At 39.7% G+C, this 72,089-nt stretch overlaps 1 protein-coding gene across 4 annotated transcripts; it reads right to left on the bottom strand.

Annotated features, from left to right (window-relative positions):
* Nucleotides 1–27,525: 27,525 nt before the first annotated feature.
* On the bottom strand, nucleotides 27,526–50,006 carry LOC147419227 (uncharacterized). Of its 4 annotated transcripts, none has more exons than XM_086506392.1 (2): nucleotides 48,251–50,006; nucleotides 27,526–27,938 (listed from the first exon to the last, which is right to left on the bottom strand). In XM_086506392.1, exon 1 carries the CDS (start codon nucleotides 49,383–49,385, stop codon nucleotides 48,333–48,335), a length of 1,053 nt encoding a protein of 350 aa, XP_086362518.1. In that variant the 5' UTR covers nucleotides 49,386–50,006; the 3' UTR covers nucleotides 27,526–27,938; nucleotides 48,251–48,332. The 4 variants fall into 4 exon arrangements, with proteins under 4 accessions (XP_086362518.1, XP_086362520.1, XP_086362517.1 ...); XM_086506394.1 differs by lacking the exon at nucleotides 27,526–27,938 and adding an exon at nucleotides 28,320–28,674; XM_086506391.1 differs by lacking the exon at nucleotides 27,526–27,938 and adding an exon at nucleotides 28,754–28,943.
* Nucleotides 50,007–72,089: the final 22,083 nt, after the last annotated feature.

The raw sequence follows: 72,089 nt of genomic DNA, 5'->3' as shown, positions 1-72,089 counted from the left end.
CTGTAGACCTGTGGCAGGAAAACTTTTTTTTGCAGGATGAGAAATTCATGGTAACTCTGTGTGTGTGTGTGTGTGTGTGTGTGTGTGTGTGTGTGTCTCACTTAATCAGACATTATATGTGCAGTCTTGGATTGCTGACAAGGATGACTTCCTTCGACAACGGACTCGAGAGTATCGTGGAAGGGATGCGGCCCTAGCGCAGTACCTTTCAAAGCTTTGCGAGTCGCTGATAGTAGTTTTTCACAATTCCATGTCACAAGAGGGTTCAATATCAACTTACACATTAAAGACACTATCACGCTTCTTGGGTGGAACCATGCTGCCCAAAAGTGCAGATAAAGTCATTCTTGTGGACAAAGTGTTTTCTAGAGATTGTTTTGGTTACTGCCCGGGCTATACAAGTCGTCGGGCAGCATATTACTACACTTACACAGCAATGGCACTAGCTCTTGGTAGACAAAACCCAGATGAACTTTTAGAGTATGGCAAACATCTCATGATTCGTTACAAGGGTGATGTGCCAAAAAACAAAATTGAACCTTCAAAATCTTAATACACTTCAAGTAGCAATTGTATAAGATCATGTATTACAAAAATTTTGTACAATATCATCCACTCAGAGTATCTTTCTCCACTTGTGGTTCACATACACCATTGTCTCTCTCCAGCTTCGTTGACTTTCACGAGCACCGGAGTTGTTGTATGCCATTGATCTTTTAACTTTTTGTTGTTGTAAATGTCTGATGGCTTGTGTTGTTGCTGAAGAGGCCAAGAATTCTTTTGCCTGCATTCAATGAATGATTCTACGATAGAACCATTCAAATAGTTCTCTCAAACTGCTAGCCTTGATTCGAGAGACACCATGTCGTGTGTGCCTGAAATAAGCATTTCTCGCCATGTAATGAGACTTTTCCATCCCTTGGATATTCCATATTGCCGAGTTCCCATACTTTTGTATAAAATATGGTAAAGGATTGAAAATGATGTGCTGGATATGAAAACAGATTAGTTAGAATGTTTTACACTCACATAGTTACACATAAAAGAGAATCAAATACACCATAATACCATGTAGTGAGTAATCTGGGTGTCTGTCCATGCTGTCTTGAATGATTTTTTGAGAAGGTTGAGATTCTCCTTGAACTTGTTCATATCACCTTGTGACCAATCATCTTTGTCGCACATCAAAAATAGGATGTCTATTGATCGCCAAACCTCAGCCTTCGCGTTACGAGTAGTTGGTTCTTGGTCTTTGACTGCAATATGTAGCTTTTTCCAGCTCTGATACTCTACCTTGCTAACATAAGATGTGTTATATTTTTTTCCATGTTTTGTTAGCTTCGGATCTCGTATTCCTTGGGGTTTAGATAAAAACCTCCGTGCCTTCACCCCATCGATGGATGGTTTGCATGGGACATCCTTCTCAGCAGTTGATCTCTTTTCATCCCGCTGGATTTTCACATTATATTGCCGCCATGAAGGCCCATATCCGATAGTACCAATTCTAAGCATTGCAAGGCTATTTGTCGCTTTGCTGAGTTCTTAATTTTCCAAGCAAACCCGATATATAAGTAGACCAATTTCTCCACAATTCTACAAAGGGCATGCATTGTACAGATGTGGACATTCACAAGTGGTATTTTCAAAACCGTTCGAAAAGCAGGGTCCTCAATGTGATGTGTTGGAGCTTTTCACCACCACTTTGGGTCCATGACCTTTGCAGGCTCCATGCAGAACAAACACGGCGACTTTGCCATTGCACCCATTCCACAATTATACATGCACTTTAATGTTTTGAGGTCACCTGCAAGATGCCATTGAACTTGAAAGTATCCCCTTCCATCTAGACGTAGTACCTCTCCTTGGTTAGTCTGTCGATCAATCACCTCCGGAATATTAGTTCGATGGAACACCCAATATAGAGTCTCCTGATCTTCTTTCTTTACCTGCAACACAAAATAAATGAGACTTAAGTAGATGTGAACATTTGAGCTTAGCTGAGAATCTCGCTTACCTCAAACGCACCAAGCCACCATATGTTAAATTCTGATTGAACACTAAAATACAAAGGATCATCACTGGGACACTTTGAGAGGGCTCTATTCATTAAAGTAATAGTAACACGCTCTAGCTTTTTCTCTTTAACAAGCTCACACTCATCCAGTTTTAACACAAAATGTAATACCCCTTGTGACTCTTCAAATGTGATGTTGTAAAACTCCACCATTCTCTTCTGTAACATCTGCAGGTCCATAAAAATATTATTGAACTCATCATATGCCATGTTTGCTCCATGGCCACTCTAAGTTGCTTTAATATGAAAGGGCTGTCCAAGATAGTCTCCCTGTGCCTCGTTAAGCTGAAGCCTCTCTTTCCAAACACTTGAGGTTGATGGTAAAAGTTTGGATTTTATACCCTTCTTAACAAAGATGGATGAGACAGATTTTTGTATAGCCGAATATCCTCTTTTGCTTACACCAAGTGAATCAAGTGTGTCTTGTATCTCTTTTGTAGGCACTGAGTTCTCTGAAATAAAGCGGTCCACTACATTTCGTTGTAGGACCTTAAACTTCTTGTCATGTACTATATCTGCTGCCAGGCTTTTACTTATAAGTGGCTTCAATCTCTTTCCTATATTGGCTTTGGGGTCAATGTTTTCCTTGTCAGGATAGATTGAATCTCTACATGAAGACAATGCATAAGTAAATAACAGAAAAGTTACTTCACTAACACTATTTAGGCACATGAAAACAATGCATAACAAGAAAAAACAAAAAGATTACTTAACTAAGACAATGTAGCCAACCAAGAAGCATCACCTTAATGCTCGGATTCTTTTCTTGAGACCTCCGGATGCAACCTGCAATGTTTCAAGATTGCGCAATTTCTTCTTTCGGATACGACCACCCAAGATGGTGTCCTTCATTTGACAACTGCGTACCTTTCCTTTCAGTTCCTGTACCTCTGTTTTGTGTTTCAAAATGGTAACCTCATCTATAGAATGTAAATGTGAAAGACGAACAATCTCACCTTGTTGAGCTTGGAGAATTCCCTTATAAGTTTCAGCTTCCCTTGTAAGAGATTTATAATAACCCAGAAGGCCCTTTTCTCCATCACCAGCAAAGGTCAATAAGCTTGTAGGATTGACAAAGGGTGGAGACACATTAGTCATTGAATTCTTAGGATAGAGAGAGCCTCTCATCCAGATATCTATGTGTTTAGCTCCCTGAGCTCTGAGCGTGTCTGTGGATACAGGAGGTATATGTGTTTTTGCTTTACTACGCTTAATCAATGGTTGGTACTCATTGTCCAAATCAATGTGAAGGTGATATTTGGCTCGTTTCTGCATAACATTTGTGCCATTTGAGGAGTGCGCCATTAGCCAAATGTGCAGGTTTAATGGAAAGTGAATAGGCGGCTGCGCCTTCGTCCCTCCATGTTAGCCTCATTCCCTCCATATTGACGAGGTTCATTCAATGCAACTGAAAAGAAGATTATCCCTCAATCATTACGAACGAATGTTCAGAAGAGTAAGGAATCTACTTAAAGTACACTTTTTGAACTTTTACCATGAAAGACCCACCTCTATTATTCGCCATATTTTCTAGAGAGAGAGTGTAAAAAATACATTTTCTTAGAAGGCCCTCCAAATGACCTCCGAAATTTCCTAATGCATCCACTATCCTTATTTGATGATAGTCACTCGTAAGGTTAATCCTATTGAAGTAGGTAGAGCCTGGTAGCTTATCAAGCAGATCTTCTATCCGAGGCACGGGAGATCTGTTTTTTTATTGTGATATGGTTTAATGCTCGATAGTCCACATACATATGGTATGTACATCTTTCTTTTTGCACTAAAAGGACTGGAGAACAAAAGAGAGAGGAACTAGGCCTCACCACCCCTTTGTCTACCAGTTCTTGTACTTGCCTTATGATCTCCTCTTGTTGAGCTTAAGAGACTCGATAAGGAGGCTTGTTAGGTGGTGAGCTTCTTGGAAGGAGCTCAATAACGATGGTCATCATCCCTTCATTTTGGAGGTAAGTCCATAGGGTATATCATCGATTCTTGGAATCCTTTTAGAAAATTAGACAAGTCTAACTCTTCTTGATTCTTACCATCTACATTTGATGAAACATTAGGATCTTTTAGAGACTCTTTGACAAAAGTCGTGTACGCAGAAACTAAGCTCTTCATTGAATTATCAAAAGCTTGCAGATGATAAGGTATTACTTGACTCATTAACACCTATATACATGTATTTTCTATCATATGGAAAGAAAAATTCTTAGCTATGAGTATCCTCTTGTGGGGCTTCAAATTTAGAAGCTCAAGGTGACTCATTGATGTGTGCATTTCTTTTGGGGACAAGTGTGATATGTGTGTCCTTGTTCTCCACACTGAAAGCACTTGTTTTCTTTGCGATAGCTCGCTAGCTCTTCAAGAGAGAACTTGTTTTTGCCTTTGAAAACTCCTTTCTCCTTAGCTTTATTGTTTGTATTATTGGAGTTTCCTTCGGAAGAATTTTGAGAGAAATTCTTCTCGTTGTACTCCTACTTGTTCTTTGTTTCCATGGGCTTAGGATTTCTCTTAGCCCCTTGTTGGAAATTGATCCTTGTGGCTACCATAGTATGATGGATACCGCTGAAATTGACTTAGGCCTTTGGGAGTTAACATATTCATTCATATCATCAGGAAGACCCACAAAAAATTATTGCTTTTGTTCCTAAAGTCTATCTTTTTGTAGACTGTGGCTTTGAGATGTAAATCCCAAAAATTGTCTACATACTTGTGGATAGACTCATAAGGAGTGAGCTTTAGGCTTCTCAATTCGGTGAGAACTTTATCCTTAGCATCGCTTGCCAAGAATTGCTTCATGATGGAGGTTCTTAAAGCCGTCCATGTCTTTGGTGCCTCTCCATTAGCCCTTAGGCTCTAGCCCACCATTGCCTGGTGAACTTTTGAAAATACATAGCTACGTGACGTAGCTTTGAGGACTTTGTGAAGTCTTCATCTCCAAAAGCGGCATCGAATTGTTGGATGAAGGCTAGCACCTTATCCGTGGCACCAAAAGTACCATCATAGGTGAGGAAAGAGACATCCTTTCCTCCCTCCTTGAATTTCTTTAGCTTGCTAGACATCTTCCAAGCAGCATATCTCCTTCGGTGTCCTCTCCTTTGCTTTTCTTGAGAAGAATACCTGTTGCTTTCGTCAGAAGGATAAGAGAGTGATGAAGATGGAGAAAAGGGTGACTCATTTCTCTCCTTCTTATTCCTTGAGTTCTTCTCTTCTCTTTTTGATTCGCGGAGGTGAGAACTATGTGGTGACCTCTTCCGCTGTGGTGGAGTTGGAGGTCTTTGAGCTCTTCTTCTCTTGGATCTATATCCTCCATGGATTCATATTGAGACTCACTCCCTTCTCTCTCCTTTGAAGGAGACACTTTATGTGAAGCATGGTCTTTCTTCTTGGATGATGGCTTGCCTTCAAGGAGTCTTTTAAGCTCTTGATTAGGGGTTCTCCACTCCTTCCTTCGTAGAGAGTGCTCTTTTGGAGGTCTCACCATGAGACTTCTTAGGACATCTCTCTTGTTGGAAAGGTGGAATAATACCATAAGCATGGAGTTGTTGTTGTACTTCGTCTTGAAGAGCGGTATTAGCCATGGCTTGTTGGAGCCTAGTAACCAAGTAATTTACCAACATAGGAGTGTCATCATTAGCATCTTAATGAGAAAAATCAAAATCATCTATACTCATCTTATTCTCTTTATTATGACAACCATGTTAACAAAGTTTATGTATGTACTTAGTGTATGCTTTGGAAATTCAAAACCTTAGTTGCCACTCCTCTTAGCCTTTGAAAATCGGCTCTTAAGTATCTACACCCACGGCTCAAAGTGGTTAATTATAGAGAGTAGAGGAGTAGGTCTAACATAGCAGAGTTGCCAAGAGCTAGCTCCTTTCGGACTTCTCATGGCTCAATAATGGTAAAGCCATAGGCAAGTCTAAAAAGACTCCATTATTAAGTCCAAATCTCCCGAGGTGTGCACCATACCCCACATAGTGGGCACAACAAAACCGGTAATAGATCCCAGTTCCACTTACCCTAATATATTTAACAACATCAACCATTTATAGGCTACTTAAGGACCTCTCGTTTTAAGCAAGAAAAGAGAAACCAAATGCTCTGATACCAATGTAATGGAATTAGCCTTTTAACTTGAGTTGGAGCGGAAAGTGAATAACATCTTGAGCATTTCCTTGAGCATTCTTTTGAGTATAGATTTATAGTGAGAAAGAAAGTGCTTGTATGGAGAGAGCAGCACTAACACATTACTTCATTAACATGGCATGACCAATACTTGGAAAAGAGAGTGAGAGTTAGAGAAATTGACACCAATAGAGGACTGGATTAGTTGGAGATGGTCCCTCCTCCAATAGGCATTTGTATTATAATAGATTCTTCCATGACGGAAGACTTGTTTACAATACAACTGATTGTGTTCCTTGAGACCTTCTTGATGAGGTGAAGATCGCAAGCTTCATTCATCAAGCATTAGCATAACAACAACAATAAACATGATTAGCATAAACTTGAAAAGTGCCCAGCCTCAATCCCAAGACCTCAAACACCATGAAAGGTGAGGAGAGCTGGCAGGGAGTGAGGAACAAGAGAGAAGTAGAAGTAGCTCTATGAGAAAGCAATACCCCCTTGCACATAATCACTCATAGATCTTGTAGCATAGCTTAGCATAATGATTATGGAGATTAGAGAGATTGATAAGCAAGAATAAGCATTCTCTTGTGTGGATTTGCATCCATAGCCAAGAGCTTGTTGTAGTAGGCACTCAACTTCTCAAGCTTGGAGAAGGAGATGGAGTTCTTGCTTCACAAGAGTGTGTGAAGAGAAGAATGAGAGAGCTCATGGGATGCTCAAATGAGAGAGAGAGAAAGGTAGCTTGGTCAACCCCCTTCCCTAGGCTATCCTTGAAGATCATTGGGCCATGTAGTCCTCTAGCCAATGAGAGCTTGGCTCCCTTTGGGGCAAGATGTGTAGTCTCTTGACAAGTGTCCTTCTTTCTCTCTTGTGAGGTTAAGCTAGCACCCCCCTTGCTTAAGCACAACCCTTGCTTAAGCAATCTTCCCCCTTGCCTGCTTGAGTAGTGTGCCTCTATACTTGACATGTGGTCCTTTTCCTTTCATAAGAGTATGGGGCCTTGGTGAGGTGCATACTTACTACACACATCCCTCCTTTGTAGGGCTCGCCCCCCTCTTTGTAGCAAGTTATTAGAACTTGGTAAGCAGGCAGGCCCCCTACTTAAGCACAGCCCTAGCTTAAGCAAGCTGTCCCCTGCTTAAGCACAACCCTAGCTTAAGCAAGTTGTCCCCTGCTTAAGCACAACCCTAGCTTAAGCAAGCTGCCCCCTTGCCTGCTTGGACCTTAGTGACTAAAAAGTAAAAATTAAAGACTATGTCTTAAGGATTTTACACTTACCTTTGGAGGCTTTAATGAAGACAACCCGAAGGTCTTTTGCTCCATTGGTTAACCTTGCTCTTTGATAGACCTTTTCTTATTTGGGCCCCTTTACCATTGGTCCTTTGCTGAAATAGATCTTTAAGCACATCTATATCTTAACCCTTGTTCCCGTTTATTCTCCCACATTAAGTGATCAGTTTAATATGAGAAAATCATTTGGACTGGTTAGATATTAGTTTTTATGACAGTAGCCGTTGCTATAGGCGTCGCTATATAGCGACGCCTATAGCGACGGTTATAGCGACGTTCCCGTAGCGACACTTGTAGCGACGATTTTAGCGATGCCGGGGAGTTTAAAAACCCAATGTATTTCCGTCACTAAAAGCTTCACAAGTAAACATAACCTCTTGTAGTGGTTTCCCTTCTTCAAAGTCTTCTCCTACAACTTGGTGTCCACCTTGTCACAAATCATAGCCTCCTTTACCTCCCCTAATCTTCCCCGTTGGTTACTCTTTAACTGATCCATTATCTTAGTAAACTTATGTAGAGATCTAGAAGGATGCTTGAGCAACAATGTAGGTGGTAGTCACAAGGGGCATAGTTATCGGTAACTTTGCTAGATATTTGTGTTCGTGTCATGGTCACACAAAGCTATTGAGCTCACATACTAAGGCTATGCAAACCCTTTTGTAGCTATGTTGATTTTAGCACAACTATGAAAGGGGCACCATTAAATGAATATGCATATTTGTTATCTTTTGTTGCATAGAACGGTTAGCCATGGGATGTGGAAGCAACCTTGCTTACGTTTCACGGGCCCAAATTGATAGGGCATGGTCATCTCTCTCCTCTATCTTCATGACAACATCTGCTACAATGAGCCGCAGCCTCTCCTTTCACCTTCACGTAGCAGTAGCACACACTGTTGTGGCTCCACATGACCATGAAGCGGGACATAGTCTCCTATGCGGAACTTGCAAGACACATTTTTTAACCTTAACTATCCATTACGGATTATTGAGTCACATTTTTAACCTTAACTGTCCATTGTGGATTATTCAGGAGCCTTATGACCATGGCCCCATTGAGATTCACTTATTAATAGAGGTGGAATCTTTCCAACTAAGAATCATACTTGAAGTTTCCCCCCAAAAATTTGCTCGTTTAAGACCATATTTGCAAAAAGAAAAAAGACAATATTTTATATTTTTCCGGAAAAGCAAGCCCAATTAGAGCGTCTTCAAAAAGAGGGTATGGACGCAAATTAGCTAGCAAGCTGACAACCAGCAATGTCGCTGGCGGTATGCGAGAATCTTGCACTACCAGGATGAAGAGAGTGCGTGTGTGTGTGTGTGTGTGTGTGTGAGAGAGAGAGAGAGAGAGAGAGAGAGAGAGAGAGAGCCCCGACCAGATGATTGAATGGAGTTGGCCAGCCTTTTTCAGATAGAGGTCAAACCGTCCGGGCGGACACGTACGCGATAGAGTGCCTTTGACAAACCGCGCACTTTTTGCAGTGGAAGCAAAAGGTACTCTCGTTGTAAAAACGTCAACGCTAGATGAATTGAATGCGCCATGTGCCATTGGGCACCACAATGCACATCAGTGTTGAAAGCCTGAGAAAGCTTCTACCTTTTCATTGTTCATTGCTCAAGTTTCATGAAACTCTAGTAATTAGATAGAGTCAACCTCTCTTTCTCTGTCCTTATGTCACACTTACTTTAATCTTGTTCCATCCATACAAGACTCAAGTGCTCTAAGACCACTATATTCGAGAAGATATTGTAACTATTGGATCCGTCTAAGAGTCTAACTATAACTATTGTCGCTAGATTAAGCATAGGTTGTCAACACTACTTATGTTAACTTGGCATTGTCAAAATAACATATGTATAATACATATTTTCTTCCGGATGCCTTTGTGATCCTAAAGAGCGTGTGCTAAATCAAAGCTTCTGCGAGTCATATGCTCACAGACATAGATACACATACGCATAACCACACACACACACACGCATGCACGTATATACATATAAAAAGTTCTCAAGCACATGATATATACATACATTGATGTGTATAGATGCATATATACACATACATACATGCATAGAAACATTACACACACATTCATAATATATTATATCGCTATAATGAGTACACGCCACTTTGAAGAATGAAAATTCTCTCAAGGGTCTCTGCAATATGGCCTCAATGTCCTCCATAGTCTCTAGGGGGTGTGCTCGATGTTGCTCAATGATGCTCCACAGAGTACAATGTAGATCTCGTATGCAATGTAAAGATCCCCACATCCTTGGGCATAGTTAGATGCCTCAATCAAGAAGGATGCCCCAAAGAGGGTGTGACTCGGTAACCTATGGTGGTCCATCGTACACTATGAAAATCTCTAATTGTTTACCGCGGTCTTTTATTGCATTTAGTAGAGAGAACGTCCAAAATCAACTGGAGAGGGAAGAGAGAGGGAAGAGAGAGGAGGACGGGGGGTTGTATTTAAATTATTACCGTGAATATCTTTGCGATAATATCGTGGTATTTACCTCACTTATTGCCGCTACTATTATCGCGTTTATTCTCGTGGCAAGATTTAGCGCCTAAACTTTTAAATTATGGGTTAAACATTCCCCCCCCCCCCCCCCCCTCCCTTCCCCCCCTTCCCTTCAAATTTTGGTGTTTTTTGCCTCTCAATAAAAATTAAAGAATATTATATAAAAAAATTATTTTTTTTAAAAAAAGATATGAAAACATAAAACAATAGTTAGCTATTTAGAACTACACTTGGTTACAGCTAAACTAATCACTGTCACTTGATGAACATAATTGAGCATGTTCACAAAATTAGAGAGAGGAAGAGGGGGAGAGAGACATGAATGGATTACACGACCAAAAAATTTCATAACTTAAAGTATGCAAAATTTTTATGAATCGTCTTCCAAAATTTCCCTACAAGAAGCATCATCCAATTCTAAGGGCATGGCTCCTAAATCAATAAAGAGAGAAACAGAATTGTCGTTCATGGATGCGTTGGCTTTATCATCTCGAATTCGTCATCCTCCACCTCATCATCTTCATCATCATGACAATCATTCTCGCTAAGACTTACCGCCGCCGGCTTGATTCATCGACCTCCCTCTCCTCTGTCTGCACCTCATCCAAAGTAGGAGGTGGAAGAGGGTCAAAGATGGTCTCCACTTTATTAGTGGAAAAAATGGTTCTCCCCCGAGGTGTTACGAGGATTACGAACTAAAGTTTTGGTTGGTGGATTACTAGGATATAATGACCTATAGTAGAGAAGCTCAAAGTGAGTAACATTGGTATAATTAATGTTACAAGCAAATAAGAATTAAAATGATAGTCACTCATCTGCTCACAATTGCACAATAAAACAAAATTGTCATACCTCCTTGTGTGATGTACACTAGAGTCCACCATGTAGAGGCCATTCTCATGTCGTCTAGACACATTTGCAAGCCACTTGCACTCGATCGAAGATGAAGGTATGAAAGGTTCTAAAATTAACCTTTACTATCCTTTTAATAGTTATACAGTACCTACCTTCATCACCATCTGTGTCAAAGTTGCTCATGATGCCACAATCCATGGTGGTTCTACGCTCGTCAATGTGGCACGTACAAAAGTGACAACCCTTTGACCACATAGAGTTAAAGGAAAGACACTACAAAATAGGAAAATATCTTTTATCAAATACAAAGATCAAGAAAAAACTTTACAATATGGTTTAGGTATGTGAGTACTCTACCTTTGGTATGCAGCCTAGTGCATACTCCCATTCTTTGTTGGACATGTCTTCTCCGTGCGCTTTTGTTTCAGTCATTCTCTCATGAATCCCCTCCGCACTAATGAGAATATATGGAAAACATGAAAGGTGTCTAAGCACTAGGGGTGCCCTCCTTCCTCCATGTGCTTGTTTCCATGCTTCTTTCTCTTACAAACGCCTTGTCTTTGCTATTGTCCACAAGTCCTTTCCACTTGGCAAGTGTGGATTCATCATTGCATCTTTCTCGTTTGACCACATGCGAGGCATTGAAGGATCAATTTGTGTCAAATACTCTGAGATGTAAACAAATGTCTCTTGCACGATCTACTCTTCTGCCATCCGTGCCTCTGGTTGAGACCGTAGCCGCACAAAATCTTTCAGAGTCTTTAAAAACTTCTCTAATAAGAACATCCATCATTAGTTCACTACTCCATATATAGTGCTCTCCTCCACCATGCCAAGAGGTGGGTTTGACTAAGAAGGACCGATCGAGGAAATGCATCCTCAATGGCACACACATTTTCTGTTGCAAGTGTTTGAGTAGCAGGGATAGCCTCTATTTCAATTTCCTTGGAGCTCCAAATATACAAGAAAACACACAAGGATACAGTAAGTGCTAGTTGAGATTATTGTGTACATTAAAAAAGTGTAGTTAAGTGGAGTCTCGTGGTGTATCCTACTAGCTCTCCAAGTTTGAAAATAGCATCCCTGAATTTCTTGTCCCGACATATACACATAATCACCGGTAGAATGAACTACAATGTAAATTAGGGAAAGCGAAAGTGAGAGAATGTCATACACATAAACTATAGATAGAATAGGGAGAGGGACATTACTTGAAGCATCTTGTGCCAATCGCGGGACTTCAGACCATACAATTGAGCTCTTCCACCCTTCTTCGCTTTTGTGAAAGCTCTCTTTAGGGACCTCATGCATCCTGTTGATATTGGGGGAGGTGAGGTGAGTAGCAAAGGTGAGGAGACGTTTCAAGACCCTCAAATCCTCCCTCGCACCCAATGAGTCTTTCTTGACAATAAAGTGGTCCCATAGTGTTTGGCTACATTCTTGAATATGTGCATGGGATCCAAGAGGTGTTGTATTTTTAAGTCCTTCCAATATGGAAGCCTTAAAAATATACCTTGACATACCTTTTAGTGGAGGACACGGAGCCGGATTGTTGTTGTAGTGCTCTTTCCAAATGGTTGCCCAATTTGCCATTGTGAGCTTTAGAGGTGTCTTCCAATTTGTTGGAGCCTTCATATCGTTAGAGAGAGATAAAACTAAAGGGAGAGAGAGATAGAGAGAGAGAGAGAGGAAAAGAGAGATACCAGAAATCTCTCCAAGCCTAGGATATTTGTGCATAGTCCACATAAGGATTCCCCTCACAATGGCTTCTCTCCCCCCCCCCTTTGCAAATGAGACATCTACAGGAGGAATGCCTCTCCATAGCTCCTCCAACTCCTCGATGAGGGGCTGAAGGTAGACATCAATATTTGAGACTTTGTACTTCTCTGCTGACACAAGCAAGGAAAGAAGCATATCGCCCTTCTTGGTTGTCTCCCATGGTGGAATATTGTAGTTGACGATCACCATAGGCCAAGTGCTCCATGAAGTAGACTTAGTGCCGAAGGGGTTGACACCATCACTTGCTAACCCAAGCCTCAAGTGTCGAGGCTCCAACCCAAACTTTGGCCATTGAGTTTCTATGTGCCTCCATGCAGGTGAATCAGAGGACACGCATCATTCCATCATTTGAGTGGTGGTTGGCGTGCCACGCAGGAAGCTCCACGATAGACCTGCTTTTAAACATGTGTTGAATGCAAGTAATTAATGAAAAATGTCTCAATACCTTGCGGGGTAGGTACTCCCCGCTCACTTCGGTCTTGTATCGTGCTTCCCTGCACACGGGACATGAGGTAGCACGTACGTGCTTATTGCGGTATAGCAGGCAATCGTTGACGCCCACATGGATGCGCTCATACTCCATTCCAAGTGCAATTACATACGATCTAGCTCGGCAATGATCTGGAGGCATGTGGTGATCTTTTGGCAACATTTGTCCGTCAAACTACAACAAACAGGTAAATTAATACAATTGCAAGGAGGCGACACCATAAAATGAGAAAGATGTAGAAAAAATCATATTTCAAACTTACCCAAGGAGTGTATCGACACTTCCATTGCTCCAACCAAATTTTTCTTGCAAGTTGAGGACTTCCAACAATGCCCGGAGCACCAACTACTCTGCACCGTCCGGAAAGAGGTGTTCGAGCACTCACCATCAATTTGTCCTCAGTTGCCGCTGCCTGTTGAGTGCATGGCTGGTAATCCTCCTCGTACACGTTGCATTCATGAGCCAGTAACTCATCACACATGTAGAACATGTGCATGATCCTCTGCCTCAAAGTGCGATTGAGATGCCGCAAGAGCTGTCGAAGTAGAGCTAATGGTAGGATCACCATGCGGTGCACCCATTTCATCGAATAGATCTTGCCTCTGTCGTTCAGTCTTGTACGCCGATGCACCACCACTTAACACAGACCAATGGGGCACCTCCTCAAACGAGGGGTGAGTGGTGCTCTCATCTCTTGGAGCGCTTTTTCAAGGATGCCAAAGCCCTTCTTCTCCATGTGCTCCAATGGAATACGCCACAAGCGATAGATTGCTCTTTTGCACTTGGCCCAAGGACAAGGGAGTTTTTCCTTGAGCCACTGATCGTGTTCAGGGCCTCAAAGGGGGCCACGATCATCCCAGTTGTTGTCGACGTCCTGCACACGTGACAAATTTTTTATTTAGTCATATGTGCCCTAAAAAATAAACAGTTAATTAGAAAAAAATGTATATTATAATAGAAAAAAGAAATGACTATAAATTCAAAGAGAATAAAGTGGAGTGAGTGCTACAAATTTTTGAAATAAAGTACAATCAGTGTGCGTACTAAATGGGTTAATTTTTTAATCGCAAATATCTAAAACCATTTTAAAAATGCACTTAAAAAACATCTAAAAGTACTCATAAAAAAGTTAAAAGTCATAAAAAACCTCAAAATGCTAAAAATGACATTATTGATATCTAACCTTGGGTAGAGGGGGTGGTTTGTACCCCCCCACCCCGGCTACTTCGGATATGTTTGTATCTATTTGAAATGATGTTGCGCAACAATCACTACAAGAGGCTATTCATATTAGCGACGCTCACACAGCGACGCTCAAAACAAAAAAATCCCGGCGACGCTATGAGCGTCGCTATAAGCGTCGCAAATTTACAAAGAAATTTGCGACGCTCATAGCGACGCCGACTGGGCTAAAAAAATAACAGAGCGCGCCCAAAAACTCAGATCTCAGATCTGAGTTTTTCGGCGCCCTCAAGCAAGGAGTAGGTAACGCTCTCCCTCTCTCTCTCTCTCTTTTTCTTCTCCACACACACACACACACACACACACACGAGGAGAGGAAGGAGAGCCAGGTATGCTTCTTCCCTCTCCTCACTCTCATGTTCCCTTCCCCTCTTTCTCTCTCCCTCTCTCTCTCTCACACACACACACACATACACACACACACATAGTGTTTTTGAGAGAGAGAGAGAGACAGAGAGAGAGAGAGAGAGAGAGAGTACAAACATAAACAAAAACGCACACACACATACATAAACAAAGAATGCACACACACATTGAGAGAGGAAAAGAGAGAGAGAGAGAGCATGCATAAACAAAAAACGCACGCATTGAGAGAGGAAAAGAGAGAGAGAACATGCATAAACAAAAAACGCACACATTGAGAGAGGAAAAGAGAGAGAAAACATGCATACGATCCAAAAAAACGCACACACATTGAGAGAGGAAGAGAGAGAAACTAATTTAACGTCGTAGGAAACTAATTAAAATTAAAAGACCTAAAGATCTAGCCGACGAGGAGTTGAACTCAAGACCTATTATTCAAGAGGGAAATGGCATAACCAATCTATCATACTTGGCATGGGTGATAGAAAGGTTATATCATTTATCTCTTTTTATTGGCACACACATCCACACACAAGAAGAAGAGAGTTATAACGTCGTAGGAAACTATCCTAAAAGACGTTAAAGATTAGGTTAGATGTAAACTTACGTTAAATTAGATTTAGGTTTATTTAAGTTAAATTAGATTAGATTTAGGTTTATTTTTAATTAGATTTATGTTTATTTACGCTAGATTTAGATTTACCTTATATTAGATTAGATTTAGGTCTCCATAGACTGCGATGCCTGCATGAAGCGGGTGAAGAAAGCCCTCAATGGAATATAGGGTATTGCTGCCTTCACTCATGGTGGGCTCCGTCGATCCAAAAGTACTGGTGAAATGTCTTCAGAAGATAGGGAAGAAGGTGGATCTTCAGGGCGGCAAGAGTCACTACATCCCCGACACGATGACCATCTAGACAACCTCTAGTCATTCAACAGCAACTTCAAAGTTAGTAACAAGAGCAAGAACGGTCTAAAGGGCCAATTGCTGTCGTCAGATGTGGATGGAGATGAGGCAGCGTCACCGCCGAAAGTTAACTCTCACATCTTTAGTGATGAGAATGCCAACTCTTGCCGAGTTATGTGAAAAATTATGTGTTAAATCAGTTTTAAGGTTCTTATAATCCCTGTTAGTTTAGTTCTTTGTTTTTAATATAACATAATTTACGTTAGATTTAGATTTATGTTATATTAGATTAGACTTAGGTTTATTTAGGTTTACCCACCCACACACACACACACACACACACACACACAAGAAGAAGAGAGTTTTAACGTCGTAGGAAACTATCCCAAACGACGTTAAAGATTAGGTTAGATGTAGACTTACGTTAAATTAGATTTAGGTTTATTTTTAGTTAGATTTACGTTTATTTAGATTTACGCTTATTTACGTTAGATCGAGTCCACGCAAGAATTACTTACGGTTTAGGGTTTAGAGTTAGACGAACAGTGAAAAGATCTATTGTGAAAAGATGTTAAGATGCTGTGAAGTGCTACAGCTAGAGAAGAGGCAAAGGGGTTTTGTCCACTACATGCAGTATCATGTAGACGTGGGTCTGTAGATTTCTTGTACCCACAAATATAGGTATTGACCAATAAAGACGAGATTATAACCCGGTGGTTCTGATCTCCGTGCATCTCTAGACCGAGGTGTGCGGGGATTGGACATGACTAGAGAATGTGAGGTAAAGAGAGAGAGAGAGATAAGACAAAGAATGCCAATAGAATATTAAATTTGTTGTCCAGGTTATAAGATTTTTATCCTCATTATGAGTAGTGACGAGGATGTGGGACCGTCCAACCGAAACACCTTATATCTCTCAACGAGGGTCTTATGTCCTTGTAATCAATGCAAGCATGCTGTGCGACGGACAAGACGTGTTTCTTTGCAGCACGTTCGCGAAGTTGGCGAGTTCGATCCATCTATTATAGATCGAGTTGTTGCCAATTATAACTCGTCGGACTCTGACGCTGGTCAACAAGCAGCAATCTTGCAACCCAATAGACGTGTTCGCAGGCGCTTTGGTCAAGCAGCATATGTGAGGCCACAAGATGTAGCCTTTGACAGCTCGAGGGATGATCATGCAGAGCACATTCCCAACGAGGCAATGTTTGAGCCCGAGATTGATGAAATGATCGAGACGATCATGGATTCAGAAAGGCTTATCTATGATGATATGAAAAGTGAAGCCGATACGCCATTGTATAATGGAGCACGTATGTCTAGATTGAAAGCACTCCTGGTTCTTCTCAACATGCAGGCAAAGTTTGGATGGAGTGACACTAGCGTCACAGCGCTTTTCAGGTGATCTATTACAATTAGTTTACTTTAATAAAACTCTAAATGTATAATGATCTGATAGATTTTTACACGACTGTATCGTATTTTTATGTTGTGTAGATTGCTTAAAGAGCACATACTACCAGCTGACAATGTGATGCCAGATTCCCGAGATGAAGCAAAAAAGATTTTGCGAAACTTTGGGATGGATTACAATTCTATCCACGCTTGTCCTAATGACTGCATTCTTTTCAGAGGGGAATACATAGACATGGAGAAGTGTCCGAAATGTGATTCCGAAAGATATCGAGTAGATCTCCACGGGACAAAAATTCCACAAAAGGTTTTGCGACATTTTCCTCTGCTTCCTCGCATCAAGCATTTCTTCGAATGTAAGTCCATGGCCGCCCTAGCATCATGGCATGAGGAGAATAAATCTTCGGATGGTGTGGTACGAATTCCTGCAGATTGCGCAGTCTGGAAACATATAGATGGAACATGGTCGGATTTTGCCAAGGAAGCTCAAAATTTGCGCTTAGGCCTGGCTATGGATGGCGTAAATCCATTTGGTCAAAGATCAACATCTTACAGTGTATGGCCCGTTGTCATCGTCAACTACAACATTCCCCCGTGGTTGACTACGAAGAAGGGGCACCTATGGCTAAGCTTGATTGTGCCAGGGCGATATAAAGTGGGGAATATGGATGTGTATCTTCGTCCACTATTGGAAGAGCTACAACAATTGTGGATTGGCATAGAGGTGGTGGATATGAGCCGACACACAGGACGACGGAATGCTTTGATCAGAGGCATTCTAATGTGGACCATGCATGACTATCCCGGGCTAACAGAATGCTCAGGTGATCTATTGACACTCCTCACTCAGACACTGTAAATCTTGTTTTTTCCCATAGTTGATCTATTATCATGTGTATACATGCAGGGCTTCAAACAAGCGGATACAGAGCATGTGTCACATGTGGACCTAGACTGAATGCACGTAGGGCGCCCTCACTGAAGAAGCAAATCTACGAAGGTCATCAAGCGTATCTTCCAGAGAATCATGTGTTACGCGACGGCTTTTTGGGAAGAGAGCCACCAAGGATGTCTGCACAAGCATGGTTAGAGCAGAAGGAGATGTGCGATGACGGATTGCCTCCAGGGATGAAGAGACTATCTCTATGGTACGAGTTACCATACTGGCCCCGACTCATGATCAATCACTTGCTCGATCCAATGCACATATTCAAGAATGTGGGTTATCTACTATGGGACCATCTGACCGGTAAGAAAGATACTTTGGGAGCCAGAGTTGACCTTAGAAATGTGGATCGTATGGAGCAATATTGGCCGCAAACAGCGTCTGATAGATCGATAAAACTCCCTAAAGCACCATGGATTTTCACAAGAGCCCAAGAACTCTTAAAGCCACAAATATTGTATTTGAACAATTTTGCTCCGTGTTGTAAAAGCTCTGGCTCTCTAAGTACCTTCCATGGTGTATAACGCTCTTTTCTACTCGCGCTCACATCTTTTGATTGAAAATTCTGAGTTTTCGACTTGCCTCTTCTATCACTCAATTCATTGTGTCATTGTATTTATATGCGTCATTACGTCATTGTATTTAATGGTCTTTGCGTCATTGTCTACTATATTCATTCAATATTAAGTTTAAATATTCGTGTGTGTAATGCAGGTATGGATGATGAGGAGTTTCTTTCTTCTTTGTCACCGCAGCAGAGACAGTGGTACGTGGAGCGTTATCGCTCTGGCGCATCATCGCGCGTTCCTACTCCATCCGCATCTCCCTCTATTTCGGATCATTCGGCGCGCTCCTCAGCTTCGGCGTCGACGAGACGAGCTTCACACTCGTCTAGACACCGGCGCTCTAGTGGTGGCAGTGGCGGTTGTTGTGGGGATTCCGCCACCGATGCCTCCACACTGCCTCGTGTTCGACGAGGCTCTTTACCCTCCCCTTCTTTGCCCGCCCCCACACCAGCCACAGCATCGCCATCTACGCCAGGTTTTGTACGGCGGACTGTTCCTAGCAGCTACACACCTCTACCTACTCCGCCAGGGGCCACCCCACTCGACACTCCTCGCTTCGGGGCCCAGACGCCGGTGGAGACACTTGACGTCCGTACCCCCATCGACACGCCGCTAGAGACCCCTGCCGGGACACCCAGGTTCACTCGTCACCGGCCAGAGGGCTTGCCTTAGTTCGTCGACTTCAGCGGCGGCATCATCATGGATGATGACGGAAAGAAGGTGATCTCGCGCATGTGTGGTCTTTGCTCTCAGCTGTTTAGACACTACATACTAAACAAATGGAGTGAAGTACCAAGTGATTTAAAAAACAGAGTCATCAACATACTTCATGATGAGTTTCCCGTTCCAACACGGGATCAGCGCTTCAATGAAGACCTGATGAAGATTCGAATGCGCGAACACTGCAAACACAAGCGTTCCGAAGTGCAAAAAGCAATCAAGCATGGGTGGAACAGGCCAGATTGGCTGGCCAAAGAAGATTGGAAGAATGCGAAGAAAGCAGCGCGCGAGAATCTCGACAAGTGGAAGCAACAAAAGGATGCAGCCAGAGCGCGAGTAGAGGCAGGGAGCTCGCACCACTTGGGGAGCGGTGGACGGGCATCATTTGAGGCCGATTTTGTAAGTGTTTTTGCATTGCTCTTTATGTTCTATAGTTTAGGGTTTATGAGTTTTTTAATTCTAACATAATGAATTCTTTGTATGTTTTGATAGTGGTCGATGACAGGACGTGATCCCACACCGTACGAGCGCGAGTACGCAGGTAGGAAGGGCTTAAACGCCCTGATGGACATTCTCAGTTCTCGCGGCGGCATGGTTAGTATTAGGGTTTACTCTTTTCTATTTTTTGTATTGTTTTATAAATGTCGTTATATGTTTATACTTACTGAAAGCTATCTTATTGTCTTTTTTTGCAGAATGCGACAGATACGCCGCTTGGACGCGATGAGACGTCTGACTAGACGACGTCAGTTTAGCCGTAGCTAGATAGCATTAGTTTAGGGTTTCTCATAGCTTATGTATCATGAGACGGATTTTATACGTCTTTTTGAACCATGTATATTATTACATTTGTCACCGCAGTTCATTTTGCCAATCAATTCTTTATGCCTATGATGTTGTACAATTGTCATTATTACATTTGCCAATCAATTCATTTTGCCTATGATGTGTACAATTGTCAATTTTACGCTTGTCAATTTTGCAAACAATGCGTCTTGTGGGTGACTATTTTGGGTCTATTATCTACCCTTGCACTTTTTTTAAAAAGTGAATCAAGTACAATATGGTTGATGGGTGGCAGGGCATTCATTGCCCTGTCACCAAACTTTTTTTTCTCTCGGGCGTCGCTATAACCGTCACTATTTATGGCTCTGTAGCGTCGCTATAGACTTTGTGTAAACGTCGCTATGAGCGTCGCTATGAGCGTCTCTATATAGCGACGCCTATAGCGACGCCTATAGCGACGGTTATAGCGATGCTCTCGTAGCGACGCTATTAGCGACGGTTTTAGCAACGCCGGGGGTTATAAAAATCCAGTGTATTTCCGTCGCTAACTGCGTCACAAGAGCACACAACCTCTTGTAGTGAATAATCACGGTAATGGACGTTGTAATAGTCATGGTAATTCCTGGCGCCTAAAAAAGAAGAAGGGAAGAGTATACCGCATTTTTGTGACATACTCTGCCTTCTTCCTCTCCGCCATCTTGCCTACTTCAAGCTCCCTAGTCCATCCCCCACACCCTCACTATCTCTCTCCCTTGTCCAGCTCTCTCCACATTCTCCCTCACACAAACACAACAAACACACACACACACACACACACACATTTCGGGTTAGGGTTCGAGGAGGAGCTTTGGTTCATTTGCGTTGGAGTCATCAAAGGGGTTTACGACGTTTGCCTTTGAACGCCCATCCTAACGGCTTCTTTTCCTATGGTATTCTACTCCACACACACGCAGGCACGCACTCACACACACACAACACATTTACATGCATAAATGAAGAAACAAAGTGAGAAAGAGAAACAAAGAGAGAGAGAGAGAGAGTGAGAGAGAGAGAGAGAGAGAGAGAGAGAGAGAGAGAGAGAGAGAGAGAGAGAGAGAGAGAGAGAGAGAGAGATACTTTATTCATTTGATGTAGGTTGCTTAGTGACGTAGATGCAATCTTCTTGCGCGTTGTTGTAATATGTAAGCTTTGTTTGCAAATGAGTGTGCATGGTAGATTTGTTAGGAAATGGATTATGAGAGAGAGAGAGAGAGAGAGAGAGAGGGGGGGGGGGGAGAGAGACAAAAAGAGGGACATATATATATATATATATATATATATATAGAGAGAGAGAGAGAGAGAGAGAGAGAGAGAGAGAGAGATAGAGAAAGAGAGATAGATAGAGTGAGGAAAGAGAGATAGATAGAGAGAGGGAAAGAGAGAGAGAGAGAGGAAAGAGGGAGAGAGAAATAGAGAGGTATATATATATATATATATATATATATATATATAGAGAGAGAGAGAGAGAGAGAGAGAGAGAGAGAGAGAGGAAGATGAAGAAATAGGGAGATAAAGAGCAATGGTTGTAGGCGAAGCAACCATTCCGATCCATTTTGTGGTGTGCGCAGTGCGGGTATGCTTCTGATTCTGTAGAGTGCTTTGAAAAAGATCTTCTTTATGTGAAGCCTATGGAATTCAAAAATTACTTTCTACTCTCTTCTCCTTACCTTCTCTATCTTTTTCTCTCTCTTCCTACCTCTTTCTCCCCACCATGGACGCGGCATTAGGTTGGACTGCTTTCAATGGCACCGTACCTCAGAGTGGAGGCAGGCATGCAATGTGCATAGTAATCCCTTCAACAAGGATCTGCTGTGAAGAGATGTTGCGCAAGAAGCACAATAAAGAATCTCTTCTTCGAAGCAGTCTACAAAAGCAAGAGGACTTTCACATTGCGCAAAACACAAAACAATGGCTACATTCATGACCATAGCTCTTTATCTCTACTCAAAATGATGGCTACATTTACGTTATTGTATATATATTTGTGGGTACATATATATTTTTTAATGCATGTATGTAGGCACTAAGTACGGGAGAATAGCACCCGAAGGTTAGACGCTTCCTCTTGGGTATACTCCTTTTTAATCGTGGCATTGCGGTCATTGATTTACTCATGCATGCATGGATTACCACAACATATCTTTGGTTTTACCACAATTGAGACTGTGATGATATTTAAAGAGGTGCCACTTGACCTTTTGCACTACTGGCCTCTACTTAGGTCTACTAGTATGTAAATCTACGTGCTTGTGTGCATATATACTTGTGTACGTATGTATAGATGAGTGAGTAGGGAGAAAGCTAAATCTCATATTGCTCTTTGTAATGTAGATGTCAGACGAGAGATCACCTAGTGGGGAGCAGTCATCTGGCTCTTCTTTTGGTTGGCTCACTTCCCAAATGGGCTCCCACCTGACGTGGATATAGCCTCCAGTAGACCCAAGTCTTGAGGCGGTGAGAACAACCAAAAGAAATAAAGATTATTTCTGGCTAGTTAACCCTAAACCATGATATTATAGATTTATTTTTGTTAATTGTAGGCATGGCCATCCTACACCTACTCTACTAGGTTCCCCCATCGGTCGTAGATCCAGACCTACAGCGGGCTATCTCTTTACGAGACAGTACCTGCATTCAACGAAGGGGTTGTTTGGCCGCTACACTCCGCAACAGCTTGCAACTTACGGTCTTTCTCCTCCGCAGTCCACACAATGGGAGACTAAGGGAGGGACTCCTTACATCCAAAGCCTCGCACCGATGGCACCTCTATCTATGACCCCTTCTTATCATTCTACTCCCCTTCCATCGTAAGGTCCCACTCCCATGGCATTTCAGGGTTCCATGCCACTCCATCCCACTCCCGCTTTACTTGAACATTGTCGACGCACTTCTTCTAGTGGTGCGCGTCAACGCTCGTCTCAAGGCAGCAAGTGTAGAGAGAGATGAAGCGGTAGGGGATCTTGTGGCTTCGCTTGTTTTGTAGTGGTGGGGGAAGGGAGTCCCTATTTTAGCGCGTGCCGTCCTTGACGTAGAGAAAGAGGATATTGACGCACTCATGCCAAACACGCATGGGTGTTATTACAGGGTAAAATATGGCGGGATTTGGACTTCGATACATCACAGAATAGGGCATTTTGACGACATCTTCAGATTCTTATACACTCAATGTATACGAATTGTTTTGTAAAGTTTATAGACCAACTGCCCGATCATACACGTTACATTGAGGACGTGCTGCATGGTAGATTCCCAAATGCCCCCAATCAACGTTTTACACAACAGTGGTTGGAGGGCTACATAAAGACATTTTTTAAAAACAAGCAGTCCAATGTACGGCGCGTAGCAACCAACCAGGTTAGAGATCTAGACTGGAGCTATCGCGGTGGCAACATGGTAGATATGGAGTGGGAGTGGACAATGTAAGGAAAGAGCGATCAGGCTACAATGGGCTCATCCTATAGACAACAACGCGAAGCTCATGCCATATAAACTCGCACACACTATGGCTCACAAGGCAAAGCAACCTAGAAGGACAAATATGCAAGATTGATTAAATTACAACCTAAATCAGTGATTATAAAGATTATAGTTGATGATTTGTTATTGCTATTGCTGACTTAGAAAAATATCACTCTTACTTGACCAACCAGAGAGATGGTCAAGTATCGAGAGTGGCATACAAAATTTGATACTTGGCAATGGTTGTTCGAGAATAAGTACATCTCTCACGAGCAATTCGACGTAGCGGTTGGATCACGTACTACAAGCGGTAAGTTTAAACAAATAATTTTGTATCAATTGTTTTGAGTATGTTTTGGATTTATGTAGAGTCAAGGTGATCAAACGTACGTGCCTTTAGACAAGGACGAGGACAAGGAGGATTATATAGAAAAATATTTGTCCAAACTTTTGTAAAGTCCCAATGTGGCACAATGTATATACAACTATTTTCATTTTATTTAGAACTTTCTTAAATCGTTGATCTCTTCCACATTAATTAATTGTCAAGGTAAAGTAATTAAATTTTATTATTGTTTTTTTTGTATAATCTTCCAAAAAAACAATTGATGTTTCATTGTTTTATGCAGGTCAAAAATAAAGATGCTCATTTGGGCCACACAATTTTGGGTGGCCCAAATAAGCACCTTTATTTTTGAGGCGTTTAGCGGTAATTAGTGCGATAATATGAGCGGAAATTAACGTGGTAATAGCTGGGGCATATTACCTCAATTATTGCTTTCAAACCACTATCGCAATTTTGAGCTGCGGCAATAATATTTTCTCTTTCTATTTTCCTTTGTTTTTCTGCGGCAATGCTAGCGGTTATAGACTACTCCTCTTATAGTGGTAGCTATAGAAAGTATTGATCTACCTTAGTATGCATCCTCTATATGCAAGTCCTCTTCTCCTAAGGATGGTATTCCAATAAGAAGAGACCTAGGCACTCTAATAATAAAAGTCCATGATGCGAGATTAGGCCCAAAAGTGGTGATTTATGGCATATCCAAAAAATTGTGCATGTTGTAATTATGGTTTTTTATTTATCAAAGATAAGCTGCATTTTTGGATGTTTCCGCTCATCTCACTTATTTGTATACAAGTACCTCATATGGACACAATTGGGAGATTTATATACACACTTTCATTAGTTTTTCATAGCAATAATTTTTTTGCAAGTTACGCACTACAAATTTTTTAAGGTGAGCTTAAATTACAAGATGCCTATGAGTTTGAACCCTTGAAAAATGCTTAGTTGATGGGTATTGACCTATAGATACATTATACACCTTAGGTTTTTTCCCATAACCTCATCATGTTAATGAAAGAGGCCTTGAAAGACCAAAATTTTCCTCTTTGTCAGAATTTTTAAGATTTTGGTCTTTTGATTATAACAAAAATCTAGTCCCATAACTAGGTTATGAAGCTCAATTTCTTGCTATGATAAGTTTTTCCTAACCATACACCTTGAAATCTATGCATAATATTATTTTGATGAGAAGTTATATTCAATTTATGAGAATTTTGTTAAAACTGCACTAAATTTCTATGATTTTTTCATCTTAAAACTTATAACTATAATCTTAATTTGGTATTAATTTTGGCAAAAGTAAGATTTGTCTATGTTCTTCACCTCATAGCTAACCTAAGGTATGAACATGACCTATGAATTTTCTTTCTAGATTCATCAAATAATTATGAAAAGTTGCTAGAAAAATAGGACACTTTAGTGTCTCAGGACATTTGAGTGTCCGATTACAGAACTAGTGTTAAAGTATGGTAGATCCACGTCTTTTATTTTACAACATGTTTTCATGATTAAGGTAATTGTAGTTGTGGGAGCTTGTGGAAAATTTGGTGATGCTCATTTATTTATTGGCAAAATTTGGATTTAATGAGTTTTACAGCACATTAGATACAATTTGGATGGAGCTTTACTTGTTCATATGGATATAATATCATATGAATTATTTTTCTTGAGTTACTTTATAGCATCTATTACCCCATATAGAACATTGGAATATAATATCATATGAATTGTTTTTCTTGAGTTACTTTATAGAATCTATAAACTATAACAATACAACTATATACTCAAAAAGTTAACTGTATGTTGTACATAAAAATTATTTTATGCTATCTTTACAATTTGGCTTTGTATTTGCAGTTGTATAAGAGATACTAGAGGCTACATTATGAAAGCTAGTGTTCTTGTTGTGTAAATTTAGTGCTTCATGGTTATGTTAAAGTAGTTTTGGATACACACAATAGGGACTCTAAATGTGCATTTTTCTAATCTCTATAGATGCTAGATGAGAGACCATCCAAGACATTGCTAGGGGCAAAGTTGATCAGTTCAAATGAAGTTTTAAATCTTTTAATTCTTGTAGGATAGAAAAGTATTCTAGACTTGACCATTCACTATTTAAGTTTATTAACCCACCCATTCATTACATCATAGCAAATTGCACACATCAAACAAATGTTTTTCGTTGAAGCATATGTTATCACATTGTTGGAGTGTTCCATTGTTGATGAGGAGGGATTTTCCTCGGAGGGTTCACCATTCAACACCCCCTATTTGCAGGGTATTTAAAAAACTCCTCTTTTAACATGTCAAAATGAATAAAATGATCCCTTATTTTAAAGTTTTTTCCAAAATAGAATATTAAAACCCCTTATTTCAATGTGTCTCTGTTAAATTGCCTAAAATTTATGCTTTCTAAAACCTCTCCTATCAAACTCACGTTATACATTAACATGATTACATAGTGCACCCCTGAGGGATTTTCATTATCATGAAATGTGGCTATACTTTTTGTCACAAGGACCCACACAAGGAATTTGCACCACACTCACAGAGAACTCATCCTTGATAGTCCATAGGTAGCCCTCATCTTAGAGTCATCTTTGGCCAAGCCCCTAAGCATGTTTTCACTAGTATTTTGAGCTAAAATTATTTAGGCATGATTGTAAAAATGCCATTTATAAGGCGGCATCAATGAAGGTGCCAATTTCAAAGAGGAAGGAAAAATCTCTCTCTCTCTCTCTCTCTCTCTCTCTCTCTCTCTCTCACACACACACACACACACACACACACACACACACACACACACACACACACACATACACATGTGCCATGATATTTGTCTCTTAGTCTATGCGGTACGATCTCTTTCTCTAGTTGTTGTGAGGCTCTCTCTTTTGGGGCGTGAGGCATTTGTTAGGAACAAAACTCTCTTTTTGTTGCAACTCATGAATCCAGTAGCAAATGCAATCAGGAATCCATGGGCATAGGGGAGTCAAATATGGAGAGAGAGCGAGAAGGGGAGGTATGGGTATCTTATTTTCCATATCTATCACTATCTAAATGTGAAAAGGGGTTAATCAGGTGGCCTCTTTAGCACCTCCGATCTTCATAATATTAGAGGATTGATAAATTTCCACACTTGACATTTTTTGTATTAATCTCTCCTCCACATTCTCTCAATCCTTAGCGCATATTTCCCTCACCTACTCTTGACTAGCTTCCCTCTGCATCAGTGGTACTTTCACTATCATCAGTTGCACTCAATGAAGTAAGAGTATTTCTTAATTTCTAAAAAAGCATGGAAATTTTTTATCATACAACCCAAGGGCTTCATGCTACCTCACAATTTACGGCAATGTACTACAGAAGAGGCTCTATAGTTGTTGTCAAATATTCAAATAAATCAATGCATACCAACTGAAATCACTAGCTTTTTACAATTGCCAAAGGTTTAGACAAAAAATCAATTTAAAACAAGGGAAAACACTTTCCCTGTGATTTATACAATGTAGGGCTTCAATTGATAGGCCTCGATTGAGAGAAGACTGCATAATAGAGCCCAAACAGACATGCAAACTTTGTAGAGGTAAGTTGATTGCATCATCCATAACAACTACCCTTGTTTGTATCCATATTCCATGGTAAATCAACTCATGCTCCTATGATCAATCGCAGTTGAGCCCGCCCACCTCAAGGATATCCTCTTGTTCCTCTTAATCACATCATCAATCATCATGTTTTAACATGCTCATCTAATTGCATGGGCTTGCTTGAGATCCTCCATGTTTATATAGGGCAACAGATAGCCAATTCTAGAGCTACTCATTGGACCTTACGTTATTGGTTTTATATTAAAAATCTCCAAGGGCATCTTGCCAGGAAGGTTAGGTTTAGGAAGTTAAATGATTTTGTCAAAAGGAAGCTGGCCTAGTGGTAAAGGTGAAGGTTTGAAGTGCACCCACTATGGTTCAATGCTTGAGGCTAGGTGAAATCCTGTAAAACTAGTCGCATCAGATCTTTGAGCGACTTTAAAAGAAAGGAAGTTAATTGATTTTAATCTTTTACAGTCAATATGTTAAAGGAAATGACTGAGATGTGTCATGACTTATGTACATGAATAAATTTTAAAACAATTAAAAAGCTCTATAAATATATACCCCTTTAGGTTTTCTTGCATCATTTCCATTAAAATCATCGCATATAAGCACCCCATATCCATGTACCACTTTCAATGGTGTTTCATGCACATTATCTAGCTTCTTATGGGTATTCTTTTATCTTGCATTTTTAAAAAACATTTTGTATAAAAAGAGAGAGACAAAAACATATATTCTTTTTTTAACTTCGCAAAACTCACAATCATTATATTAGCAGAACCAAAAAATTACAATTTTAAGTCATGCTCGAGCTGAGCCATGATGTCTCCCAACAACTGTAGATACATCCATTGACAGGAGAACAACATTTTGAAGACAGACTCAAAATGTAGTTATTGTGGCATCAATAGCCCAATTCCACTCATCACAATTTATTCGTTTCCTTATGGTGACAATCACTTCCCTACTATCTTGTATTATCTCAATCAATCTAGGAGTTTCCAAAGTGTTCATGAAAACTTAAAAAGAAAAAAACCATAGATTCTCACACCGCCCACCTCCATGTGGCATATAATAACCATAAACATAACATATGAAGAGCCTTTCTGACTAAATAAAAAGTCCAAGGGCTCCTGACATGAAGAAAAAGCATATCAAATCTACCACATTAAAAGGATATTCCATACTAGCTCATCAATACAACTCATGATCGATCCAATTTAAAATCATTAATCATGGTCAAACTTGTACAACAACAACATTTTTTTAGAACCATAACAAGGTCTAGAGGAAAACCATCAAATCACTTTTTTGCCGCTCTCCCATTTGTTGACTCTCCCATTCATTGCATGATCATCAAAATAAATGACACGCCAAGATACTTAGTATTCCTCCACCTTACCTAAGATCATCAATTGAATGTGTAAAGCAAGTATCAAACTAGGCATATGTGGAATCATCCTCCTTATAATCACTTGTAGCCTCATTCTCACCATGGTCACAAAAGCTTGTTTCAAGTTTTCATAATTCAAAATGCACCACAAAATTACAAAAAACAAGACTCACAAAATTCACAAGAGAATCCTTTGTGTTTGTCTAACATATCTTAAATGTAGAAAATGCCACATACCTCTAGCGCCTAACGTGTTGGCAAGTGAAAGCCCTTGTTCTTGTTAAAACCGAGTACAAATATAGCCATTATATTATCATATGCTTCAATTTGCCTCTAAAATGATACAAAAATTAAGACTACACATTGACACAAGGCCTTGATTTGCTTCCCAAGTGGAGAGGAACTTCTTCTCTATAACACCTCCAATTGATGTGAAGTATTTAAGTGGGAGTCTCTCTAACACCAATCTTCACAATAGTAGAGGATGAAGAAGTTTTGTCATGCTAATCATTGTATTCCCTTGACATAGTAGTAACTTCACTAACATCAATCGCACTAAGGAAACAATGGGCTTGATTGATTGAACCTCTAACAAAATCTAAGAACTCTTTTGTTCCATTCAAGTATATCGTATACCTTTCATTGCCTTCAATTTCTTCTTGCTTCGATACACCAAAAAATTGTGAATGACTAATCTAGTCTTAGGGTTATGGGAGATTTCTCTATCATGTCACGGTTGCTCGTGAGGTGCAAGGGGGTAGGGAGGCCCATAGTTGGCCAGTGGGGCTCCAATTGAGTTGAGTGCTTGGCTCCCCCTCAAAATCCTAGGGTCTCTATTGGTGGTTCATTGTTCATGGATCCATCTCTTTCTATTGTTAAGTTATGTTTTTTTTCTGATCTTGTGGTGGTTGCAATTGAAGCTCCTAGCCAGAGGTGGTGAGGTTCAGAGTGGCAATCGGTGCCATATTCAATGGCAATTTTGTCCAGGTTTCTTATGAATGTTTTGCTATATCTTTGATGTCTTGTAAAGCCTGACGTATTATGTTCTAAGGATATTGGACCCCATGGAAATGTGTTTGCATGAATTGGTTGTGCATTTGAAAGTTTTATTAATATAATATTTCACATAATGTGAAAATTGCTTTAAAAACAGGAAAATTGCTAACAACTTTCATTATAAATTTAATGTTTGCATGCGTCCCAATCCTAGAATACATCAAAGAATGAACAATAGATGCATACAAAATCTTGGCCAGATCAGCTCGATTTTTATCCCATTCGGGACATTCTTCTTGGCTAAGGCTAACATATTTAGACAATGGAGTAGATATCTGCTTCTCCCCATTTCCTCCCATTTTGAAACACTTTAATACATAAATAATGTACTTTTTTTTGCAGAACTCAATTTGTGAGTGGTATATATTAAAAGAATAACCTAAAAATTTACATCCAGCAACCTTGGTCGAAACGAGCCAGGGCATCACAACGAGAGTCCAACCGCCCATACCTGTCTTTTTACTAGGAAGCTGGAAAACCCATAGACAAAAATAAAATAAACCAAATACAATGCCACATCATACTAAAGACATCGTCCTAGGGGCTTTTACAAAGAGCCCCCAAACCCAAATACAAGATAGATCACATGAGCAATACAATATCGTAGAGCCATCGCGCATACCATAACTAAAGATCCACAAAAGGCCAAAATCCGGCTGCCATAGGAGCGCTAGCACCAACCAGCATCCCGCCAAGGAAAAGACCAGGAAGAAGACAAAATATAGTGCCGCATATGGGGGAGTCTAGACACTCCATCACCATCGAGAAAGACTGGAGGAGGAACTGCCACCAACTTCACATCACAGTCGAACACCTGCATTGGGCTTTAGTTGGGAGGCCTCACCCCATCTGAGAAGAGAGATCCACAAACACAACCGGTGGCCACCAACAAGGCCATGCCACCACCCATGACCCTCTTGCCGGGCCGCCCCTGAACTGATCTAGGCCACCGCTCCCACCACAAAGTGAGTGGGGAAGGGTGCACAATCCCTGCTGCATAGAATATAATTCCATCTTGCCTAGAACAATCCCACCAAAAGATCTTGCACTTGCCAAACCACTGCCAAAGTTGCCAAAGCCCACGAAGCCCTTATAAGTTATGCATGATATAACCTGCCCTAGCTGCATCTGGGGGCAACCCATCCCACTGGCTCAAGGGATTGTCAGAGTGCAGTAGCCCCAAACTAAAAATGCATTACCTGCTTCCCGTATCCATGTAGTAGCCCTCTCTACAGGCTTTGTGCAAAGCCAAAACTTTGTACTCTCATTGAAAACACAGAAAAGTAGCTTGCATCAAAGCAAGAGGCCCCAAAGGCGTCGACGCTCCAAAAATACTAGGTCATGTGGGGTGTCAATGAGAAGCTGGGACTGCTCGGCGTGGGCCTCCCCTCCCGAAGGCACCGCCGTAACTGAAGCCTTTCCCCGATTCAAGAACACAATATGCATAACAAGAGTATGTTTTGCTTCTCCCAAATCCTTCGTGTCAAATTTTCTTCTAGATTTTCCTTCAATGCATCTACTTCAATACTTTTCTTCCCAATATTAGTGTTGATCATCCACATTGAGGATTACATCAAAAGCCTACCATTTGTAGCATTTTTTGTATTGAAACGATGAGAAATTCTGCTCCAACTATACCCTTCATGTAAGCAATAAATTTAGGATAGCATACACTTGGTACATACTTCAAACCTCACATGCTTCACTTAAGCGCATACCAGCCCAACTAGCTTCTATTTGCCCATTTTTTCTATTCTCAACAAAATCCTCTAGCTCTTGTATGTAAGTGTTCTCATGGTAGGAGTCAGGACACTATCTAAACATCCATTTGGAAAAACTTCCTTGTCCTCTTTGCAAGGTAGTCATTTTGATGATCAGTGAAATAATCTCATCAAAATATATTCCTTACTTGTACTTAAAGATTTTTCCTTGTACCTAGGTTTCCCTTCCTTGGGTGAGATCTTTAACTTGGAGACCCATTTTCATGGGAAAGCATGCTTCCCTTTTGGAAAATTCACTAGGTCCCATGAATGAGTCTTGAAAAAACAATGCACTACAAGAGGTCACTTAAGTTCCGGTGCCAAATTACCGGCGTCAATGGCGGGCGCCGGTATCTGTGTAGGTAAGTATGGAGGGAGATTAAGTTTTTTAAAATTTTCATCTTTGAATTTTTGGTGTCTATTCTGATGCACTTTTCGACGCCTGTATAGATGTATGTTCCGACGCCTGTACCAAAACCTGTACCGATAGACCCTGCAAAAAACAAACCCGCGGGTCTTTCCGGCCTACGCATTTCTCTTCTTTTGTGCCTCTTCTCTTGCTCTCTTCTTCCTCACCTACTGCAGATCTGGTGCAAAACAAGTTGCCGGATGTGAAAATCCTGCTTGTGGACTACTCCATAGCACCAAGATGAGATTGTTTTCAAGTTTTCTTGTAGGTTTAGGGTTTAGGGTTTAACATAGTATGTGTGTGTGTGTGCGTTTTTGCAGGTTCGAGGACGTTTACAACACCCTTTCTTGCTGAAATAGGCCGCATGTGAGTGCTTGAAATTTTAATGCATATTAAATTAAATTAATTTAATTTGTATATTGACAAAAAAAGTTTTAAACTTTCAATGCTTTAAATATTTATATGATTTTGTTTTGAAATAATGCTTTGAAAAAAATTTGCTTTGAAATTATGGTTTGTGTTATGAAATTTCATTTTGAATTATGAAAAAATTTCGTTTTGGTTTATGAAATATCTTGTTTTGAAGAAAATTAGTTTTGAACTATGTCGTTTTTGAAATTATGCGATTGATGAGGTTTAGGTTATAGGTCTTGGTTAGGTTTAGTTTAGGTTATTTATACAAGTTAGGTTATATGTTAAGTTATAAGTTATAAGTTAGGTTATACGATAGTCTATGTTAGGTTAGGTTAGCTTATAGGTTAGGTTAGGTTATAGGACGTTAATTATATATGTTAGGCTAGCTTATAGGTTAGGTTAGATTAGCTTGAAGGTTAGGTTTAAATTACAAGTAAAATTAAGTTATAAGTTAGGCTATAGGTTATAGGCTATGTTAGCTAGATTATAGGTCAGGTTTAGGAAACAAGTTAGGTTATAGTTTAGGTTAGGTTAGGTTATATGTTAAGTTAACTCATGTTTAAGTTATAGATTTGGTTCGAAAAAAATGCAAAAAACAGACTTCAATTAGGTTAGGTTATATGTTAGGTTTATGTTAAAGGTTAGGTTTAGATTATAGGTTATGCTAAATTGGGTTTAGGTTATAGGTTAGGTTTAGATTATAGGTTACGTTAGATAATAGGTTAGGTTAGGGATAGCGAAAAATTATTAGTAGAAAAAACGCAAACGGACTTCGAAGGTGACTAGTGTACGTATGTACTTCAAAAACCGCAAACGAGCTTCAGTTAGGTTAGGTTATAGGTTTTAGACTTTGTTAGGTTAGGTTATGTTTAGGTTATACGTTAGGTTGGATTATAGGTTAGGTTAGAGCTAACGAAAAATTAATAGTAGAAAAAATGCAAACAGACTTCAAAGATAACTCGTGTACTTCAAGAAACACAAACGGACTTCGGTTAGGTTAGGTTATAGGTTAAGTTATGTTAGGTGAGGTTAGATTTAGGTTATACGTTAGGTTAGAGCTAGTGGAAAATAGTAGAAAAAACGCAAACCGACTTCAAAGATGACTTGTGTACTTTAAAAAACGCAAACGGACTTCGGTTAGGTTAGCCTATAGGTTAGGTTTAGGTTGCATGTTATGCTAGGTTAGGTTAGGTTTAGGTTAGATTTAGCAAAAAATTAATGGTAACAAAAACGTAAACGGACTTCGAAGATGACTTGTGTACTTCAAAAAACGCAAACGGACTTCGTTTAGGTTAGGTTATGTTAGGTTTAGGTTATATGTTAGATTAGAGCTAATGGCAAATAGTAAAAAAAATGCAAACAAACTTCGAAGATGACTTGTTTACTTCAAAAAACGTAAACAGACTTTGGTTAGGTTAGCCTATAGGTTAGGTTTTCAGGTTAGGTTAGAAATAGGTTATAGGTTAGGTTAGAGCTAGCAACAAATAGGCGAAGAAACAAAATCGGACTTCAAAAGTACACACAGACTTCAAGAACCTTAATATATAGTCATTGATCAATAAAGACGAGCTTATTACCCTATGGTCCTAATCTTCGTGCACCTCTAGACCGAGGTGTGCGGGGATCGGGCCTGGCTAGAGAATGTGAGGTTGTTAGAGCTAGCAGCAAATAGTTGAAAAAATGCAATCGGAATTCAAAAGTGCACACAAACTTCCAAGACCTTAATATATAATCATTGACCAATAAAGACGAGATTATTACCCTGTGGTCCTAATCTCCGTACACCTCTAGAAGAAACTTCAAGATTATTCCGAAATCTTCTCCAAGATTCTAAAATCTTCTTGATCCATATAGTTCTTCTACAACCTTCTAGATGCTTCTTCAACTTTCTAGAGCTTTTCAGAAACTTCTAGATTCTTTCGGAATCTTCTCCATGTTTCTAGAAACTTCTATAATCTTCTAGATCCTTCTAGATTCTTCTAGTGATGATGTAGGCAATGACATAGGCGATGATGCAGGTAGCGACTGACTCTCAAGCATCCATGACATTGAGGTGTGCGGGGATCGGGCCTGGCTAGAGAATGTAAGGTTGTCATGTACTTAGTAGTGTGTAGTTATAACAACTAGAGTGTTTTAATTATTTGTTGCATCATTGGTAGATAAAGTATGGATGATAGGATGGTGTGTCCTTGTGCGCATTGCAAGCATCGGATCGTTCAAAACAAAAAATATGCGACCAACACATACGCAATCAGGGGCTCTTTTCGATAGAGCAACTACAAGACCTGCGTTATAGATCTCATGGTCTAGAGACAATAGATCAAACTCCGCAAGTAGATATTGCTCCAACTTCATCCCAGAGAAATTGATTTTTAAACGAACAGCCATCGACTGAGTCCTCTCAACCAATACCTGATGTGGCATTTCATATCGACGGCATGATAGCAACGATAAAGAGGGTGAGATGATGCAAAGTCTTTTTTGTAGTTGTGGTCTTCTTGATATAGTCTCACTGAGTGATTGTTAGCATATGTACAGTTTTGTAGTGCTTATGTTTACGGTTTATGGTTATGTTTATGGTATGGCACATATATTATGGTTAAGGTTTGGTAGTCAAGTTAAGGTTATGGTTTTGCTATGATGGTATGGCAATCATGTGATGGTTATGGTTATGGTTATAATGGTTATGATTATGGTTATGGTTATGGTTATGGTTATGGTTATGGTTATGGTTATGGTGTGACAAGCAAATTATGGTAATGGTTATGGTATGGAAAACGGGTTATGTTTACGGTTTTGCAATTTTCGACTCATGTTTTCATTATGGTTATAAAACCTTTATGCCGTTATGCCATGATCAAGCTTTTGATTTTGTGGTTACGTTATTCTTACAATTTTTCTAATTGCCATACACTCGCTCTTTAGTGTCAGCTTGTAGGTGGAGTGCGGTTGCTTGTGCACTCTTCCTTTGGGCAGAGAGGAATATTTTCTTTTGATGTAGTACATGCAACATCAGTTCCAGCCCTCTCTGCCCACAAAAAAATTGCGGGTTTGGTCGTCGGTATAGAACTTACACGGTACAGATGTCGGTACACACTTCAAAAGACGCGTGGAAATATCCTATAGAATTACTGGCACTCACACGAACGCTTGTTTAGATGCTTATTTCATAGGTTATTCTGACGCTTGATGTACCGATGCTTATACCGACGACACGACACCCGCGTCTTTTTTGATGCCTATTTCATCGCTTTTTAGTTTTGAAACTAACTTTGTCTCGTTGGTATCTGTGCCAATTTTTGTGCAACCTGTTGTAGTGATGCATCTATGATTTCATAGCACTCTTCAACTTAATCTTTTTATCCCATAACATAACATTGTCATAGCATGAGGGCCCATGATACTTCATCAACATAATGTAGTCTAGGCTCGACCCAAACCTCTCAAACAACCTAGAAACCTAGCTGGATCTCGTTAATATAATAGGGTTTGCATAAGATTTCATCTATCCCACTTGCATTTTAACACCACTTGATGTACTACGTACTACTCTCTACATGACAAGAGCTATCGAAACCTTCACTCTACCCTCTTTCTTCAGCTTGTGCTGCATGGAAAATCTTGTCCTTTCATGAACAAGTGGAGCAACATCTTGAAACATACCCTTTCTCATTGCATCATGTTTGAGAGGTTTCTTAAACAATTTCTTGTCACTAAATATAGCATCAATGCTATGTATTATTCGATAAGAAATCAGGTCTCACAAAAGTAGCCCATCTTTCAAGCTCCTTCAGAATGTACAAAGGCTTCACAATCAATGAATTTCAAATAATGATATGAAGATATACACCACTTTGTGGCTCTTTTGAATCACATGCACTATGGTTATTATAGCTCAAGCTTAAAACCATCTGATATACAACAAGAGCACATTATGACTCAAGTCAGTTTGGCTTTCATATAGAGGCTCATGTACACAACAAGAGACATTATGGCTCAAGTCACAAGTTTTTTTAAAGAAATGTATGATAATATCAAATTCACCTACTTTCTAGTTTTTCAAAAATATAGAGAAGTAATACTTTATTGTTACCATATATGGTGGGAAAAGTTTTACTTGTGAGTAAATTATCCATCACAATTTGAAGCATTAAAATAATTAAGAGAGGAGAACGGATAAATCTAGAATATAATTAGGTGTGCAATACTTCTATGCAGCGGTTGTGTCCATGAAGTAGTCTATTGCTTGTTTTTATACAAGCCTTTAATTAGGCCATTGAGTGAAACCCTCCACCTAGAGGTTTTTCTTTGATCATTTGTATGTGTATGCTCGTCACGTTTTTCTATTGTTAATTTTGCGTGGATTTAAGGGATATATTTGTAGAAGGAAATTGGTGCATCATGGGAGATTTTAATATGAATGATGATAGAAAGGACAAGACAAGTCCCTCTAACCTCTTGGCAGGTTTTGGGAAAACAAGATGAAATGCTTTCTATGAGAAATGGGATCCTACTGACTTATGGAATACTTTCCCATGTAGTAGCTCACATGGATGAACATACACTAGCCTCTAGTATGCTACCATGGCCTGTAGGTTGGGCTAGTGCTAGATCAATACACTTATACTATGTGGATTACCTTCCACCCTAGGCTTGAAATTGAAAATCCTAAGGTGGAAGACTACTATCCCTAAGGAAAGATGAAAAAACATGTTATCAAAGAGCATCTCTTTATTAAGGATCCGCTCTTTAGGTGCCTTACCAAGTTGGCACTCAACCGGTTGAAGAAAGGTGGAGCCCCTTGTCCATACTAGTGCATAGCATCCACACCACTATAAAAAGTATAGGGCCTAGACTAAAGAAATATCAAGAGATTAAAAATAGAATAATTAAAGAAGAAGTGGGAGAGATTTCAAAAACAAAATCAAGAAGGCAAGCTTCAGGGAAGGAGCAGAGGAGGTGGCTTGAAGCCATGGCTGCTGATTTTCAAGTCAAACGAGATAAAAAATACTAGGTTGTTGGTTAGAGTGCTTTCCATTAAACCTGAGACTACTAACCAAAATCACCTTTTTAGAGATTTATAGGTCATAGTAAGAAGGGACTTAATACTAGTTATCAAAGAAAAGATGGGGGTGATAGCCCATGATCACAACGAGATGGCCAATGACCACGTTAGGCAAATCATAGCTAAACCAAAAATCTACTGATAAGTGGTCAAGGATATGAGATCTTTTCTGCTTAGCAATGTAAAAAGAAGCATGTTGCCTTGACATGTAGAAGCCTTGGAAAGTCCCATCTCTTGTGCTACCTTGAAGGCAATCTGGAAGAAAATGACCCCTGGTTAGGATGGAATGACTACAAAAAGTTTTGGGAGGATTTACAAATGCCTTCAACTCAAATGTAGATTGACAAGGCTATGATAAAGGAGGAGATGGATGCTAGTGTAAAAAAGGGGCTTACCAAGCCAATTCCCAAATTGTTGTGCAACTCCCTTAGAGAACTAGAGGCCTATTTCAATAATGATGACAAGAATATTGCTAAGGACGTTACCTCTATATCATGTGCAATCAAGAAACATTTAAAAACCCCTCTTCATATATATATTTTCATGAATTAAATGATCCCTCTTCCTTTAAAATCTGTAGATTTTTGTTTAAGAAGTGATTTCCAAACCCCCTTCTATCGATGTAAACCTGCAAGTCTCTTAAAAATAATAAACCCTCTTTATGAGATCACATGATAATTACATATTTTAAGGTGGACCCCCTCGGTTATATTGCTTGGGCTAGCTCTAATCCTAGACATAGTGATCATTCCCATCAACATGGTTTCATCAAAGGAAGATCAATCTATGACAATATTTTGGTGGCAATGATCAGCGTCGAGTATGCAAAGTTCACCAAACAAGAATGCATCCTCCTTCAGCTTGACCTTGAAAATATATATGATAGAATCTTGTGGTCATTGATCAAAACTTTCATGAATGCAATGGTCTTTGGACCTAGGATGTGCATGATTTTGCACACCCTAGGGAATGAGAGTTACTCTAAACCTGTCATCAACATTAGAGTGGTGGAGATCGTTTGAAGTGAGAGATTAGTCCTCTTTGCCACTAGTCTTATCCACTTGTGAATACGCTCAAGGATAGTGTTGTGAAAGAAGAGGTTCAAGGACTCGCTCTTCCAAGGGACAAAACATTACACATGAAATTTTTTTAGACTCTCTATTTTGCATAAAAGGCAAATCCTATATGCTAAGAAGAATCCTAAAAATTAACCAACAATTTGTAATTGCATCGTGCTCTCAGTGCAACATTGAAAAATCAAAATTAATTTCACTCATTTTGAACAACTCATTTCATCTTACCAAATGGTTTGGGTAAATTATCTCCATAGGTAATGTGTTAGAGACCTCAAGGCACCTCTAACATCTGAGACAAATAAAAATTTGACAGAGTCTTTAAAAAACTAATCAGCAAGATGACGTGGAATTCCTCACTCCTCACTCCTCACTTTTCACAGGAGAGTGACTAAGATTAAACCTTTCATGATTAGCTATATATCCTTTGTCTTGCCTATTTTAAAATTGGACAAGTGTCATTGGAAAGAATTCCTAAAACACAACAAAAGGTTTTTGAGGGCAAATAACACAAAAGACACAAGTCCATGGGAGTGGGTGAAATGGGATTGGGTAGCAAGACCCAAGGACCAAGGAAACATTGAGATCCTCCTGCACCCAATGATTCACGCAAGAGCTGTGCATAAGGAAATTTTGGAGGTCTTTATGAGGGCCTTTTAGAAGAGAGAGAGAGAGAGAGAGAGAGAGAGAGAGAGAGAAAAGTGCTCCTCCAATGAGACACGGGCCAACGTTACGTAGAAAAAAAGGTTTTATTCATAAAAATAGAAATAAAGTATCACCCGATCATTCAATGATCCAATGGTCCTTGAAAACGATCACTTTTAATTAAATACAAATGTCTTTTTCATGAGGAAGGTGTCGCTCATTCAATATGGCTTTCATCATCATTGAAAAAAAATATATCATAAAATTGTTAACTACTATTAGAATTTAAAGATTTTGACATCATCAATGCGTTCAAAATGCCCAAAAACCTAAAAATTGAATGTCCACTTGCCTTGTTCTGACACTCGGAGAGGTAGAAAACACTCAAAACTCCCCTAAAAAGGGGTTTCTACCGAACAATGCACGACCGGCAATTCATTTTTTTGTGGAATGGGCTATCTGCACCATTAGGAAAAAATTTCTAATGGCACACAGAGGCCATTCCACAAAAAATTGGATTTCCCCTAACGCACCCTTTAGCAAAAGCCCCTTTTTTTAGGGGGGTTTTGCTTTTCTTTCTCCCTTTTTGGGTGTCAGAACATGGCAAGTAGATATTCAAGTTTTAGGTTTCTAGACATTTTGGGTGCATTAACGTTGCCAAAATCTTCAAATTTTGATATCAGTTAATAATTTTATGATTTGTTTCTCATATGAGTGATGACAGAAGCCATATCGAATGAGCAGCGTCAACCTCATGAAAAAGACACTTGTATTTAATGAAAAGGTGACCATTTTCAAGGAATGCCAAAAAATTAGTGCTACTTTTTTAAAGTATCTAGTTACCCTTTTGAACATACTCAATAAGTGCAAAGGCATTTTAAGAAAAATTTCTAGACAAAGAAATATATTTTCTTAGAATACCATCCAAATGACCTCCAAAATATTATAATGTGCCCTTAGCTAATAGATTCTTTATTAAAGGTGGAACCAACAAGAATGGCTTGGGATATGAGTGACAATGCAAAGCTCTATTCACAAAGAGGCCAATGGAAGGAGGTCAAGGCGCATGACAAGAGTTTAATATCTCCAAAGAGCGCCTTTTTGAAACTAGGGGACTGCATAGGGGAGATTTTGAAAAAATGCAACAAGGTGGCATCAAAACAGGAGTGGGAAGAGACTGTATATGGTACTTCAAATTTTCTATCTTAATTGCTTCCCTTGGCTCCATAAGCTAGGTTTCATTTGGAGGGAAGTTGCCGAAAAGGTGAAAAACAAAGGGATCTCAAGTCTAGCATATTTTCAGATAATATTAACCTCTATTCAAAGGACATTGACTAGTTAGTAGTGCAACATAATTTGGATTTAAATCAAAGGATACTAGCCACTAGAGTCTCAGATGTATGATACAATGGCTAAATACTTGCCATAGGGTCAAAGATTCATTGAAATCTTAGAATTTTTCCAAAGACACACTCTTTGCTATTCCAAAACTTCTAGAATCTATAACAAGATGATATATAAAGTAGATTGATTCACTCCATTCATTAATCCCATGAATGGACACTCTTTTGAAATTTCATGGTATTATCTAGCCCAAGAATTTTCATGATACATACTGGTTCGCTTGTAATTATATTTCCAAGAATCTTCTCAGATTCTTCATCTGCTTCATTCTCTTGTAGGCTAGAGTAAAAATCCAATCGTATGCAAAAATTGAGCATGCATCGTGCATCGTAGCAACTAGTTTCTTTCACTAACCACCCCACCAAAGCTGCCATGTTGTCTGCGCCAAGACCCTTAGAAAAGAAAAAATAAAAAGTTCTAGCTCCACGGCTACGATCATCGGCCCCTACGCCCCTGCTCTACCATTTCTTTCTCATCGCGCCCGTGTCTACTCACTTCTCATCGTCTTGCTAACCACTCATCGCACGCCATCTGCAGTTGCACTCCCTGCCCGCAACCAGGAGTCTCAAAGGATCCAGAAAGATTCGCATTTTAGATGATTTTTTTAAAATCATTAGCACATACTCACTCCATTCATCAAGCTATGTAGGGTGGATAGGCCTCAGAAAAGTGACCTAAGTGTTCAAACAACATTTGGGAGACTAAATGGCCATTTCAATGAATATATTCACCTAGAGGATATTATTGAGGGCTATTCCAAATGAAACTAAGATTCTTGTGAGAGAGCTTGGCACTAATACATACTCAGCATGCAAGGATACTTTGAAGGATCCCATGCATCTATTTAATGACTACTTTTCCTCGCAAGGGCTTTCCTCAAAGGTTTACAAATGGCTAGATACAAAAAAGACATTCTTCAAGTGTGACTTAGTTTTGGGAGGGAGAAAATTTCAAAACCAAGTCGTTCTACTTTGCACTAGCTGTTGTACGAAACAAATTTGGAAAGCCTAAACTCTAGAAGTGTTTGAGGGATAGATTGTGGTAGCTCATTTTAAAAAAATTGTGTGTGAATGTACTCAAGTTATTTACTTCGTAGGATATAGAGTAGGATTGGCATGATGGAAAAATAATGGATTTGGACATTACATTGTTGCTCGGGTTATGCATTCTAAGGTAGAAGAGTTAGCTAGTGTATGACAAAATAAATAAGAATTCCTTGCTAATGTATTGTATAGTCTCTTTTGGGGAAATTTTTTCCTCAAAGCATATATTGTGTTTGAGGTTCTATGTACGTGTTGTTGAGTTAATATACCTTCTCGACTTGCAATTGTACAGTGACTATGGAAAAAAAGTTAAAAGATTGGACACAAGAAAGTATGGAGCTTGGAATTCAAGGTGCCTAGCCTGAACTCACTAAATTTTATTGAGTCCAATTATAAATTGCATATTGTAAATTCATTGATAGACAACCTTCATCATAAGTCTCTTTTGAGTTTATAAAAAGGACCTCAAAGCTTGCAATAGACTTGGTTGATGAGTCTCAACAATTAGAATAAAACGTGGACAACATCTTAGAATAAGGCAACTATTCACAACCCTTGATCCACAAATTGTGTTTGGAGTAATCAACCAAAAACGTGGGAGCGAGTTTGCTCCAAGTCATATCCACTATTGAGTTCAACTAGCATGCTTTAAGAAGCACCATAACTTGCAAGATTCTATTCTTTGTACCTCGTGAAATTTTTTAAGGCACCTATCTTCTTATATACTTAAAATTAGCTATTACAAGTGGATCAAAGAAGCTCCAAATTAGATAAGTTTTATATATTATGAATCTTACGTTAAGAATTGATTCATAGAAAACAAAAGGTGCTCTAAAATTGACCAAATCTAGACTCTTGAAACCTAGATTGAAGCTTTCATGCAACCTTTAACTTTGTAGATCTTTTGGAAACTATAAGGGTTGATAAATATGCAATCATATTGGATATAATAAATAAGATATCACATAGGTTATACATTTAATCACATGGGGGTAATGTGGCATGCAACCTACATCAAGCACAAAAGCAACTACAAGCCCTCAAAGCCCTAGAGCTTGACAATTGGACAATGTAGAAGATATTTGTGGCATGCAAGACCTCACCAAGCTAAGAAAGAAGCATGGGCCGGGGCGAGTGCCTGAGCTAAGGGCTAACTCTAGCTTCTAGCATGTCCCTTGCTTGGAAAACTTATAAAAAGTCCGAGAGACTTTACCTAAATACACATGATATTGGCCATACTCTACCACACTCGAGCGTATACTTCTCTGGAGAGATGAGCTTCTACAAACTACTTAGAGATCAATACCTCAAGTGGATTTATGAGGTAATCAAATGGTATTATGTTCAATTTTTCTTATAAGATACTCTGTGTAACTATGCTAAGTCTCTTTTTAGGTTAAAATATTTATTATGCTAATTATGTTTAGTAGATTGTGCATGATTAAGCTTAAATGAGCAATCAAAAATGATAATGATGCTCTTGTTATACATAATGCATCATCAATTTTTTGTCAAATTTTAGCCACAAATCTAGTTTTTGGTTATTAAAATAGGACAAAATACTTCAGTGAGAATTTGAGTAGAATTATATTTTTTCAAATATCTAGAAAATTGGAAAGGTCATTCATAAATTTATAATGTTTGATCTTACTATTTATGTAATTTTTAAGTTAATCTAGAATGTTTAAGATAGAGAATTATATTAATTATTTTTATGAACATTAGAAATAAAATCCTTGTGATAAAAGTTTTATTTTGATCTTAGAAATTAAAAAAAAAGTTTTGCAGAGTCTAACACTGTTGATGTAATCGTTCTACATCAAGGTTGGGCCAACAAAATACTTTAGCCATCTTGCTCAAGCTAGCTCGACAAATTACTTACCAAATAGTATGAGACGCTCATGAATGACAACAGTTTTTTAATCATGTATATACAAATTTGACTTGATTGTGTAAGTAGAATTATTTTAAGAGAAACATATTTCAAGAGTTTTTTTACAAATGTGATCTAACTCCTTTGTTTTCAATTTTAATATTGTTTAAAAATCTATTGGAACAAACATGTGGTATAAATAATAAAGAGCTTGAATGTTTTTCACAATGTGGTAGTAGCTAGAAAACAAAAAACAAAACGATGTGAGTACGGTGTAAAAAGTGGGAGAATGATATCACAACGATAATATTCTTTGGATGGACACTCATTACATCGGTAGTTGTGTCAAACCTTAGTGACTAGCAAAACTTGAAAGCTATTCCTCTAAAAGCTATGTTGTAAAAAATTCCAAGTTTAGCTACCTAATTGGACTATGCACTTTCTAGTTGACTTTTGTTTAGATGTGTAATTTGGTAGGCAATATGAGTAAAGCTCAACAATTTATCTCTCTTGCTTAAACATCTAGGACGTTAAGATGCACGATCCTATGATGTATGCATAGAGTATAGAATGTAGAACTATAACTATTGGATAATGGTTTTTTCTTAGTTTTTACCATGCAAAATGAGACGAACCCCTCACTAGTGGTTGTTTAATCATGTATATACAAATTTGACTTGATTGTGTAAGTAGAATTATTTAAGAGAAACGTATTCCAAGAGCTGTTTTATAAAAATGATTTAACTCCTTTGTTTCAATTTTAATGTTGTTTGAAAATCTATTGGAACAATTTGGTATAAATAATAAAGATCTTGAATGTTTTTCACAATGTGATAGTAGCTAGAAAACCAAAAACAAAACGATGTGAGTACGGTATAAAAAGTGGTAGAATGATATCACAATGATAATATTCTTTGGATGGACACTCATTACATCGGCAGTTGTGTCATACCTTAGTGACTAGCAAAACTTGAAAGCTATTCCTCTAAAAGCTATGTTGTAAAAAATGCCAAGGTTAGCTACCTTGGAGTATGCACTTTCTAGTTGACTTTTGTCTAGATGTGTAATTTGGTAGGCAATATGAGTAATTAAAGCTCAACAATCTATCTCTCTTGCCTAAACTTCTAGGACGTTAAGATGCACGATCCTATGATATATGCATAGAGTATAGAATGTAGAACATTAACTATTGGATAATGGTTTTTTCTTAGTTTTTACCATGCAAAACGAGACAAACCCCTCACTAATGGTTCATGCCTAAAGTTGGAAGTGTAACAAAGACAATGTCCATGAGTTCTTTCAATGTATAAAAATAGGACTGGAGATTTATTGACGGTGCTCCATACTTCATATTGGTTGGGAGAGGACCTCACAATTTTTCAGCCTGTAATAAGAAGATTCTAGGTCTCACAATCAATCTATTATTACTAGGGTACTCATAGTCTCCTCTTCTATATGTGCCAAAAAAAAGAAGAAAATGGGTGATATCTCAAAAGGTTGTGAAGAGAACACATCTAGAGAAACACCGGCTAGCTTTTTAAAACAAAGAAAGATCTCCTTTTGAGTATTAAAATATTTCCTATTTGCCTTGTTAGATGTCATTCATATAAATAACGGTCAAACTTCTTTAGAGTTCCTTCATACTCAAATCTTTCAAGAAGGATTCTCGCAACAAAGAGGTTTTTACATTCAAATTGGAAGACTAGTTGATACAAGCACCATTGTCCTTACTATCACACCAAAGTATCAAAGCAAGAAATATATTATATTTTTAAACAAGCATACCATGAAGCAATCTAAGGACTTGGAGAAAAGGTCATCAATCATTAATAGATCAAGGTGCAAAGTAGAGTCTCCAAGAGAAAGAAACTCTCACCAAAGGAGCAATATAAAGGATAACTATAGATGAAGAAGAAAAACTAGTTGTTGAATGCCACCCAATCTTCATCTCACTATCTCCTCTACATCTATTAATTATCACTATAAGATAGCCATTGAGTTATACCTTCTCTATTATTTCCTTGTTTGAGGGAAGAATTATCACATGGGTGGCTTGAATCATAAGAGCATGTTTCCAATGCTCTTGTAGAGATGTCATACTCTTATAGGTTTGTTATTGTAACTTGTTTCTTAGTTGTGATTTCTTAGTTGTGATATTAAACTCACTTATTAGTTGTGATTTCTTAGTCGTTTTGGGTACATCAAAGCATGGGCAAGGGCTCAAATAGAATCACTTTAGCATGAATAATAAATTCCAAGTACGTAACACCATCTATTAATGAGTTTTGGAATTATAAAACTGTTAGTGATGCTCTTAAACAACATCTAGCCTATAGTGGGCAAGAGTTTTAAGGTATTTATGTAATAGTGTATTAACTTGCTTTGAAATTAGGGGCCATTCTTTTTATCATGGTAATTTCAAAGTATATATATTAGTATTGTATGCATGTGTATGCTACCATTGAAAATTCTAGAATTCATTACACTTATTATTTTATACCGTAATTTTAAGACAAACGTATTTTATTTTTATATGAGCAATATTTTGAGCAAATTCGCTAGTTTAATAACTACTAATGAGACTATAAAATCTTCAACATTTGTTGATTTGTTTAGTAGAGTACGCCATGCACATGCTCTCATGTGCATGTGCATGCACGCGCACACACATACCCACACAAATATCATGAACTATCTTAATATGTAACATTTAATGAAACCAAAATTTCAAGCTCTAATTTTTGTCAAGAGTTGTTTACAGAACTTTGATGGGCCTTATGTTTTAAAAAAACTTCAAGCCATGAGTGAGTGAAGAGGATGTTAACAAAATATTTATATATAAAAATCTACAAAGATCCTTGATCATGTTCACAATAACAAAATTTTGATTTGGGACACAACAAAGTCCCTTTTAATTTGGATAAATGTCATGGCAAACATGAACGGATTGTTAGTAATAAGACATGCTTTCAGCCTTAAAAAATTGTTTTTAAAATATTAACTGCTTTCATGAATTCTTTCATGATATCTCCAACAAAAAGTAAAATTTATGGTGAATATCTTTTGAGTCTATGGTTTCCTTTTATTTATCATCTTTGATCACAATCCCACCCAAAGTAGGTAAACCGTGATGATTGACAATAGGTGATGTATATACCCCTTCAATTCTTAGAATATCCCAATCATGATCTATTCTCCCTATAAAAATTTCTTGAGACCATGGAATGAGGTGTGGCAAATTGAGATGAAGACCTAATAGGGCACTATCACTTAATGACCTTAGAGTTCTTAGCTTAGTTGGTCGATGAAGGAGGAAGGACAATAGAAAGGCAAACAAAGAAAGGACATGGAGATTTGGGTGATACAAAAAAAAATGTACACAAAAATTAAAACAAAACAATATAATTAGGAGATAAGACCATTGGAAAAAGATGGAAGCTTAAAGAAAACAAAGTGCATAGTTATTATGAATATTGTTCAATTGGAGTTACAAAGGAATATAATGCAAAAGCTTTTGCAGAATGAAAGGTAACATGCTGAGAAAGTTGCAAGCCGTGTTGACATTGCACTACAAGCCATGTCAACATTGCTCTTCAAAATCAACAATTACTAGCCATTTCGCTCGACGATAGAATAATTGAAGTGCATAGCACATTATTAAGCATTCCCTTGCCCCTCACGCCAGTAATTTGTCCAAAACATTTCCTTCATGCTTAGTATTGGGCATAATCTTTGCATATTTACTTAAATGCACTACAAGAACTTCTTAAAGATGTTTAATTAACCTAATTGAGTGTTTAAGGGTTTAGAAATGTAAAGCTTTTGCTCTAGCTCTTGGAAGCAAAAACATATCTTCTTTTTTAGGTAAGTACTTTAGGTTTCACAAAGTAGAAATGTTTGAAATTTCTCCATGCTTTCAATCTAGAAATATTGCTTTGTAAATGAACGTTTTACACCTATGAGCCTTGGCCAAAGCTTGGAAACATTTCTCCATGCTTTCAATCTAGAAATATTTGAGCCCTAGATCCACCTCAGTAAACTGCTATAACTGTGCGATAGGGCCTTATCGGCTTTGAAGGCAAAATCGTCTGCTATTGAAGGCTAAATTAGTGGCATAGAAATATTGTAATATAGATGTAGAACTAAATATGAAAGCTCTTCAGTTATAACTGCTTGGCCCTAATAGTTGAACTCCTAATATATATGGCTCTCTCCCTATCAAATCATGAGCCCTTTGCCTTATGCCCTGATCATGTACACTAATGTGCAAGGTTAGAGTGGGGTGGAAGAACATATTATTGACTAAGGTACTAAGGACTACCTTATAAGTTATGGCTATGGCGCTCTCTCTCTCTCTCTCTCTCTCTCTCTCTCTCTCTCTCTCTCTCTCTCTCTCAAAATAACCAGAAGTTTCATATTTGACTTCACCGGAATATATCAATAAGCAACGTCGGCAGTTATTTCAATCAACACTTCAAAAAATTTTGACATTTGGTAAAAGAATGCATGCTAATGCATAGAAGCTGATCTGAGCTAGGAAAGAAACCACAAAATTCAAGTGAAGCAGTCCTTACTTTGTCAATACAGCTGCCTTATTCTGGAAGGGCTGCACATAGCCAAAGCTTTCATGGCATATTGCTGTTACGGTGGCCGTGTTCACCCTAGCCGCAGCTCCAAGTCAATATCGCCGCCGCACTCTGAGTATGAGGTGTCATCGGCAGTAGTCTTCATTGGGTGTGATTGAATAGCATGTCCTTGCAGCCCATCTTTCAAAGAATTCTTACATGCAATGCTATTCTTGTATGGAGGATTGCTATTTTTCTCTGTATGAAGCTTCTTTTTGGGGCTCTCATCTTCAGGCTGAAGGGTTGGTGGATCCCTTCCACATGTTGGAGTTGCCTCAGTCCTTTGCGGACGCACAGAGCTTGCATTTGAGGAAGGACCTGAAGACCAAGAAGATGAAGAAGAGACTTCCATTGTTCTTTCAGTCATTGGTGTTCCACCCAGGCTTATAGGATTGGCAATTGATGTTGGCCATAAGGAGAGCAGATCAGAGGTTGTGTCACACGGTGGCGAACACATGAGCGATGCTGCTGCTTCAGAGGCAAGTTGTTGCAAGCGCAGTGGAAAGGATGAAGGATTATCGGAGCGATAATCAGAGATGAGAGATGTATAAGGTGTATTTACTGGCAAATTGCTACACTTGGACAGGGTGATTGGTGCGCTATTCAGTTTTATGAGGGACTCATTAGGGTATCCCGCAGTCTGGCTAATTGTGTACTTCTCATGAGCTTGGAAGAGGGACCTAGGCTGAGGAGTGGTGAGTCTTGCGCCATACAGGGCTGGCGCCGGTGGTGAAGAGTGCCGGAGGCGGGCCCGATCGCGGCGGTGGACATTCATATGCCCTCCGAGAGCCTGTGCAGATCTGAACTCGCGACGACAGAAGCTGCAAGGATACGCACGCGGTGGCCAGATCCCTGCTGCGAGGCTGCTTGCATCCTCTGCAAAAGCTCGAGTCTCCCATGAATTTGAGCTGTCCTCAGGTGAATGGATCATGGCAGGCCGACTGCCGGAGTCTGTCTTCGCAGAATTGGAAGTGCTGGTTTTGAAGAGCCAGGCGTACTTTGGCGGAGGTGTGGGCTCTTTTTTTCCAGATGCATGCTGAGGCTGCTTAACATGACTGGAGCCGATGGTCATGTTGGCTACCATAGTATGACAGGATTTGGCTTCAAGCCGGGCACGGAGGAGGTGCAGAAAGAGGCAAAGGAGTGGAGAGCAAGAACTCTAGGTGCTTACAGAGTCATGGGTATGAAAAGCCAGGTTTTGTCATGTACCTTTAAGAATTAGGGCATGAGTGTAAGGGAGTGACGAGATTGACCAGCTAATTCAGCTTCGATGGAGGAAGCTGGGGTTGTGGGGACAAGCAGGCGATGAGAGGGAATATTCAATCAAAGAGTCATGAGGGGCTTTAAAGGGGACTGTGTGTGCATGTGTGAGGAGAAGGACTCATGTGTGTGTGTGTGTGAAGGGGGTTCTGTTGAGAAGCTTGAAAGAAGAAGGTATCAACTATCAAAGGAGGGAAATTGACCAGGGCTGGAAATGATGGCAGGAATCAAGATCTGCATGCTGGGTGTTAGAGAGGGTCTAGTGTAATAAATTGTTATTCTGTCAACGAAAGTGGCGTGCTGTGTGTGCGCGTGCGAGGGGGGAGAGTATGAGGCACTGTATCATGAAGCAGTAGTTTGTAGCTGCGGCGTGTCTCTCACATCTTGCGCAGAGATCCTGATTATCATCAGCTGATGGACAAGCTCACAAGGGTCTCTCTCTCTCTCTCTCTGGCGGCAGGGATAATTACATGCATGAAGGGGTTTTTACACTGACGCTCTCTCTCTCTTACATTTTCGGCTGGAGCCTGGAGGCACTATCAGTTTAGAGAGAGAGCTGGAGAGTTTAGAGAGAGAGAGAGAGAGAGAGGGGGGGGGGAGAGGAGAGAGACGCACTATCAGTTCTCCTAATTTGCATGCATACAATCGCAGCCGGCCCGCACGAAAAAGGAAGAGAGATGTGAGGCGGGAGTTGCCAAGCAATGCGACGGCTCTATTCGTCGCCATGCAGCCCTCTGTCGTGTTACGGCAACTCACTGTCGATCCCTTTCCTCGCTCTCTCTCTATTTTACTCCTCACTCCCGAGTCCCCGGCCGCCCCCCGTCTCTCTCTCTCTCTTCTATTTTACTTCCCCTCTTTCTCTCTCTCCACGCCAGCCAACTTCGCAATCAAGTACACGAACTGTACACATCACGCACTACCTCTATAGAAGCTTAGTTCATCACGGCTGTCAAATTAACCGCGTGACTCAGCTCTCTCTCTCTCTCTCTCGTCACAGAGTCACAGCTCTGCGAAAGTACTACTGCGTCTTGGCTTCCTATCTCCCTGAGGCGCTTCGCACGTGCAGCATTCTCTCGCGTGGCGCCACCCGGATCAGACTGGACTCTGGAGTCACGGCGTCCCGAATCCTCTCTCCTCAGTGAATCCAGCTTCCCAGAGCGTCACAAAACTGAGAATCACGGGCTCAAACTGCAGGCTTACAGCACAGAACACAGCAGTACTGTACAGTGCGACAACAGAGAGGACTGGGCAACCTCTCTCTCTCTCTCTCTGGACTCTATAGTCTGATCTGTCTTCCAAGGAGGGGGCCCGGGCCTGGTCCCTGTGACTGAAGACTAGTGCGTAACCGTGAGGAAGCCTGTGCCCGGCTTCCCAGCTTCCCCCTTTCTCTTCTCTCTTGCGTCACCGCGGGGACAGTAGCTAGAAGGCTGAAGCCCCCTGCGGCCTGCAGCTGCCCATTGACTCTCACACTGACTGGTTTCAATGCTAGTGAGATTCACATCCTGGCCCCATTTTTTACTTCTGCTTTTCAGGCCCTGCTTTTCAACGCGTACTATCAAATTTTTACTCTTGCGACTAGCTTTTCTGCTTTTCCGCGCTGCCTTTTTCAAAATCATGCATGATTTTTCCACCCTTCCATTTTGATGTATTTATGGAACTCTGATTGGCGACAGCTTCGATGCCATCCATCCATCCGTCCATTCTATCAGCATGATTCGTCATCATCTTGAAAACGCGCCAGCCTCTCTCTTTCCATCCTTCTATCTTTTTGCCTTTCGTAATTTGTCGACCTGTTCATTCCCTTCTTTCCCTTCTGCCACCCTTCCCCCTTTCATCAAAACAAGTCCCCCCTTTTACTCCCCTTTTACTGCCTGCCTAGAAACACTCTCTTTTTTGGTACAAGAAAAGGACCAAACAGGTCCACCCTAGCGCTTGTTTACACGTGCACCCTTTGGGCTTGTGCAATTGGTACACATTATTCTCTCTCACCCCCTCTAGATTCCAAGACAATCACTTTTTGGTCCCTCTAGTATTGTCCACTGACTGTCTCCCTTTTCAACCTTAGCTTCTCTTTCTTCAATTCCTCTTTTACAATTTACAAGGGACTTCACACAAAAACCTAGCTAGATTGGTGATTAGGAAGATAGTATCTTCCCCTATAATGCATAGCTTTATTGCGACATTGATTAAAGTTTTCCTTTCACACTCTATCTAGAATGGTTTTTTACCACGATGTTTGAAGCATCAAAATTATTATGTTGTGTGTTTGATTTAGTTCAAATGCTCTAAACCAAAGGGTGCAAGGGCATTCCGACGATAGTACAATCACTTTTGTGACTTTTACCTTTCTGTCGAGCATCAAAATCATTGAAAATCCTTAAAATAGTTGCTATCACCATTGTTACAATGTCATCATTATTACTGTCCTAATTTTCCCCTAGGAAAAGCTTGATATCTATGTCGTCAAATACTAATCTTTTACCATTTTCCATTCTTCATGCCAATTGAAAGTTGCAAGAAAGAACAAAACAAAGCATTTGTAATTTTGTGGATCAATTTATCCTCGTCTAAGTACTTAAATGCACTCAATGGGACTCCACTATACATTAATTTCATTGAAGTGGACATGTTGCATGTGGTTCATTTCCAATGCATTGATGTATGATGGAGCATGAAAAACACCAATGCAAGAAAATAAGTATAGGAGATCTCAAGTCCACTAGATTGGGTTACTTGGTATATCCAAGGACTAGCTAAGTAACCCAATCCACTGACTACAAGATGTAGCCAAGGATCAGATGCACCCTGTTACTAAGTGGTAAGGTGTGGCTAAGGACTATTTAAGTCCACTTAAGTGTGAAGGATTGATAATCAATGAGTTTGAATACATTCACTCAAATTGTCTCTAAGTATAATTTAGGATGCCAATGAGAGCACTCGAGGTGCAATCGATTGGATATGGTTGACATCAAGTCAATTTGGAGTTTGTTTTAGATATTGATATTTGGACCGAAATGCTCTCGCTTGGATTTCACTACATCCAAATTTTCCTTCTTACATTCAATTGCAATCGTTTTGACTCTATTTTGGTCTAGTTCTAGTGTAATTAAAAGTGTAGTAAAATTGGATCTTATAACTTAATAATCAAATCAAATGCATGTTCATTAAGTGCAATTACCCAAGTTCTTGTTGGATTTATGCAACAAATTCAATATGGATGCCTTGGGCAATGTCTACAAGGCCGCACCTCTACCGCCTTGTCCCTCCACAATGTGTACGAGATTATTATCTCTACTTGCAAGCATGTACGAGTCAATGGACGGTAAAAGAACTTGGAGTAGGAAAAATGACATTGGCAAGGGTGCAACCATTACCTAAGCTTCAAAAGAGAGAAGAAAGTCCACCAAGCTTGCCAACCGACAATCAAATGTAGATTGGAAAAGGCTAGTAGAGCATGATAACCCTTCTATAATGTCGAATCTAGAAAGGGGGTGCCATACCATATGTTATCCCTCTTGCAAAGAGAGTGCAAGATGAGGATTTAATCCCTAGATCGAGTGACACCATCCATTGACTCATAGATTAAGCAAACTAGGAAGGGGGTGCCATACCATAGGTTATCCCTCTTTCAAAGAGAGTGCAAGATGAGGATTTAATCCCTAGAGTGACACCATCCATTGACTCAGATATTGAGCATACTAGGAAGGGGGTGCCATACCATAGGTTATCCCTCTTTCAAAGAGAGTGCAAGATGAGGATTTAATCCCTAGAGTGACTCCATCCATTGAATCAAATAATAAGCAAACTAGGAAGGGGGATTCACATGTAAAGTTTTTCAATAGATTTCCCTCCTATGCTATATCTATACTTTCCAACCAAAATGCCTCCCATTATTCACGGATCTAGCCTTATTTTGACAAATCCAAAGTTTAGTGCCAAATATTGTCCATAAAGAATGGCTACAAATGCCGGAGCACATGAAGATAGGTCAACGTCAATTAAAGCGTATTGCTTTAGAAAGGATCTAAACCTGTATAAATATGAGAAGGGAAGTACTTAATTCTTCTCGCTCTCAAGCTAGAGTGGTCAATCACCTTGGGGGGTCACTTAATAATTGTGTTACCATCACGTGAGTGCAGTAGAAGGGGATATTAAATTTTATTTTTTCTCATATTTTCACATATAGAAGGGTACCATCACTATAAGAGGAGTAGTCTATAACCACTAACATTGCCACGAAAAAACAAAGAAAAATGGAGAGAGAAAAAATTGTGTGCGCGACAGTAACCGCGGCTCATAACGCGGTAGTGGTTTGGAAGCAATAAGTGTGGTAATAGCAGTGGTAATATTCTCGCTCCTATTACCGCATCTGTTGTCGTTGTTATTACTACGTTAATTATCACTAAATGGCCATTCAAAAATAAAGGTGCTCATTTGTGTTGGAGCTATATATGGCTCACTCTACTCACTTGGTCTCACCTATATATTTGTATCTTGTCCTCAATATGAATCAGTCTTTGGGAGTGTACATGGCGTGTCTAGTCTTGTCTCGTCTATCTCTTTCTCTCTACATCTCAATATGGTATCAAAGCGGTAACGATCACGTGCCAATTCAATTCATGGTGACAAAATAGTACGTGTATGCGATTCACATGTAAGATTCAAAATTGCTATAAATTTTATTTAACTGTGGTTATTTGCATGTAACTGTGATTGTTTTGTGTTAAGAAGAATATGATTAGTATTTTGTGTGGTGTTTATTGCTAATCGATATAATGAATCGTTGATTACATTTTCTTGTTGATTTGTTTTTTGACACCCTGAACTTCATCTCAATTTTTGGGGGTCTTCTGCTCAAAATTTGGAGAAACGAGAAATGCGCTATGAAATGCAACGTACATGGCACTTTTCATCCAAAACTTGTTCGTCTCCTCGAGCTCTTTGATTTGAGTTCTAGGTTTACGTCAATCGGAGTTCGCAACAGAAAGTTATGATGTTTTTACTACAATTGAGCTTGAGGAAGCTTTCGTCCCCGTACGTCTTTGTAAACGTCCGCGATCGTTTTTCTAATTTTGGCGTCAACTTTTTCGAGAAAATTTAGCTTTTTGCTATTTATATTGTGGCCGTCAATCTTGCGTCTCACGTCACTCTATTTTGAGGACTCTTTTATTACTAATGTCTCCTTTTCCTTGCTTTTTTGGCTTTCACCATATATGATGTGCAGATTCTGTGATCTTATCTTATACGTCTTCTCGCAACAAGATATGGCTATGACTATTCTCATCAACGGCTTTCCTTCTGGCCAACGTTCTGTTCCTCCTTTCCAAGGCCAAGGATTTCCAGGCTGGAAAGCAAAGATGTTGTTAAATCTTGAAGGCAATGAACTCTCTGATGGTGTCCTTGGAAATCGTGTTTGTTCGCCTCAGCCTGTTGATACGGATCATGATAACGTGCTTATCACTGAAGGGCCTATATTTGAAGATTATAATCATGCGTATATGGATTGGCAACGACGTGATAAAGCAGCTCGTTGGTATATTCTTTTTTCTCTTACTGATTTCCTTTTGCTTGATATGTATGAACTACCTACTTCCTACCACGTTTGAAAGTACCTTATTGCAAATTTTCAAGAACAAATCTGTTACAGAAATACTTTATTTGAGAGGGTTGCTTAACAAGTTACAATATAAAGTTGGTTTTGCCATGATGGGACATATTGAGTCTTTCAAATCTATTATTAATCAACTTGCTGTTGTCGGTGATCCTGTTCCACAAAAACAACTGATTACACTTCTTCTTGATACGGTAAAGGGCTCCTCTTATGATAACATTATTACTATTCTCTCTAATAAAGATGCCCTTGATTTCGACCAAGCCTGCATGTCTTTAATTGAATACTCTCAACATCAAGCACGATGTAATGCTGGTCATGATACATCCATGATTTCACAAGAGGAGACTGAGTCACAAAAGATGGAATGTGTTTTTTATGCTCCAAGACGTCCATTTTAATGAGGAAACCACAGAGGTGGCCGTCGCGGTAATATTTTCTCTCGTCTTAAATTTCCTAATAAGCAATGTTCTTACTGCAACATAAATGGCCATAACTGAAGATGATTGTTGGGCACGTAAATATGATGAAGAACACAATATTACCACAAAACAACCACGTTTATCTAGAGACTCTTCTTCTTCTTCTTGTGAATATTATGGATGATCTGATGATCCCACTCATATGTGCTATAAGCGTCGATTCGACACAGATCGTAATAGAGCATATGCTAATAAAAGTCGAAGCAATATTGTACCAGAAACGAGTTGCATCCTATGTTCAGTTGCTCCATATAGAATACTTCATGTACGTGATGGATCACTTTTTATTGTCAATTCTGGTGCTACAAAAAATATGACATATCAGTCTAAGTGGCTCCATAACTATCATCCACTACCAATTCAACGTGTTGTTTATCTTGCTGATGATACGACTTGTCAAGTAAAGGGTATTGGAGACTTACATCTTGGTACCTTATCTTCTTCCACTCAAATTTTGTGAGGAGTATTACATGTATTAGAGCTTCAACGTAATCTTCTTTCAGTTGCTAGACTAGCTTGTTGATCTTGGTCTGTTTGTTGAATTTTATCATACCAAATGCCAAATTAAGAAAGATGGACAGATTATAGCCACTGCGCGCTCTTCAAAACGGTAATTTGTTTGAACTCTCTCTCAATGATGTTGTAGCAAATGTCTTCACTGCTCCAGGTGATCATGATTGCAAAGTATGGCATCACCGTTTTGTTCATGCTAATTTCTCAAAACTCCTTGATCTTCAGCGTCGTGATCTTGTTCATGGCATGGATCTTAAAGCCCATCCCCATATGGGAATTTGTGAGTTTCGTGCTCTTGGAAAACATAATCGTAAACCCTTTCCTCTTTCAAATACAACTCATTCTCATGACATATTAGATCTTGTTTATACTGACATATGTGGACCTCTACCTTCTTCGAGATCACAATGTCGCTACTTCATTACTTTCATTGATGTTCCTCACGGTATTCGACTGTATTTCTACTTAGATAGAAATCTGAGTCCTTATCTGTTTTCAAACGATTCCACAAGGTTGCGGAACTTCAAAATGGTCGTTGCCTTAAGAAGCTTCGTAGTGACAATGGAGGCGAATATGTTTCTGGAGAGTTTATGAGTTATTGTGTTGAAAGTGGAATTCATCATGAACATACTATTCCATATTCACCTCAACAGAATGGTGTTCCTAAACGAAAGAATCGCACTATTCTCAATGCTGTAAGGTGTATGCTGATTCATTCTGGTTTATCTCATGTTTTCTGGGTTGAAGCTACTTTGACAGCAGTATTTATTCAGAATCATCTTCCTACTGCTGCACCCTTTGGTAAGATACCCATCATAGCATGGACAGGTGACATTCCTTCTGTATCTCATTTTCGAACCTTTGGATGTATTGCTTATATTCATATTCCCCAAAGAAACACGAACAAAGCTTGATGCTTCTGGTCTAAAAGTTATTTTTATTGGATATTATGACACTTCCAAAGGCTACAGATTCTATGATCCTTCCTCCAAGAAAGTAATTGTGAATCGTGATGCTACTTTTAACGAGCAGCTTATGGGAGGCTCATGGTCCATGGATGATTCTGATGATACTAAATCATCGCTTCAGGCTTTTTCATTCCTTTCAGATGATGAAACTCTTTCTATAGAGCAGCTTTTCTCTTTACAACAATCCATTTCGAATGTTACCAATGATGTTATTGATATTTTTGTTGATCTGCCTATTGATTTTGAACATGGCTCATGTCATGTTTATGATGACGATATTGTTCATAATGCTTTCTCTACTTCTGAAGATCCCGTTACTTATGATGAAGCTATCTCTTCACCATATAAGGATCAATGGTAAGAGTCTATGGAAGCAGAGTATGATTCTCTTATCTCTAAAGGTACATGTATACTAATGGAACTATCTCCTGGTCGTGCAACTATCAAGTGTAAGTGGATGTATAACAAAAAAATAAAAGTAGATGGATCTTTTGACAAGTTCAAGGCACCTTTAGTTGCAAAAAGTTACTCCCAAGTAGCTCGTGTTGATTATCAAGAGACCTTTTCACCAATTGCTTGCATTACAAGTGTTCAAGTTTTATTGGCATTTGTTGTTCAATTTGATTTAGAATCTTATCAAATGAATGTGCTTCTCGCGTGGCACGCCAACTACCGCTCAAATGATGGAATGATGTGTGTCCCTGCCGATTCACCTGCATGGAGGCACATCGAAACTCAATGACCAGAGTTTGGCTTGGAGCCTCAACACTTTAGGCTTGGGTTAGCAAAAGATGGTGTCAACCCCTTCGGCACTAAGTCTACTTCATGGAGCACTTAGCCTGTGGTGATCGTCAACTACAATATTCCACCATGGGAGACAACCAAGAAGGACAATATACTTCTTTCCTTGCTTGTGCCAGGGAAGTACAAAGTGTCAAATATTGATGTCTACCTTGAGCTCCTCATCAAGGAGTTGGAGGATCAATTATGGAGAGACATTCCTATTGTAGATGTCTCACTTGCAAAGGGGGGAGAGAAGCCATTGTGAGGGGAATCCTTGTGTGGACTATGCATGACTATCTTGGGCTTGGAGAGTTTTGAGGTATCTCCCTATTCATCTCTCTCTCTCTAGATCTCTCTCTCTCTCTCTCTCTCTCTCTCTCTCTCTCTCTCTCTCTCTCTCTCTCTCTCTCTCCCCCCCCCTTTAGTTTTGTCTCTCTCTAATGATATGATATGTGTGAAGGGTTGTCAACATCGGGTCACAATACATGTCCTACTTGCGGGCCATCATTGGTGACAACGAGGCCCGATGCCTTGCGTAAGGTAATCTATCCAAACAACCATCATTTCTTACCTCAAGGGCATAGCAAGCACAAGGCTCCAAAAAATGGGAAGACCCCTCTAAATCTCATGATGGTAGATTGGGCAATCATTTGGGAAGAGCACTACAACAATAATCCAGCTCCGTGCCCTCCACCAAAAGGTATGTCAAGGTATTCCATATTTTAAAGGCTTCCATATTGAAAGAACTTAAAAATACAACACCTCTTGGATCCCATGCACATATTCAAGACATTAGAAAGAGAATGGGGTCTAGGAGGGCCTCTTTATTTGGAAATTTAAGGGAGTCAAACCTTTAGTACTAAGAAAGTAATGAAAGGATAGCTTTTTAATTCAAACAGGCAAAACAGCTAGTTTATTTGAATTCAAATTTTCCCCCCAAAGTAGAATTGAAAATATAGTGGGTAAAATTATATCATATAGCATATCTATGAAAGAGCTCAATGCATAGATTCTAGATCTATGATCTTCGCTCAATTCAAAGATCATATGTGGGAGTTATGGAAGACCTAAAATCATAAAACTTTTCACCTACTTTTTGGAAAAAAAAGTACATCCTTTGACCACTCTTACACATCCCTTAAACACCCACCATTCTTACACACATTGCGTACACCTAATGATGTAGCACAAACACTATGGGACCGCATTATTGGTAAGAAGGACTCTTTGGATGCGAGGAAGGATTTGAGGATTTTGAAATGTCTCCCCGTCTCTGCTGCTCCAGGCCATGTCCTCAATGGAAAGATTGTGCTTCTTAAGGAATCATGGATGCTTGCCAAAGAAGAATTAGACAAAGTGAAGGGTAACATTGCTTCTATTCGCACACCAATAAGATACATGAGGTCGCTAAGGGAGCTTTCACAAAAGCAAAGAAAGGTGGAAGTATTCAATGGTATGGGTTGAAGTCCCATGATTGGCACAAGATGCTTCAGGTAATGTACCTCTCCCTATTCTATATATAGTTTGTGTGTATGACTTTCTCTCACTTTTCCTTCCCTTAATTTACATTGTAGTTCATTTTGCCGATGAGTATGTGTATATGTCGGGACAAGAAAGTCAGGGATGCTATTTTCAAACTTGGAGAGCTAGTAAGGTACACCACAAGACTCCACTCAACTACACTTTTTTTACGTACACAATAATCTCAACTAGCACTTAGTGTATCCTCCTGTGTTTTCTTGCATATTTGTGAGCTCCAAGGAAATTGAAATAGATGTTATCCCTGTTGCTCAAACACTTGCAACAAAAACTTTGTGTGCCATTGAGGACGCATTTTCTCGATTGGTCCTTCTTAGTCAAATCCACCTCTTGGTTCACGTGGTGGAGGAGATTTCTATATGTGGAGTAGTGCACACATGATAGATTTTCTTCTTAGAGAGTTTTTAAAGATTCTCAAAGATTTTGTGTGGCTACGGTCTCAACCAGAGGCATGTATGGCCAAAGGGTGGATTGTGCAAGAGGAATTTGTTTACATCTCAGAGTATTTGGCACAAGTTGATCCTTCAATGCCTCACATGTCGTCAGATGAGGAAGATACAAGGATGACTTCACATTTTCCAAGTGAAAAGAAAAAACTACTTAACATAGATATGAATCTATCTCGAGTGGTCAATAACGTTTGTATTCTCAGTGCACAAATTATGACCAAGTGGGTGGACTTGTGGACAGTGGCAAATTCAAGGCATTTTCAAGAGAAAGAAGCATGGAAACAAGCACATGGAGGAAGGAGGGCACCCCCAGTGCCTAGACACCTTGCATGTTTCTCAGATCTCATTAGTGCGGAGTGGATTCATGAGAGAATGACCGAAGCAAAAGCGCAAAGAGAAGAAATCACCAACAAAGAATGGGAGTATGCACGTGGTTACGTACCAAAGGTAGAGTACTCATATACCTAAACCATATTGTAAATTTTTGTCCTAATTTTATCTTTGTATTTGATAAAAGATATTTTCTTATTTTGTAGTGCCTTTCCTTTAACTCTATGTGGTCAAAGGGTCGTCACTTTCGTATGTGCCACATTGATGAGCATAGAACAACCATGGATTGTGCCATCATGGGCAACTTTGACAAAGATGGTGATAAAGCCAGGTACTGTGGAACTATTGAAATAATATTAAAGGTTAATTTTATAACCTTTCATACCTTCATCTTTGAGTGAAAGTGGTTTGCAAATGTGTCTAATAGACATGATAATAGCCTCTACATAGTGGACTCTAGTGTGCATCACATAGGGAGGTATGACAATTTAGTTTTACCGCGCAATTGTGAGCAAGTGAGTGACAACTACCTTTTTTATTCTTATTTTCTTGTAGCATTAATTATACCAATGTTACTTACTTTGAGCTTCTCTTTTATAGGTCATCTATATCCCAGCAATCCACAAATCAAAAATTTGGTTTGTAATTCCTCTAACACCTTGGAGGAGAATCATTTTCTCCACTATTGAAGTGGAGACAATCTTCCACCCTCTTCCACCTCCAACTTTGGATGAGGTGGAGACAGAGGAGAGGGAGGTCAATGAATCAAGTCCGGCGGTGGCAAGTCTTAGCGAGGATGATTGTCATGATGATGAAGATGATGAGATGGAGGATGACGAATTTGAAGATGATGCGAACATCCTCAATTATGTTAATCAACACTATGAAAATCTTCCAGTGTTTATCGCGCTGTTTTACCGCGTTTTGTAGAGAGAATGTGTAAATTCAATGAGAGAAACAAGAGAGAGGAGGTTGGACGGGGGTTTTTTCGTGTTTAAAGTATTATCGCAACTTTACCCGCTATTATTACCGCCATTATTACCGTGGTTATCACCGCGTCCATTACCGTCGTTATATCCGTTGCCCAAACTTAGCGCCTAAACTTTCAAATTTTGGATTAACTCCCCCCCCCCTCCCCCTCTTTCAAATTTTGGTGTTTCCCTCCTCTCAATAAAAATAAAAGAGTATTGTATATAATTTTTAATTATAAAAATGAAGAGAAAGAAAGAGAGAGAGAGAGAGAGAGAGAGAGAGAGAGAGAGAGAGAGAAAGAGGGGGGAGAAAGAGACGGGGGCGTTTAAGTTGCGTGGCAAAAGCCTATTTGCTGCAGTAGATATCACCTTCCGCCGGGCCCGCCATTTTCTTATGCCCCCCCCCCCCCCCCCCCCCCCCCGGAAGAGCTGCTGGCCTCTCTCCACCTCTCCCTGTTTTTCGCTCTTCTTCCTCCAACACCGTTTAGATGAGGCGGCGGTAGACCTGCAGAAAGTCTTTCTTCCTCCAGCCCCGTCTGAACCCAGCCTAAGATTACCCTTGTTTACAACTAAAATAATCATTGTCAGTTAATTAACATAATTGAGCATATTCTCAAATTGAGCATAATTGAGCATATTCTCAAATCTAAAGAGAGAAAGAGGAGGGAGAGAGAGGTGAATGGATTACACGATCAAAAAACTTCATAACTACAAAATGTTTATGAATCATCTTCCAAAAGATCTCTACATGAAGCATCATCCAATTCTAAACCCATGGCTCCTAAATCAATAAAGAGAGAAACAGAATTTTCGTTCGTGGATGCATTGCCAGCTTCATCATCTTTGAGTTCTTCATCCTCCATCTCATCATCTTCATCATCATGAAAATCATCCTCGTTAAGACTTGCTGCCACCGCCGGACTTGATTCATCAACCTCCCTCTCCTCTGTTTCCACCTCATCCAAAGTCAGAGGTGGAAGAGGGTCGAAGATAGTCTCCACTTCATTAGTGGAAAAAATGGTTCTCCCCTGAGGTGTTGCGGGAATTACGAACCAAAGTTTTGGTTGGTGTATTCCTGGGATATAGATGACCTATAAAATAGAAGCTCAAAGTGAGTAATATTGTTAAACTAACGATACAACAAGTAAATAAGAATAAAAAAGGTACATGTCACTCACCTGCTCACAATTGCGTGGTAAAACTAAACTGTCATACCTCCCTCTGTGATGCACACTAGAGTCCACCATGTAGAGGCCATTCTCATGTCGTCTAGACACATTTGCAAACCACTTGCACTCGAAGATGAAGCTATGGAAGGTTCTAAAATTAACCTTTAGTATCCTTTCAATAGTTCTGCAGTACCTTCTTCATCACCGTTTGTGTCAAAGTTGGCCATGATGGCACAATCCATAGTGGTTCTACGCTCGTCAATGTGGCGCGTACGAAAGTGAGGACCCTTTGACCACATAGAGTTAAAGGAAAGGTGGTACAAAATATAAAAATATTTAATTTATCAAATACATATTAAAGATAATTTCAACAAATAGCGAGACAATATGGTTTAGGTGTATTAGTACTCTACCTTTGGTATGCAGCCTTGTGCATACTCCCATTCTTTGTTGGTGATGTCTTCTGCGCGCGCGTTTTCCTCGGTCTCATGAATCCACTCTGCACTAATGAGATCTGGGAAACATGCAAGGTGTCTAGGCACTGGGGGTGCCCTCCTATCTCCATGTGCTTGTTTCCATGCTTCCCTCTCTTGCAAACGCCTGGACTTTGTCACTGTCCACAAGTCCACCCACTTGGTCATAATCTTTGCATTGAGAATGCAAAAGTTATCGACCACTCAGGATAGATTCATATCCATGTTAGGTAGTTTTTCCTTTCCACTTGTCAAGTGTGAAGTCATCCTTGAATCTTCCTCGTCGGACCACATGCGAGGCATTGAAGGATCAACTTGTGCCAAATACTCTGATATGTAAACAAAGGCCTCTTGAACAATCCACCCTTCGTCCATACATGCCTCTGGTTGAGACCGTAGCCGCACAAAATCTTTGAGAGTCTTTAAAAACCTCTTATCCATCCTGTGTGCACTACTCCACATATAGCTATCTCCTCCACCACGTGAACCAAGAGGTGAATTTGACTAAGAAGGACCAATCGAGGAAATGCATCCTCAATGGCACACACAGTTTCTGTTGCAAGTGTTTGAGCAGCAGGGATATCATCTATTTCGATTTCCTTGGAGCTCACAAATCTGCAAGAAAACACACATGGATACACTAAGTGCTAGTTGAAATTATTGTGTACATAAAAAAGGTGTAGTCGAGTGGAGTCTTGTGGTGTACCTTACTAGCTCTCCTAATTTGAAAATAGCGTCCCTGACTTTCTTGTCCCGACATATACACATACTCACCGGCAGAATGAACTACAATGTAAATCAGGAAAAGGAAAAGTGAGTGATAGTCATACACACAAACTATAGATAGAATAGGGAGTATGAAGAATACCTGAAGCATCTTGTGTCAATCCTGGGACTTCAACCCATACAATTGAACACTTCTACCCTTCTTCGCTTTTGTGAAAGCTCCCTTTAGCGACCTCATGTATCTTGTTGGTGTGCGAATAGAGGCAATGGTACCCTTCACCTTGTCTAATTCTTCTTTTTCTAGCATCCATGGTGCTTTAGGAAGCACAATCTTTCCATTTGGGGCACGCCGTGGAGTGGCAGAGGCGGGGAGACATTTTAAAAGCCTCAAATCCTCCCTCGCACCCAAAGAGTCCTTCTTGCCAATAATGTGGTGCCATAGTGTTTGGCCTACATTCTTGAATATGTGCATGGGATCCAAGAGGTGTTGTATTTTTAAGTCCTTCCAATATGGAAGCCTTAAAAATATGGAATACCTCGACATACCTTTTGGTGGAGGACACGGAGCCGGATTGTTGTTGTGGTGTTCCTCCCAAATGGTTGGCCAATCTGCCATTGTGAGCTTTAGAGGAGCCTTCCCATTTGTTGGAGCCTTGTGCTTGCTATGACCTTGGGGTAAGAAACGGTGGTTGTTTGGATAGATTACCTTGCACAAGGAATCTGGCCTCTCTGTCACCAACGATGGCCCGCAAGTAGGACATGCATTGTGGCCCGATGTGGACAACCTTGCATACATATCATATGGTTAGAGAGACGAGTGAACTAAAGTGAGCTAAAGGGAGCTAAAGGGAGAGAGAGAGATAGAGGACAGGGGGTTACCAAAAATCTCTCCAAGCCTAGGATAGTTGTGCATAATCCACATAAGGATTCTCCTCACTTGAGCCTCTCTCCCTCCCTTTTCAAGTGAGACATCGACAATAGGAATGCCTCTCCATAACTCCTCGATGAGGGGCTCGAGATAAATGTCAATATTTGACACTTTGTACTTCCCTGGCACAAGCAAGGAAAGAAGTATATTGCCCTTCTTGGTTGTCTCCCATGGTGGAATATTGTAGTTGACGATCACCACAGACCAAGTGCTCCATGAAGTAGACTTAGTGCCGAAGGGGTTGACACCATCACTTGCTAACCCAAGCCTCAAGTGTTGAGGCTCCAACCCAAACTCTGGCCATTGAGTTTCAAGATGCCTCCATGCAGGTGGATCGGCAGGGACACGCATCATTCCATCATTTGAGCGATGGTTTGCATGCCACGCGAGAAGATCCACGATAGACCTACTTTTAAACATGTGTTGGATGCGAGGAATTAATGGAAAATGTCTTAATACCTTGCGGGGCAGGTTTGCCCTGCTCACATACACACACACAAATGTCTTAATACCTTGTGGGGTAGGTGTGCCCTGCTCACATACACACACACAAATAAATAAAAATAGAGAATCCATTACAACATACCTCATTCATTAGGGAACGGCTGTTTCGCATGGCTTGTTTGAAATGGTTTTTTTGCTAAGCTCTCTTTGCAAATGGTTGTTTTTCTACCTACATTTGGAAATGATTGATTTGTCATGCACGTTTTGGAAATGATTGTTTGGATAGTGTTAGATGAAATAGAGAGAGAGAGAGAGAGAGAGAGAGAGAGAGAGAGAGAGAGAGAGAGAGAGAGAAAGAGATAAATGAATAAAGAGAGATTTAAAGAGAGGGAGAGAAATAAATAAAGAGAGAGAGAGAGGGAGACAAAGAAAGAGAGAGAGGGAAAGAGGGAGAGAGGGAGAGAAAGAAAGAGAGAGAGGTAGAGGGAGGGAGAGAGAGAGAGAGAGAGAGAGAGAGAGAGAGAGAGAGAGAGAGAGAGAGACGGAAAGAGAGAGAGTAGATAGAGAGGGAGAGAGGGAGAGAAAGAAAGAGAGAGATAGAGAGGTAGAGGTAGAGATAGAGATAGAAAGAAAGAGAGAGAGATAGAGGGAAAGGTAGAGAAAGAGAGGTAGAGGTAGAAAGAGGAAAATAGAGGTAGAGGTAGAGAGAAAATGTTAGATAGAGAGAGAGAAATAGATAAAGAGAGAGAGAGAGAGAGAGAGAGAGAGAGAGAGAGAGAGAGAGATAAAGAGAGTTAGAGAGAAAGAGGGAGATAAATAGAGAGAGAGAGAGAGAGAGAGAGAGAGAGAGAGAGAGAGGGAAATAGGGAGAGAGGGAGAGAAAGAAGGAGAAAGATAGAGAGGGAGATAGGGATAGGGAAAGAGAGAGAGAGAGAGGGAGAGAGGGAGAGAGGGAGAGAAAGAAAGAGAGAGGTAGAGAGAGAGAGAGAAAGAAAGAGAGAGGTAGAGAGAGAGAGAGAAAGAAAGAGATAGAGAGAGGAAAATAGGGATAGGGAAAGAGACCTCCATACCTTGGCAGAAGATGTCGTCCATGTTTGGCTTCTCATCTCTGAGAGTGCTTGCTTTACATGGAGGCGCAGACATGACTTTGGGATGGAGAGAGAGAGAGAGATAGAGTGAGAGAAATAGAATTACTTATTGCATTACATTAGAATTGTAATGTTATAATCAATTGATCACTTAGATGTTGAATTTAGGTGCAGCCGGCACAAAATGATGGCTACATTTACAACCTTAACATATATATGTGTGTACATATATATTTGTTTATGCATGTATGTAGGCACTAAGTATGGGAGCATAGCATCCAAAGGTTAGACGCTTCCTCGTGTCTGGCTAGTCCTTTTTTAATTGTGGCGTTGCGGTCATTGATCCACTCATGCATGGATTACCGCAAGGTACCTTTGGTTTTACCATGGTTGAGACTGCGATGATATATAAAGAGGTGCAGTTGACCTTTGGCACTACTAGCCTCTACTTAGGTCTACTAGTATGTGTATGTATCTACGTGTTGTCATGCTAATATATATATCCTCTGGGAGAGAATTGTAATGTTACGATCAATTGATCACTTAAATGTTGAATTTAGGTGCAGCCAACACAAAACGATGGCTACATTACAACCTTAACATATATGTGTGTACATATATATTTGTTTATGCATGTATATAGGCACTAAGTACGGGAGCATAGCATCCGAAGGTTAGACACTTCCTCTTGGGTATAGTCCTTTTTTAATCGCGGCGTTGCCGTCATTGATCCACTCATGCATGGATTATCGCAAGGTACCTTTGGTTTTACCACGGTTGAGACTGCTATGATATCTAAAGAGGTGCATTTGACCTTTGGCACTACTAGCCTCTACTTAGGTCTACTAGTATGTGTATGTATCTATGTGTGTGTGTTTGTGTGGTAATATACTTGTGTATGTATATTTAGATTATTGAGTAGGATGGAAAGCTTAATCTTATATTGCTCTTTGTAATGTAGATGTGTGATGATAGACCGACTAGTGAGGAGCAGCCAGCTGGCTCTTCTTTTGGTTGGTTTGCATCTCAGGTGGGCTCCCACCCGGGGTGGACATCGCCTCTAGTGGACCCGTGTCTTGAGTCGATGAGAACAAGCAAAGAATAATTAGTGTTTCTACGTAGTTAACCATAAACCATGAGTGTCATAGGTTTTTTTTTAAAAAATTTGTAGGAATGGAAATCCTACACCTACCCTTCTCAGATTCCAGCACCGGTCGTAGATCCTGACTTACAGCGGGCTATCTCTTTACGAGAGCAGTACCTCCGTTCGACGGAGTAATTGTTTGGCCGCTACCCTTCATAGTAGATTGTGACCTATGACATTTCTATGCAGACTACACCATGGGGGAGTCAGGGAGGGACTCCTTACCTACTGAGAGCCTCGCACCGATGGCACCTCCCTCTACTCTCCCTTCCTATCGTCCTACTCCTATTCCATCGCAGGGTCCTACTCCCCTTGCATCGCAGGGTCCTACTCCCATGGAATCAGAGGGTCCTACACCACTCCATTCCACTCCGGATTTGCCAGAACATCGTCGATGGACTTCCTCTGGCAGTATGCGTTGATGCTCGTCTCAGGGCAGCGAGCGCCGTGAGAGACAAAGCGGCGGCGGATCTTGTGGTTTCGCATGTTTTGGTAGTGGCGGGGGAACGGAGTCCCCATCCTCAGAGAGTGCCGCCCCTGACGCAGAGGACAAGGATATTGACGCACCCATGCCAGACATGCATGGGCGCTACTATAGGATTAAATATGCCGGGGAGGTTGATTTCGGCACAGCACAGGGCAGGGCATTTCGACGCCATCTACAAATTCTTATACATTCAACGTATAAGAATTATTTTATAAAGTTCAGAGCAGCTGCCCGATCATGCACGGTACATTGAGGACGCTCTGTTAGCTAGATTTCCAAACGCCCCCGATCAACGTTTTTCACAACAATGGTTGGAGGGCTACATAAAGACATTTCTAAAAAACAAGCAGTCCAGTGTGCAACGCGCAGCAGCCAACCAGGTCAGAGATCCAAACAAGAGTTACCGCGGTGGCAACATGGCAGACGCGGAGTGGGAGTGGGCAATTCAAGAGAAGAGCGATCAAGCTGCGACAGGATCATCATATAGACAACAACGCGAGGCCCGCACAAGACAAACTCCCACGCACTATGGCTTAGGAGGCAAGGGAGCTTGGAAGGATAAATATGTAAGATTATTTGAATTATAACGTCGATCGTTGATTATAAAGATTGTAGTTGATAATTTGGTATTGTTATTGCTAACTTAGGAAAATATCACTCTCTCTAGACCAACCATTGAGATGGTCAAGTATCGGGAGCAACATACAGAATTTGATACTTGGCGATGGTTGTTTGAAAACAACCACATCTCTCGCGAGCAATTCGATGCGGCCGTTGGACCACTACAAGCGGTAAGTTTAAACAAGTAATTTTGTGTCAATTGTTTTGAGCTATGGATAAATATTTAATTTGGTTGTGTTTATGTAGAGTCAAAGTGATCCAACATACGTGCCTCTGGACGATGACGAGGATTAGATAAAAAAATGTTTTGACAAAACTTTTGAAAGTCCCAATGTGACACAATGTATATACAACTATTTACTTTTTATTGTAACTTTTTTAAATAGTTGATCTTCTACATTTTTAATTGTCAAGGTAAAGTAAATTCAATTTCAGTTCCTTAGTATTTTTTATACTTTTCCAAAAAACAATTGATGTCTTATTGTTTTTATGCAGGTCAAAAATAAAGGTGCTCATTTGGGCCACCCAAATTTGGGTGGCCCAAATGAGCACCTTTATTTTTGAACTGGCGTTTAGCGGTAATTTACGCGGTAATAGGAGCGGCAAAGGTTGCGGTAATAGCAGCAGGTATATTGTCGCGCCTATTACCGTGCTTATAGTTATCAAACCACTACCGCATTCGTTGCCGAGGTTATTGCCGTCCACACAAATTTTTCTCTCTCCTTTCTCCTTTGTTTTTCCGCGGCAATGTTGGCGGTTTTTGACAACTCCTCTTATAGTGCAAGTGACAGTGATTATTTAGCTATAACCGAGTGTAATTTTATTATTCACTCCCCCCCCCCCCCCCCCCCCCCCCCCCCCCCCCTCTCTCTATCACTTTCTCCCTCTTTCTCTTTCTTTCTCTTTTCGATTTTAAATTTGAAAATTTCTTACAATATTCTATAATTTTTATTGAGAGGAGGGAAACACCAAAATTTGGGGGGGGGAGAGGGGGGGGAAGGGGGGAATGCTTAAGCCAAAATTTGAAAGTTTAAGTGCTAAATTTCCCCTCGAGAATAAACGCGGTTATATTAGCGGTAATAATTGAGGTAATAAACACGGTAATAATAGCGGAAATAGTCGTAATAATAGTTCAAATAATTAAAAAACCCCTGAATTGGGAAAAAAATTATAGATTTAATAGAAAAAGGATGTATTTTATTTGTGAAAAATTTACAGATAAGGAGTTTTAAAAATAGTCATGGAACGCACACGATATACAAAATTTATGCACAGTGACTCCCCCCCCCCCCCCCCCCCCTAGTCAATCACTAAGCAATGACACTACTCCAAGTGGTCTTGATACGTTCAAGTCTTTGGATGTGATGAAGTAAACCTATAAATACAAGGATGTAGAGGGTAATGAATACTGGCTTTACCATCCATTGAGTGCTATGGAAGTAGTGTGAAACATGGTTAGTCCGAAGCATAGTCTTGGTTCCCTAGAAAGCTCAATGAAAACCAATGTAAAAATGGGAAAGCCATAGACATATCGTGAGTCATCACATTCAAGATTTTAAGCCATCGCTAGCCCCAAAAGTATCCTAACTCATCACCTTTTAAATTTCCTCCTAAATCCTCGCCAAAGAGAAAATCTTGCCTCAAGCTAGAGAGTATGGATCGTCTTAATTTTGAAGTGGTCGATGATTGGGATCATCCTCTCAACATAATGCTATTAAAGAATTTCCTAAATCCTAGGAAATTCTTTTTCTATAAATGAGGCAGGTACACCTCAATAGGTTTAAAATAATCAACACAAAACTCCACAAAATTCAAGCTCAAATATATCAAGAATCTATGAAGCAGTTGCACCTAGAGAGATTGAGTAAAATAAACTTGTACAGGGCTCCCCAAGTTGACTTTTCAAAGAAAATGGATGGATGTCATATGTACTGAAATGGTGGTATGGGGGGGCCTAAAAGTGAGTTGTCAAAGTTGTAGTCTTAAAGGCATGCAAAATAAAATTTAGTGATATAATGAGAAAATATCTTATGAAATAAAAAATTTGAACCTTTTCTAAAAACCTATGATAAAAATCAATATTTTCTTTTCTCTAGTGGTTGTTAGTCCCCCCTCTCTCCTAAAAGGGGGTCCCTCCAAGCTTTCTATACTTACGACGATAACTACTGAAAAAGGTACAACTCAATTATGGTATGAGAGATTTTAGTCACCTAACACTATAAGAGAAGAAATCTAGAAACATCAACATTGTGGCGGATTAATAAATGGAAATGGAGAGAGAAAACTTTGCTTCTGCGGTGGTAATAAAAGAGGCAATAAACGCAATAATACTCATGAATATATATTCACGAGTATTACCGTATTTATTTCCACATTTAGCCATGGTTATTACCGCTACACAGCTTCTCAAAAATAAAATTTCTCATTTGGGCCACCCAATTTTGGATGGCCCAAATGAGCACCTTTATTTTTTACCTGCATAAAACATATGAAACATAAATTTCATTTTGAAATGTGTATACGAAAAAAATTTACCGCTACTCGGCTTCTCAAAAATAAAAGTGCTCATTTGGGCCACCCAATTTTAGATGGCCCAAATGAGCACCTTTATTTTTTACCTTCATAAAACATATGAAACATATATTGCTTTTTGAAAGGTGTATAGAGAAAAAATAAACAACAAACTTTGAAATTGCAAGTTACACTTTACGTTGATAATTTAAAGTACAAAAGGGTAATAATTTTTAGAAATTACAAATAAACTCAGAGTTTTAAATGAATTTTATATACATGTAGTCATAGAGTTTTTTGTGCCACATTTTCACTTGTAAGAGGACTACAAAAAATTATTTATCTATCTAAGTCCTCGTCCACAGGTACATACATTTGATCAACCTAACTTTACAATAACCAGAACCAAGTTAAACAAATTAATAACTCAAAAAAATTAATACAATATTATTTGTCCACACTTGTCTTCTGTAAAGATTCGACTATCTACTGAGTTGAATTTCTCGTGAGAGATGTGATGGTTTTTCAACAACCATCACCAAGTATCAAATTCTGTGTGCCACTCTCGATACTTGACCATCTCTCTGGTCAGGCGACTTAGAGTGATATTTTTCTAAGTTAACAATAGCAAAAGAAATTCATAAACTAGAACATTTTATGAACCAACTTAGGGTCCAATTTTAAAAAAACTTATATATTTGTCCTTCCAAGCTGCTTCGCCTTCCGAACCATAGTGTATGGGAGTTTGTCTGGTCTCTCTCTCTCTCTCTTGCCCTTAATTTTTTCTCTCTCTTTACTTACATTTTTCTATTCTACTATTTTTCTCTATCTCTTTTTCTATTCTACTCTTTCTTTTGTCTATTTACATTTTAATTTCCACTCTTTTATTTTCTACTTAACACTACATTGGTTTTTTTAATCTTTATTCTATATACACAATCTCTTTCTTTAATATCTATTCAAGTTTCAAGCTAGGAGAGAGACTGACACACACACACACACACACACACACACACACACACACACACACACACACACACACACACACACACACACACACACACACAGAGAAGGAGAAGGCTGCACAGTCAACGAGACTTGAAGTGTTCTCCGGGGGTGCACTATGTAATCATGTTAATGTATAACGTGAGTTTGAAAGGAGGGGTTTTAAAATGCAAAAATTTTAGGTAATTTAACATAGATACATTAAAATGAGGGATTTTTTATATTCAATTTTGGAAAAAATTCCTAAAATAAGGGGTCGTTTTATTCATTCAGACATTAATACCCC

This window comes from Adiantum capillus-veneris, chromosome 29 (assembly GCF_014529385.1).
Source record: "Adiantum capillus-veneris isolate H3 chromosome 29, ASM1452938v2, whole genome shotgun sequence".
In the NCBI taxonomy this organism is placed as follows: Eukaryota; Viridiplantae; Streptophyta; class Polypodiopsida; order Polypodiales; family Pteridaceae; genus Adiantum; species Adiantum capillus-veneris.
This window is presented reverse-complemented; position numbering and strand designations above follow the sequence as displayed.

Bases quoted from the DNA above. Each gene is read 5' to 3' on its own strand.
- LOC147419227 (XM_086506392.1), bottom strand. From the start codon at position 49,385: ATGGTAGCCAACATGACCATCGGCTCCAGTCATGTTAAGCAGCCTCAG.